This window comes from Artemia franciscana, chromosome 14 (genome assembly GCF_032884065.1).
Source record: "Artemia franciscana chromosome 14, ASM3288406v1, whole genome shotgun sequence".
NCBI classification, from domain to species: Eukaryota; Metazoa; Arthropoda; class Branchiopoda; order Anostraca; family Artemiidae; genus Artemia; species Artemia franciscana.
The window spans coordinates 21,087,399-21,148,346 of NC_088876.1; the positions used below are offsets into that span (position 1 = coordinate 21,087,399).

The 60,948-nt window shown below is 35.3% G+C and overlaps 1 protein-coding gene across 2 annotated transcripts; it reads left to right on the plus strand.

Annotated features, from left to right (window-relative positions):
• The first annotated feature begins 2,047 nt into the window (after positions 1-2,047).
• LOC136035443 (integrator complex subunit 9-like) lies at positions 2,048-60,348 on the plus strand. Of its 2 annotated transcripts, none has more exons than XM_065717252.1 (13): positions 2,048-2,098; positions 10,134-10,313; positions 15,894-16,096; positions 18,202-18,400; positions 23,091-23,224; positions 25,353-25,471; positions 28,751-28,931; positions 31,380-31,512; positions 38,355-38,457; positions 43,221-43,402; positions 44,407-44,589; positions 50,858-50,983; positions 60,075-60,348. In XM_065717252.1, exons 1-13 carry the CDS (start codon positions 2,090-2,092, stop codon positions 60,189-60,191), a joined length of 1,869 nt encoding a protein of 622 aa, XP_065573324.1. In that variant the 5' UTR covers positions 2,048-2,089; the 3' UTR covers positions 60,192-60,348. The 2 variants fall into 2 exon arrangements, with proteins under 2 accessions (XP_065573324.1, XP_065573323.1); XM_065717251.1 differs by lacking the exon at positions 2,048-2,098 and adding an exon at positions 2,101-2,177.
• Positions 60,349-60,948: the final 600 nt, after the last annotated feature.

The window sequence follows — 60,948 nt, forward strand, 5'->3', positions numbered from 1 at the left end:
TGAGTTATGGTTGTGGTATATATGTTTTATCGCTCGTATAGTTGTGTTATTTTCAAATTATACTCCATAATAGAGAGGCCGAACACCCAGCATTGTATATTAAGCTTTTAATTTGACGTTTTTTTCTAACGTGACCAGATTCGTCCTGCGCCCTTTTCATTGAATTTTTTCTCCCATGGCATATTTCTCCAAGGAAAGATCCTCCCACATAGCCCCCTCCCTCAACCCTACCCTCAAAACCAAAAAAATCCCCCTGAAAACGTCTGTACACTTCCCAATAACCATTATTATATGTAAACACTGGTTGAAGTTTGTAACTTGCAACCCCTCCCCCAGGGACTGTGGGGGAGTACGTCATCCCCAAAAACATAGATATTATGATTTTCGACTATGCTAAACAAAATGGCTATCTCAAAATTTTGATCCGTTGACTTTGGGAAAAAATGAGTGTGGGAGGGGGCCTAGATGCCCTCCAATTTTTTGGTCACTTAAAAAGGTCACTAGAACTTTTCATTTCCGTTAGAATGAGCCCTCTTGCGACATTCTAGGACCACTTGGTCGATACGATGACCCCTGGGAAAAAAAAACAAACAAATAAACACGCACCCGTGATTTGTCTTCTGGCAAAAAATGCAAAATTCCACATTTTTGTAGATAGGAGCTTGAAACTTCTACAGTAGGGTTCTCTGATACGCTGAATCTGATGATTACGTTAAGATCCTACGACTTTTAGGGGGTGTTTCCCCCTATTTTCCTAAATAAGGCAAATTTTCTCAGGCTCATAACTTTTGATGGCTAAGACTAAACTTGATGAAACTTATATATTTAAAATCAGCATTAAAATTCGATTCTTTTGATGTAGCTATTGATATCAAAATTCAATTTTTTTGAGTTTTGGTTACTATTGAGCCGGATCGCTCCTTATTACAGTTCGTTACCACGAACTGTTTGATAACGAATTGGATGCAATTGTTGATTTCCCATTTATATTCATTATCTACAACCCGTCTGAGAATCCTCTTATACCTTACGCCGCATTTACCCCACTAGCATACAAATTAAATGAATGTGGAGAAAAAGTGAATGCAGGGCTAGATTGATAGAACGGCGGTCTCGAATTTAGAACGTGGCCCACCATATCCCAGTAAATCTTTAAGTTCTCCGATTCATGTGAGAGAAGCACCACCTGAAATTTATAAATCTTGGCAAAAATGGAAGGAATTTCTTGATTCCAATTCTGCGTCCGGAAAAGTTTAGAAGGTAGTAACGAGAAACAATACGTCGGTATTTAATTGCAAGAAGCGAAAAAGAGGCGGAAGCAACAGCTAATAGCAAAAACCAAAATTCCCAGCTGTGGCCAAATTTATCCCTAGGATAATATAAACGAGGAAATTGAGTTTCGTATGGAACGGATCCAAGAAGCGAGACATTATGGTACTAGCAAGTCAACGAAGCTGACATTCCGAGACAAAGATAGTCTTACAAAAGCACTGAAATAAAGCATTTAAGTGGATCATAGCCATATCAAAGTTGAAAAATATGTTGCCAGACCTCTAAGGTGTTTTAAATGCCCAAAGTTTAACCATTTGCAACCAGACTGTTTTAATAATGCGAAGCGTTTTCGATGCGAGGGTGATACCAAAAATTAAAATTTAGAGAATAATAATTGTATTAATAAATGATTGTGATATTATGGACGTTGAATGACTATTAACAGCCTTGTAAATTAGTCTAATATTTTTCAGGCTATCTATGGAATTTTCTGTTCTTACGAAAATCCCTTGGTTTTTGGTTTTTTTTTTGGGGTGTCTTTGGTAAAGCGCTAGGTTTTAGAATTTCGTAGATATGTAAAAATGCCACCATTCAGTTTGCTTGATCTAATTTCGTATCGCTATCTTTTTTAATCTGGGAAGAATATATTTTTAGTTGTTCTAAGATTCAACTTTGCTCCTTACTTCTGTAAGAAAATAGTTGTTTTTTTTTTAATTTGAGCTAAAAAAAATCCTTCTTTTTTTTAGGCTATTGTATTTACATATGAAACTGACATCTTTCGGGAAGCTGCAAATTTGAAATTTAGAAACGTTTGGCTATGAAATTGGTAAAATGAACTTAACCAAGTTTTCTTTTAATAGGGGATGATTTTATCCGCACAAAACCTGCATAATTTCTTTCTAAGGGTAGTTAATAGCTAGTCTATAAACTTTACAACCAGATTTCCTGATTTTAATGATAGACAAAGGTTAGGCCTATTGGCTATCTGAAGTTATTTGGTTGAATCTGTCAGATTTTGAGGCAATTTCACATACCTTGCTGACCCATCAATGAACTTTTGGACTTTCAACTATCTTCAGACCACCTCCTCAGATATACAGGGCTGCCACAAAGTCCCTTAAATCAAATGAAGGTCCCTATTGAACTAAATCATAAGGTGCTATGTGCATGCAAATTATCAAAATAGTATATCTCAAGAATTGATTTATTATTAAGTTGGAACTTCTAGAGAATGTTTAAAGGGGGAGATCATCTCACCAAAAGGCAGTATGTGCACGCTACTGCTAATTCTACTCTTACTGATATATTTACTACTACTACTTCTATTGCAACTACTTATAAGGTAAGAGCATTGATATGAAAATTTCAAGAAGTATATGAAGATACATATTATCAAAGGGGCATACCAGCAATGTCATTGCATTGGCTAATTGTATTAAGTTGAAACTTTCAGGACTGAATAGGAGGGATGTTCTACTGAACAAAATGCAATATGTTAATGCTACTAATGCTGGTAGTACTACTGATATTCAATACTTTTGCTAGGAATATCAATACTACTTATGTGATTACTATTACAACTGTGCCCAAGGGTATGAAGGTGAAAATTTCAAGGAATTTTGAGACGTGAAGGAGAACTTATTCACAACATATCATCTGTATTCAGGTTGTCAAAAGAGTGTAACAGCATTATCTTAGGAACAGTTTGGTATGTGAAGTTGAAAATAACAGGGCTTGTTGTGAGAGAAGTTGAACTAACCAAAAGAAAACATTTACATCCTAATGCTACTGCTTCTACTCACACTACTACTACTATTGCTATCATTACTACTTCTATTGCTGCTACTGCCACTAAAGCTTAGGCTACTACAATTAATTTGGCTGCTATTAAAACTAAAAATACTAAGGCAAAAAATTTGGGATATAGAGAAGCTGTATAGAACTAATTCAAAACACACTATCCCACCACAGGTTATCAAGCAAACTTATCAGGAATGGTTGATGATATTAAACCAAAACTTTCAGCAGGTGTTTGAAGGGGATTTTGAAGAAACCAAAGGTACTATGCACATACTGCTACTAATGTTGCTATAACTGGTGCAACTGTGCAAGCTAAGGGAATTATGGTGAAGCTTTTAAGAAAAATTTAGGTGGATGTTGAAATAGAACAAAACAAACTATGACAATGTAGACTTTCAAAAAAGTGACAAAGCAATATCTGAAGAACAATTTATCTTATTGAATTAGACCTTTAAGGGTAAGTTGTGGGGGATTTTGAACTAGCCAGAAGGCACCAGGTGTATACATTTAATAATACAACTACAGCTATTGTACCTAATGATGCAAAGGGTATTAAGGTGAAACAATTTTGGAACGTCTAGGAGTTTCAATTAAACAAAAAAATAATATCATGCAGGTTTTCAAAAGAGTATATAAGCAATATCATAGGTAGCAACACTCTATAATTACTAGAAACATCATTGAAATTTGTAAAAGAGCTAATTCGATTCAAAATTAAAAGGTCCAGTGCCCTTTTTAAGAATAAAAAGAGAATGTCTGGGGGTATTAAGTTGAAACTTTTGGGGCTACTATTATTACTATTTCTGCTCTTGCAATATAAATAAATAATAAGAGCATAAGTATATCCCGATTATCACTGAACATAGATCAAATGTTTTGGGAATGATATTAAGTTTTATTTGGATTAATAATTTTAGAAAAAGTTTCTCCAACATAGAAATTTCAAGCCAAATTATGATTTCTTATAGAAAAAAATTGAAAAGATTTAAAATTGAAAGATTCTTGCTTATTATTTTTCCCCATGAAAAAGACTATGTCAATAAAAAAAGAACAAAATCAATTAAAACAAAAGTTTTTCTGCTAAACAAGTTTTCAAAGAAAAGTAAAGAGCTATATTTAGCCGAAAATGAGTAGAAATAAAGTCAAATAATCGTCCGAGTGTGAAACTACTACAAATCGAGATCAATAAATAAATTAAACAAACATAAAGTTAAATAAATAGCCGAGTCAAACTCAAAACGAGCAGAAATTAATTGAGTAGGGCTGATATCCCCCATGCCTTAAGCCCAAAACATAATTTGCGCTTTACTGAAAAAAAAACGTTTGAAATGCTTTCACTTTTTCTTACTTTCATAAGTCAAAACTTTAAGGAGTAAATATCAGTAAATATCAATTGAACTGACAATCCATGGACATTTCTTTTTTATTTTTGTTTTTTCAGTAAAGCGCAAATGATGTTTTGGTCTTAAGGCATGGGGATATCAGCCCTACTCATGTTAGTTTCTGCTTATTTTGAGTTTGATTTGGCTATTTATTGTAATTTCTGTTCGTTTTGAGTTTCATTTATTTATTGTTAGTTGTTTTTTGGTGGTTTTAGGCTTGGCCGATTTTTTACTTTATTTCTGCTAATTTTTGGCTAAATAGAGCTCTACTTTTTTTGAAAAACTTGTTTTGTGGAAGCAGTTTTTAAATTAATCTCGTAAAAAGAGGCTTTTAAGAATTAATCACATGATCAGCTCACTTACTATTCTCAGCTTGGCAAAGGCGAAATAATTTATTCACTATCTCCCAGATTGTCCAAAAGCTTGTTTCAGAGTAACTACAGTATGAATTAACTTTTTGGCTTGAACAATTGACTGATAACCTAAATCAGCACTGGGTTTAAACAAAAGGCTCTATAAAGTAAAATAAGGCAGAAGTCCTTTCAAAACTATTGAATCCTCATGAGTTTCAAATATATACTGTCAGCCTATCACCTGCATTGAAATCTTCCAAAAAAGTCAGATTTTTTTTTTATATTGGTAACCCTGATCAATGATACAACAGTTTGAATAATTATACCAAAATTAGTTTTTAATATTAAGGGAAAATTGGTAGTTATTTGATTGAATTTCCACTCTTAAGATAATTGTCAAATGAACTAAAATATTAGTTTGCATTTTTTAACTTAAACCTAAAATGTTGCTGGGAAAATTTTTTAAATCTCTCTGTTTAATTGGTCAGAATGGTGGTTATACAGTATAAGACAGAAATAAGATAACAAAAAAAGAATTAGCAAATTAGATAAATTCGAAAAACGTCAAAATTAGCAAACTTTATGCAACCTAGGGGTATATCCAGCCCCATTAGAATTTGCCAGGAATTGATCGTGTTGTAGAAATTTTTACATTGGAAAAGAGCGTTGAGTGGAAAATTTGATGATTTATATCTTTTTTTTCTATATAATTTATTTCAAACATCACTTGGAGGAACAAACTCGGTGGTATATTTCAAGTGAATTAGGATTGACATGACTGTAAAGTACTTTCAAAATATATGAAAGATAGGTAGTAAAGTAGCACATTTATTGAGCCTGAATAAAGCTTTTGATCTTTCAGATCGCGTTTAAAGATAAAGCACCCTTTGGAGGAGCCTAATCCCTGGCATGTTCCTGTAATTTGGGAATTGATAGCTACTAGAAGAAACTTTTAGATTGAATGAAAAATATGGGGTCATGGAGGTGGGGTACTTTTTAAGTCTAGATCCCTAACATCTCGTGCGAGAAAAGTGGATGGGAGACCTGCAAATTATAAATAGTTTAGCCCAAAAAGGAATGAAGCTTGGATTGAATTAAATATATCTATAAAAGAATATTCATTAAAGTTAAAATGATAAGAATGAAGTAAAAAATAGGTCTAATTATTTGTATAGGAATGAAACTAAAACAGTATAGGGGTGAAACCCAGGAATGTTCTACAGCTCAAGTTAAGACCTTAAAATGTATTCCATACTCCTATATCCTCTTTCCCAACTATAAGGGTTGAGAAATTCGGTAAAAATACTTCTCTATCCGTCTTTACTTGGGACCATTAGTTTTGTTCTCTTACGCAAAATTTTTAATACTTCATAAAGGCTCAGTGCTTTGGAAAGGAAAAGACGTATGGAATGTATAAAGACGTACTTATGAGCTTTTGATCTATCACTAAACATTTTGTTTGGATAACTCAATAGCTTTTTGAGCAAGTAAAAGACAGTAAACTATAAATTGCACCGGAATTTAGATAAAAGAAATGCATTTTCTTTTTTAATTGTCAAATAATCCATCGTATCAACGAAAAGTAATATGAATTAGAAATGATCCACATAAACTTTCTTTCGGGGTCTTGTTTTTTCAGTATTTGTGTAAATTCTATGTGTTTCTGGTAAAAAAAACTGTTTTTTTCTGGTGAGTTTTTTGGGTTCTTTTTAATTACTAGGCAAATTAATTGAGCTAAACAAATTAAGTTTTTATGTGTCTCCTTTATTTATGAATATAAATTTATAAGTATAATATAAATTATATATTTAATTAATATATTTAATTATTTATTGTTAATTAATTATTATTTTAATAATTATTTATTATTAATTAATTGATTATTTATTTAACTATTAATATATCTAATATATTTAATAATATATCTATAAATATAAATGTAAATTTATATATAAAGTTAGATGTGTCTCCTTTACTTGGCAGTAAACACATAAACATGGTCTTTTTTAATGAATTGGGCAACCAAATTTTTCATTGCATTCTTTTTTCTTAATTAAATAAAAAAAGTCTTTTTTTAACTGAAAGTAAGGAGCAATATTAAAACTTAAAATGAACATACATTATTCTGTATATGAAAGGGGCTGTCCCCTCCTCAACGCCCCGTTCTTTACGCTAAAGTTTGAATCTTTCTCACAACTCTACTTTTCAAAACAATAGAAACTAACAATAGCTTCTTTTAAAAGTTAAAAAGGAAGCTCTAGCGTAAGAGCGAGCTACTGAGGAGAGGCGACCCATCTCATATACGTAACATTTTCTGTTCGTTTTAAGTTGTAATATTGCTTCTTACCTTCATTTGAAAAAACTTGTTTTTTATTTAATTGCTGATCGTTTTTAAATAATGTTGGGAAATCCAGCTCCCCCTCCATGGAAAATTCCCTTCCCCCACGAGAAATTTTTCCATAGAAAGATTCTCCCACGAAACTTAAATTAGCGATATTTGCGGAACTAATTTTGTAAGGTATAGTAACAAAACGGCCAAAGAGGTCGAAACTATTTCTATGAAAATGAGAGTCACAAGTTGAGCAATTCTCAAATGACTGAGAAAAGATCTTTAAAAGATGTACGTAATAATTTATGTTCATTTTAAGTTTTAATATTATTCCTTACTTTCAGTTAGAAAAAACTTGTTTTTTCTATTTAATAGCAACCACAAGCCGAACACATACTTTGGTTTATTATCACGTAAAATCATAGATATAAAGCTGCTTAAGGTAAAATTAAATGCTAAGATTGGCCAGAAAATAACAGAAACAAATTATTGCTTATATCGGTCATTATTTTACAAAATTCAAACTTTAGTGTAAAGAGCAAATATAATTTCTGATCTTTGTTTTAATAATGCTGGGATATCCAGCGCCCTCTTCATATAAATTATCCTTCCCTATGAAAAATTCCTCCATGGAAATATCCTCCCACGCAACCCAATCCCTCTACCAGAAAAATTCCCCCTGAAAACGTCTTTATACATACCAATAACAACTACTCTAGGTAAACAATGGGCAAAGTTCATAACTCGCAGTCCTTCCCCCCGGGGACTTTGGGGAATTAAGTCGTGCTCAAAGACATAGTTATTAGATATTTCGACTATGATGAACAAAATGGCTATCTCAAAATTTGATCCGGTGACTTTTGAGAAGAACGAGCCTGGGAGGGGGCCTAGTTGCCCTCCAATTTTTTCTGTCTCTTAAAAAGGGCACTAAAACTTTCCATTTCCGTTCGAATGAGCTCTCTTGCGAAATTCTAGGATCACTGAGTCGATACGATCGCCCCTGGGAAAAAAAACAACAAATAAACACGAATCCATGATCTTTCTTCTGGCAAAAAAATACAAAATTCCACATTTGTGCAGATAGGAGCTTGAAACCTTTACAGAAGGGGTCTTTGATACGCTGAATCTGATGGTGTGATTTTTGATGAAACTTATATATTTAAAATGAGCATAAAAATCCGATACTTTTGATGTTTCTATTGGCATCAAAATTCCGTTTTTTAGAGCTTCGGTTACTATTGAATCGGGTCGCTCCTTACTTACAGTTCGTTACCACGAACTGTTTGACATTCTTTTGAAGTATCTATTGGTATGAAAATTCCTTTTTTTAGATTTTCGGTTACTATTGAGCCGGGTCGCTCCCTACTTGCAGTTGGTTGCCACGAACTGCTTGATATTAACCTATCTTTCAAGCACCACATTGGTTTGATTAAAATGTAATTATACAGGAGTCTTGTCTTCGTACCCGAAGGAAGCTCAAACATAATTATCTTGGTTCAATCCTGTGTCATTGCTTAAATGTTTTATTGCCCAACTATAGGGAATCAATTTTTCCCTTTTTTATTTCAAACATGTATGATAAAGCAAGAGCTCTTATTACAGAAGCAAATTCTTAAAAATTATCTTGAATTCTTCGGGGTTCTTTTATCTACCCTGTTGTACCATGGTGGATTGATGCTCAGCTTGGCAATATGGGGCCCAGGGCTCGATCCCCCTTTACAGCAAGTTCAAGTGACAAGTTAACTACTCGTCCCTGTAAGAAGACACAGCAACTGAAACGTCGATTCGATGCCTATGCGCCAGTAATGGCTCTGGAGTATCTTTATCTTTTTGTCTTATCTTATTCTTTCATCTGCGTCTTTCACCTTTCTTCAGCTAAATGAAGATCTTAGGTCCTTAGACGTACTCCTTTTTTGTCTCTGATCCTTTCTTCTTATCATGTTCAATAAGAAACTTTCAAATTTTCCTTACTTTATCTGTAAGATCAGGTTTTGATTCGTTATTTGCCTAGAACGTGTTACCTTAGTCGGGTGGAAGGTGTCATTTTCTTAATTACACTAAAATAAAAATAAATGCGATTTTCGCTCTCTATTTAATTTGTTGATTGGCTTGTTCTTTTTATACATATTTTTCTCCTCTGTAGCGTTGTCTTTCTATTAAGTGTTGTTAGATTTTTTCTGTTCTGTAGCCTAATGTTCTCCCCAGCATGGAGCTGTGTGGGAGATGATGCTGTACTCTATGTCTTTGTGTTTTTTAAGCCATTGAATTAATTGATTTATGAGTGACTATGGTATTCAGATAATATCTTTCGGTTTACTTTCTTTCATTTTTCAACATACATATTCAAAATATGTTATTGTATTATTCACTAAAGCCTACTAAAAGTAGCTACAGCTATTATGCATAGCTCTTTAGTAGTAGTGGCCATTGGGGAGAGGGTATTTGCTCCCTCTCCCTAGATTTTGAAAAATGACCTTTTTTCGTTATTTTTCCGTTTTTCTCTTTTTTTTATATTTTCATTGACTAAATTGAAAAAAAAAATCAAAATATCCTCTCGTCAATAAATTTTGAAAATAGATTTTGACCCTCCTCCCCCGGCCTAATTTTGTGAATTGAAGCCAGTCTTCTTTAGTCTTCCAAAATTAAATAATTCATTTTGATCTTATTTCGAATCTTTTTGAGAAATGGAAGAACACATGGAGATAAAAAACGAAAACAAAATTTTTAAGTTTCCTAGGAACCAAGCCAGATAAGAGGAGTTATTTCACCAGCTCCTAGAACTTGCTTTGTTTGATTGTGTGTGTTGTACATATAAGTTTTTCAGAAAGTTTGTAAAACACTTCTTGAGTTGCTGTAGCCAAACATACTCAAACAGAATAAACTTTCAGAAGTATTATACGTTGTTTATCTGTTGTTCGCTATTGTTTCAGAGCATGCGTTATGAATCTGGGAGACCAAAATGTACTATACTACTCTTGTTAATAATCTGATTTTTAGTTCAGTATAAGCCCGTCACCATATCGGCCATGTTTTCTGCTCAAGATTCAAGGGATTACAATAATGTTAGACTGTCCTTTAGATGTTTCAGCAGGACTGAACTTTATACCGTTGCATCTTATTCCGCCAGAATCTGATAGTTCAACACCCTGGTGTGGTCAAGATGGAACTGAACATCACGTAAGTTGTTTAATTTAGGGCTATATCTGAGGAAGTGAAGCTAGATTAGGGTCCTGAAAGCTGCTGACTGAAAAGATTTCAGCTGTTTTATAAAAAAAAATATACATGCTTGCATTTATCAGTATATTTTTAACATGTTTCCGTTATGAGTGAAAGAACTGACAAATGTTTGGTTTGGAAGATAAGTGATAACAGCTGTTGTTAAAAACTTCTGTGATTCATGCTGGCTCCTTAGTGCTGTCGTAAAAATTGACTGAATTGTCTTATGAAATGATTTAGTGGTTCAGTAGCACAAAATTAGAAATCTGAAAAAAAAAACAAAAAAGGTAAATGAAATATATCTTAATTTTGATACTATCGCCTAAATCTTTGTAGATATGAAAATTTGCATACTACTTTCTTAGAATAAAACTGTCCAATAAGATGACAGCTAACTGACAGAATTTTGAATAAACCAAGACAGGAATAAAATAAACAAGACTAAACAAAATCGTTCTCATAAACTTATTGCAGATGTGGTTTTGGACAATTTAAATACATAACAATTTAATTGTTAGTTAGTAATCGAAAAGTCCTTGATCAATGAAAATACCGAAAATTTTTTAATAGGGGTGAAGCAAATCAAGGGGCCAATGCTACTCCCCTTTAATTGAAGCCACTGTTCTGTTTCCGCCTAACAGTTTCAATTTTGTACCATTTTCTATCTTATTTGTATATATATATATATATATATATTGATTCGGTAATGATTCAGTATGTAAATACTGAAAAAATGTTACCATTAAGTCCTCAATTTGAAATCAAACAGTTTGTGATAACAAACTGTAGTAAGGAGCGACCCGGCTCAATAGTAACCGAAACTCTAGAAAATGGAATTTTGATACCAGTGCTTACTTCAAAAGAATTGCATTTTTATACTGATTCTAAATATATAAGTTTCATCAAGTTTGATTTTACCCATCAAAAGTTACGAGCCTGAGAAAATTTGCCTTATTTTAGAAAATAGGGGGAATACCCCTTAAATGTCATAAAATCTTAACGAAAATCACACCATTAGATTCACCCTATCAGAGAACCCCATTGTAAAAGTTTCAAGTTCCTATCCACAAAAATGTGGAATTTTGTATTTTTTCCCAGAAGATAGATCACGGATGCGTGTTTGTTTGTTGTTTTTTTCCCAGGGGGTAATCATATCGACCAGTGGTCCTAGAATGTCGCGAGGGGGCTCATTATAATGTCGCGAGGGGGCTCATTATAATGGAAATTAAAAGTTTTAGTGCTCTTTAAAGTGACCAAAGAAATTGGAGGGCACCTAGGCCCCCTCTCACGCTCATTTTTCCCCAAAGTCACCGGATCAAAATTTTGAGATTGCCGTTTTTTTCAGCATAGTCGAAAAACCTGATAATTATCTCTTTTCGGACGACTTAATCCCCCACAATCCCTGGAGGAGGGGCTGCAAGTTACAAACTTCGACCATTGATTACATATAATAATGGTTGTTTGGACGTGTACAGACGTTTTCAGGGGGACTTTTTCACGTTAAAGGGGAGGTTGGGTGAGGGAGTCACGTTGGAGGATCTTTCCATGAAGGAATATATCATGAGGGAAGAAACTATCCATGAAGGGGCCGCGGGATTTTCTAGCATTATTTAAAAAAAAAACAATGAGAAAACAAGTAAAAAAATATCAGGTGGAAGTAACGAGCAGCATTAGAACCTAAAACGTACAAAAATTATTACATATGTAAGAGGGTTCGTCTCCTCTACAATACTTGACTCTTTACGCTAAAGTATTTTTAATAATTTCAACTATTTATTCTACGGCCTTTGCGATTCCGGGGTTATTCTCAAGGAATTGGGACAAAATTCAAGCTTTAGTGTAAAGAGAAAGATATTCACGAGGGGGAGAACCCCCCTCATATACGCAATAAAAATATACAAATATAGAATTTCGTTACGTAAGTTAATTCGCAAGTTATGCATATTTATTGCTAATAAAAACGTTAAAAAAAAAATTAGTTGCCCTTTTAAGTAATCAAAAATTGGTGTGCAACTAGGCACTCCTCTCCCGCCCTTTTTTTTATGTAAATCGTACGATCAAAACTATGAGGAAGCCATTTAGCCAAAAGAAATAATATTCAAATTTCGTTTTAATTACTCATGTGCGGTGAGCCAAAATCAAAATGTGCATTAAATAAAAAAACAGTTCTTTTTACTGCAAGTAAAGAGCGACATTAAAACTTAAAACGAACAGAAATTATTCCATACACAAAAGGTTTTGTCCCCTCCTCAACACCTCGCTCTTCACACTAAAGTGTTTATTTTTTTTAAGTAGATTTGTGAGAAAGATTAAAACTTTAGCATAAAGAACGGGGCGTTTAGGAGGGGACAGACCCTTCCACATGCAGAACAATTTCTGTTCGTTTTAAGTTTTATTATCGCTCCTTACTTGCGGTTAAATTGCGGTTAAAAGCTTGTTTTTTTATTTAAAACTGGTCAATGGTCTGAGCGAACACAATGTTCCTTCAGTTAACTGAACTCTTGGAAACCTTAATTCTAAGTTTGCCACTACATACCACTTTCCTTGGTGATTGTGCCAACGAATACATCATGTAATATTATTGAACATCAAACTGATTGTCAGTTATGATCTTATCTTGTCTATCAAAGTCATAGGCAACCTCAAAATTAGACTTAATGCTGTTACTACTACTAACAACTCATCACATAACCAAGCTGCCTCAGAGTAAACCAGCTATATTCGCTCTTCTGCTACTGCATTCTTTACAGAGCTTCACTATTTACTCCTTCCATTGAAATACTTCAATATTTTAATTTCTATTCTACCCCACATGAACATGTCCTGCGTTTCGCTTGGTCTTTTTCGGCGTGATTTTAGCAACCAAGTTTTACTTTGACCCGTAAAGGTACACATAAGCGTCGTAACATTTTTTTTCCATAAAATGGAATCACATATAATTTTCTGTTTATCTTATCGTTTTATGTATTACGTATATTTTTACCTGGAAAACATCTTGCATATCCTCGATCTCTCTTCTGGCAAAAACTGTAAAATTCAACGTTTTGTATATAGTACCTTGATACCTTTACACTTGGTTTCTTTGATATGCTAAATCTGATGATGTGCTTTTTATTTAAATTGCTTGACTTTTGGGGATGATTCCCCCTTTTTTGAAAATTAGGCAAAATTTCCCCTGGCTTGTAATTTTTGATGGGTAACATTTAACTTAATGAACTTTATATATTTGTAACCAGAATAAAAATTCAGTTCTTTTGATGCATCTATTGTTATCAAATTTCTGTTTGTTTTTTTTTGTTCTTTTTTAGAGTTTGGGTTACTATTTAGCCGAATGACTCATTAATTACAGTTTATTACCACAAACTGTTTGATTAGACTATTGAATATTGATTGTTTGCTTAAAATACAATGATATTTTTTAAATAGGCATTCCTGGAAGTTTGAGTAGTGGCCTGGTTCATGTTCCAATGGTATAGGAAAAAAAAAAACCGTTTAAAATGCACTTTGTTTGTCCCACGGTTTAAGGTGCTGCCATCTACTTTCACAAGTCACTTCTGTACATGATTTTAATTCACTTCGATATTTTCTTTTCTGTGTTAAGGAGTGAGGTATAGGAAGTGGTATCACATGCCTTTTGAACTTTGATAATATCTCTCATTGCTAAAGGATTTGGAGCCTGCACCTTTTCCCTTTCCTTTTAATAATATTAAAAACTTTACCCAGTGCAAGAAAATCAGCCTTTGCACTAAGAGAGATACAATTTTGTTTTTAACTCCGTTAAAAACAAAGTATGCATTGCATTACCGGCCCGAAGTAGAGAACCAGGAGCGTGGTGCCTGTGATTAGTTTTAGCCCTTGATACCTACTCTTCGACACATCCAAATTAGCGGGAATGTCGTAGAATCTTTGAGACCGAGTCATGCAAAAAATTTTAGTGCAGTTAATCTGATTCTGCATAATGGCTTGCATCTGTTTTTCTTTGTTCTTATCAATTAGCTTAAAATCTATCTGGCAAGTACGTTGAACAAATGGGTCACCACCATGATGATTATCAGAGGCATAATCCGACTTTATCAAAAATGTGCTCTGATCCACTTCAATCTTGCTGGGGCATATAATTTAGGCTAAGGGGATCAAGGGAATAGGTTTTCACTACCTTCCGTGTTAAATTGTCCAAATTCATTTTATTTCTCCTCTATCACGGAGAGCGAATTGTAAACAAGAACTGTAAGCTATGCTCATCTTCAGGGGCTAGGGGTGGAATAAATGTACTAATTAGCACATACATTTCTACATTCAGTATAGTACAATCAGTTTTATTCATTTATGTTGGATTTTAGACTGGGGAATTTTTATATTTTCGTTCAAGGGCTTACTTGAATGAGTGGCAACTAGCAGTGGTTATGTGCAACGTAATGATACAGTTTAACATTGATAATTGAAGTGTTTATGTGGTAATCATTTGGTGGTTGACATAATAAAATTGTTTTTATTACCACATGAGTCGGAAACAATGCCAAAGCTTGCATTTATTACATATTTTGAAATAACAAGAAAAATTGGGCTGGGTTTTATGCTTTGGGGCCAAGTAAGCTTTTTTTAACACATAGTAAATTTCGAAGTAACAAAATAGATTAGGTTTCAGGGAATAGAGAATTAAGTTGGCTTAAGCAGAAACAGTGTATTTTGAGACTTGAGAATGTCAGAATGTCAATATTTTCGTTCGTTGAAGAAAAAAAATCTTAGGCCATGCCATTTTAAAATGTTGAGGGGTAAACAACTATATCATTTAATTGATGGCAAGTAAAAAAATCAAAGTGTTGCTCCAACAAAATTTTCTTGGCTATGTCGACCAATGGTTTCTCCAAAAGTTCCTGACGCCCAAGCAAATTAAATCTAGTTTATTTTTTATTTATATTCATTTATCCATTCATAGTATTTAAGCTTGACAGGTTTTATGACTTTATTTCTGCTCTCTTTAGATTTTAATATGACTCTTCTCTTCTTTGGGAAACTTATTTTTGAAAACTTTGTTTTTAGTTACTTGATTAGTTTTCTATTGGAATAATTTTATTTTGTGATAATTAGAGGAACATCTATAGAGTTTCTGATCAACCATAGTATTGTGCAATATTTTTTAAAACAATATATTATAAGGAATTCAAGGTGGGTGGGAAGGCTTTGTTTTAATCACACCGATTGAAAATTTGCATGATTGTCTGTCTTCTATGGGCTGAAGCCCTCCTTACCCCCCTCTAATAAAAACTGCTGAATATAGACGTACTTAAGGTGAATCCATGATGAACAGCCTGGCGAATTTATTTGTCTTTGATGATCAGTCACTATAACCGAAAGCATCTTTTCTGGTTTTTTACAGTAAAATGTATAAACGTGAGTCCAGGAACATGACGGAACACGATCAATAACCTCCCTTTGATGAATAATGAACCTAGTTTACAAAGGAAAATTTATTTGTCTAATATTATTTACTCACATTAAACCGAAAAAAATTGTTTGGTACATAGTTCATTTTTGTTCTAGGAACTACGGGAAATTCAGGGTCGTGTTTTTGTGGATGGGGTTATGGAATTTGGGTTACCTTTAGACACTTTGGTACCATATTCAGAGATCGACGTTATTTTGATTTCAAACTATCAAAATATATTGGCTCTCCCCTACATTACGGAAGAGACAGGTTTCAGTGGTTGTATTTTTGCAACAGAACCTACAATACAGATTGGAAGGTAATTTCTATGCTTGTCTGATTCTCTACCTCCCTCCCTCCCTCTCTCTCTCTCTCTCTCTCTCTCTCCGTCCCCCCTCTCTCTCTCTCTGTCCCCCCTCTCTCTCCGTCCCCCCTCTATCTCTTTCTCTTCTCTCCTCTTTCTTTCTCTCTCTCTCCCCCCTTCAAGAATTGCTTCAAGGTGCTTCAATGCTTCAAGAACCAATGTTGCGATTGGATAGAAAAATTTAATTGTTTCACCACTATGCATCAACAATGAAAGGGCTAACTTATTCACAATGGCTTTAAAGAATAAGTTTTTCGACTCAAATTTTTGAAAGGCAATCCGAACGATTTTGAAAGTCCAGAGTCTGAAACTCTCTCGGGTTTTGTCTCTGAGCAGTATGCCGATAGGCCCCTCAAAGACATTCTGTTCTGAAAGGCAGTGTTTACGTTAATAGTTGTTTTTCTCTGCTATTAATCCTGCTGAAGCCTAATTTAGTTTTATATTTATAGATACGAGGTTTGTTGTATAAAAAGGTGAATTTTGATTTCTGTAAAAATATTTATCTGTGAATCAGTATCTGTTTTATCCCCTGAAACTTAATACCTCTCGGATATAATGCAGTTATGCCAGTACCTTTTTAATGTTGAAACCTCTTGGGGTGTGTGCTTTTTGGTTTTAACGTGAGTTCTTTCGGTGATTCAGTCTTTATTCCCTCAGTTGTGGCAAAACACCATCCTTTCATGGGCCTTTTCAGTTTTGGAAACAAGAAAGAGTCACATGGGGCATAGTTTAGTGAATATGGAGGCTCAGGCAGGATAATAGCACTTTTTTTGCTAAAAAATCACAAACAAGTAACGATGTTTATGGGGCAGCACTTTCGGTCAAAATTTTTTACTTTTGGAACAGACTTGGCTGCCAAGTTTCTAATGCCTAAAACACCCAAAAAGTTGCATAGTATGATCCAGTCTACATACCGGTATCCTAATAAACTTCTCTAATGGTATTTTGACGATTCTTCGTATTAATTTTGGAAAGTGCCTCAATCCTTTTACTGACTATTGACTTGCTGAGCTCTCCAGGGTGGGGATTGTCATTAACATCTTCTCAACCAACTGCCTTACCGGCGTGCAATTTATTGAGCATGTAGTTTGGACGAAACAGACCTAAGAGGATGTAACACAAAAAAAAAATGATTGTGTTGATTTGTGACACCCCTAAGCATGCAAACACGGTTTTTTCCTGATTGGCTTGAAGCTCTCAGGATATGTAGATTGTATCATTTAAACCTCAATGACACAAAAAATCTGGAAAGGAAATTTAGTACTATCGATTGTGACGCAAAGACTTTAGAGGCTGTTTACTGGACCGAAAGAACCTGAATGGGGACACAAAATCTTGAAAACATATTTGGTTGTATTGATTTGTCACATCTCTTTTTTTTACGATGAAACAAAACTCTTTTTATAAATAACTGAAATAATTATATAAACATCCAAGCGGTTAAAGAATAAGTTATGTCTATGTTCAAGAGTGTCTATATGATAAAGGATTTAAATAGCTTCAGTCCTTAAGGAGACAAAAATTGGGCAGATTTTCAAGCCCTTTGTATTAGTTAAGTTAACTAATTAGTAAAGATAGGTTGAATAAATTCCCATTCACTCCGAATTTTAGAATAAAAATGATGTTGAAAAATTGTTTCACAAAACTATATTTGATCAACATTTTGACTAAATATTAAAACGTTATATACAATTCGACTAAACTTCTCCTGATTGAAATGAGTACCTCAAAATCGTGATTCAATGCTTTTTTGGATTTGTGGGGTGACTAGGATTTTGCAGTAGTTATAGTAGTTGTAGTTAGGTGGGGGGGGGGTATAAGGCTGTGATTTTTATATTTTTTAGATAGAAAATGCATGTTTTTGGAGCAAAACGTCGTAAGAGCACAGAAAAGGCATTACAGAGTATTTAGTCTTTCAGAGCCTTCAACTGGCGCCTTTGTGTCTCCCACCTTCTAAAGTAACCCATAAAGGAACAAAGGTGTGTATATGTGGCGTTCGACAGGGCTTTATCCATTGATTACTGACAGAAAAACACGGTTTTATAGTTCTTGAATTTCAGGCTCTATATGGAGGAACTTTTGTCTCATGTCCAACGATCTCCTAAGCTGAGTAATCCGCAAGAATGGAAGAAGCTTATATCTCTTCCTTCTCCTTTATCCTCTACAGTTCGTCCTCAACTATGGGTAAAACTTTTTACAAGGAAAAAGATGAATTTGTCTCTCGGGAGAATACAAAGTGTAGGATACAACCAAAAATTGGTAAGTATTTTGAGCTAGATAGAGATTATCAAAGTGGCGAAAACATAGGTTCGAAGGAAATTTTACTCCTGAAACGCCACACAGAGGAACAAACTAAAATTGTTTCAATTTCAGCTCAAAATCATGTAACTTTTTTTTAAGCAATAATCTTGCTTAACCTCGTAACGCACTTTGGTCTGGGTGGCAAACCTATGATGGGTATTATAATGATTTAAAGTATCTTGAAACCCAAAAACTATGAGACCCACGAAAACATAGGGAAACCCGCGGTAACTCCTTTTGTTTTGGATTAATCGGAAATCTTACAAGTCCCGCAAATCCTTTGATCTTCTATTTCAAGCCTCTCGGATAGCAAAAATGTGCTTATGAGCTTAGGTTTTATTTTTGGTTAAATTATTGCCTGAGACCAAGGTCAATAGCCAAGCTAATCCCTCTGATGAGTGAAAACCTATTAGTTTTTAGGCCCACCTTCTGTTGGTCGCTACCTATGATGGGAAGTCTAATAAACACTGAGTCGAAACTTGTTTTTTGGTGATTCAGGAACGAACGCTTTTTGGAACTAATTGGGATAGATCAGTTTTACCACGAATCAAGGCTAGATTGTTTTTTGCATTGAGTAAGGATTTATGTAGGTCTGATGTCGCCGTACCTCATATGTTAGATATATCCATTAACCAAAGTTTCTCGAATTTATTGACAACATGCCTGGGTGAAAACATCATTTTTTTATTTTTTCTTGATAATATTTCTTTTTTTTCATTTTTTTTTTTAATATCATTTTTTTTCGTGACAACGGAGTGAGGACGAATAAACACTATCTAAGGCAGATTTTACTTCTGTGCAACAAAATTAGTTTATTCTTTAATTCTTTGCCTGGTAATTGTATGCCTGAATGTTATTTATGTTTTATTGATTGAAAGGTAAAAAGAAATAGTCCTTTTTCAGCTTATTTGCAAGGTGCAGAACCAGAGGTTTCGGTAGGTCATAAATACTTATACGTAGTTCATAACGCCCAGGGCATACGCCCTTGCATACCCCGTGTAGGTTGTACAGGCCTCTTTTGCCAAATGAAGCTGTTCTGAGGATCATAGCTCGAACTTACACCAGCCTTTGAATTCGTCTTGATTGTAACGCCCAGTTTACTTAAAACTTTGTTGCTAAGGACAAAAGAACATAACATTCTGAGCTTGCAGACCCTCACTGCTAAAAACGTAAGATTAAATGTCTAAACTTTAAACTCTGTGGTGCACATACCTTTCTTGACGAAAAGTAAACCATTCTTGTAGTTATAACCAGACTCTGGTCTCGATCTTGGATTTCCCTGATTATAGGGTCTAGGGTGTAAAGACTGTTATTGCAAGATGTAAACTATTCTAGTTTTGCGTCGGGTTCTGTTTAAAGGTAAACAAAAAGCGAGCAATGCTTTACATCACCGTGACAAGACCTCTCTGGCAGAGTCACTTGTATATGTTGTAGATTAATCTTGTATATGAGGTAGTGTGTCACAAAATCCCAACTGCGGCTATTGTGCTTGTTCACCAGCCCTTTTCTGCTGCGGATCTAATTTCAACAATTCAGTCATTTGAGATAGCAGCTTTTAACATTATCCATCTCATAGATCCTGAAAAGTTTAGCCAAACAATGCTTGGAGGAATTACTGTCTACAGCAGAGTACAAGGATGTAAGTTCTTTGACTTTCTTGGCATCCTTGGTCAACCGAAAGCCTGTAAATACCATGACGAATTTTGGCTCCTTGGGTGTCAATAAACCCCCAGATTTTAGGGCGTTGTTACCAGCTTGACATTTCAATGATAGACATCTAATATCTACAAAAAGGTCATTTTGTCAGAAAAAAAATTTAAAGGATGAAAACGTCTCTCCTGATAAAGTTCAAAACTGATAAAGCTCTTGAAATCAATTAGTAGATGCCAGTCAAATTTGATACTCATGAAAAAAAGATTCGCGTCTCGTATGAAAGTGTCTGTCCTAACTTTTAGGGAACTAGAAGAAACAATAGACAACGAGGTCGTTCTGAATGTCATCAGAGAGGGATGCCGTCTGCACTTCAAAAAATACCCACTCTATTACGCAACCCAATCCACAAAACCAATATGTCAGACATCCAGTTGTGTTTTTTAAATTTGCAGATCACCGTAATGCTAGAAATTGATTAGATAAAGTCCAAACTCAATAATCTTCAGAATTTTACAGTTCGATTGCTCTTATTCTGAAAGAAAAGAAAAAGAAACATGAGCTGACGCCTAGCTATAGAGTTTTCTTGCAGTCCTTCGACATTATAGCCTTAGTAAGTAAGGGTCGACCAACAAGAAATATGATGGTCTTAAGACCTACAGCGGAAAGAAAATGCTTAAATTTTTTAAGATCACTATTTTTTTTGCCACCTTTGATCAAATATATTCAGCATGGAAGTGAAACATAAAATTTCATCTCAGCAAAACCCTGAATATTTTCTAGAAATCCTATGGATAATTATTTCTACATTTAGCTCCATTAACCAAGGGTAACAATGATAATACTAACATTTAATCACCCACCATCTACAAAAATAGATTGATGGTGAAGCACTAAAAAAAGAAAAAGAGACCAGCTTCCAAAAAGATAAATACACGACACTCAAATAAATGCAGGTGTGAAACGCCGTCTATCTAACTTAACTTTAGCACTGTATTATTTTGAATGCTAGACCATTGTTGATATGGCTCTAAGACCATATTTTTCAAGGTTGGAATTCCTATAACCATTGCGTATGGTACAGTAAAAAATTTGCATATTTATAGTAGCACTTTTTGACAATTTCAGTGTCTCACTGACAGCATGTGGGATGCACGGTGAGGTATTTAAGTGTGGTAGGCACACTGAACTATAAATCGAGTTTAGTAGTTTTGTAGTTTAGTTTAGTCGTTTGTGTTTGTAGTTTAGTCAGGGAATTCATCGACGGAGTGTTTTCTGTGATTACAGTACAAGTTGGACAGTGTTCATTGGGGCTGTGGCTCCAGCATCTGGGCAAGTTGTTAATTGAACACCCGTTTACACTGCTTTACCACGGACACTGAGCTTTTCAGATCACGAATTTCACCCAGCAGGATAGGGGAGCTGGTATCGGGTACCTGAGGAACTTGAGATAGGTGAGCGATAACGAAATTTGGAAGTGGGATATTATTCCTACGACATTCAGCTAGCAAATTTAATATTGTTTATGTTGCCGAGTCTTTTGTTCGCCTTCTTGTGGCTTGAGCTACTCTCTCAGGAACTGCTAGTTGAAGGAGTTTGACTTTAGCGTCGCATAATGCTGGTAAGTCAAAGAAGTCGCATGTCAGTTTCGACAGCAACGCTAAATCCAACTTTCTGTTTGATTGGAGAAAGTTCAGGATTGGTTTGAGATATAGAGAGGTCTGTGCCACGCTGAGCACCGATAAGTAGGGAAGCGCATATTTTTTCTACCTATTCCTCCCCCCAATTTAAGGGAGACTCTACTCCGTGCTGGTACGATGGCACTTGAAACAAGTAACCTCCAGTCTTCTGCTTGCTTCTTGGGGCAGATGGGAAAATTGGCAAAAACAGTCGTCAAATTATTTTTGGGGACTTTTCTTCTTTCAATGCAACACGTAACAACACTGCACCGTAAGAATTCGGTACACCTCTTTAAGAGCATCTCCCATCGCCTTGTAGTGATCATTGTATATTATGGCTGAATTATCTGGTTTTAAAGTTAGTTTAAAGCCACCTTTAGCCTCTTAAGACACTTTTTAGACAGTGTTATACACGTATAGATAAAATCAAGAGTATAATCCTGAAGAGACATTAATGATCTAAAATGCATTCCCTTTTATATGATCTCATATTATGAACATATAGGTATCACTGAGCATTTCATGTTTCCTCTTTAACTATATAATGCCACGGAAACCCTGGGTTTACCGTAGTGTATACGAGTAAGATTTGAGGTTTATGTTGCCTATGAAATATGACATTTTACGACAATTCTAGAGCTGAAACTTTCCCCGGAAGGCTAAGGTACATTTATACATATAATTGGTTCTGAATCTATCTATTCACCGAGCCAAAATTATAATATTCCTTAGAATTTCTTTTTTTATTAAAAAATAAAAAAAGGAAAACTTGTTAGTTTTGCATGTTCTTCGTGTCTTTTTAGGGTATTTTTGTATAAAAAAAATACAATATGCTAATCAATCAATGGAGTTTCAAACTATATTGGAATATTTTTAATACAGTATTTTGAACCTACTTACTAACTTACTTAATATGCTCCTTAATGACTAGAAAAAACAAATTGTCTTTGTTGAGTGCCTGTGTTCTAGAACTTCAAAATAGTTTACCAAAGATACGCTTACGCTACCTTTTCTCTGAAAAAAAAAATCATTCATGCAAGAACGTATCCAAAAATTTTTTCGACAGTGGGGGGTGGATACAAAAAATAATATAAAGCGTATTAAAAATTTATTTATATTTTTTAAATTTATTTTTTCAAATTTATTTAATTTTTATATATTTATCTTTGTTATGTTTTTACGAGTCGGAAAAATATTTGGGAGGTTGGGGTGCCTTTTGCGGTTAAGCATTGTAAACAAACTGTTGACTTGGCTAGACCAAGAAAATACTGATGAAACTATACTACATGTGTTTTGAATAACCAAGTTCAATTATGTAGGAGATTTATGGATCAATCCGAATATCGCCAGTATCATCAGGTTACGCCATTGGAAGTGCCAATTGGATCGTATCTACCGAATCATCTAAAGTGGTGTATGTCAGTACTACTTCGACACTTACGACACATCCCAGGTATTTAAATAATATTATTAATATGGTAATGTCCTATTATGATAGGATCGGCTCAACTCAGTGGTTTCCAAACTTTATTTTAACAGGGCTCATTTAAAAATGTTTGATCGTATGGTGCCTCCCTTCCAATTAAGAAAATAATATAGACCCGAAATTTTTGGTGTTACAAAGTTTATTGAGGCAAACTCTTACAAACAAGAAACCAATAACAATTTTGAATTATTGTCTTTTAATGAGTTTATTGTGTTTGCCAATAATTAGTGCAAAGTTTGTCTAGTCTTGGTATCAGTGATGAGATGACTGCTTGAAACTACTTTTCTACAACCAAATGAACACGATATTTCGGTTTCGTTTCAGCTAATGCACAAAATCCTGTCTCGTGTAAATAAGAATTTGCGAACGGAGTCAATGCCTTTTAAGCTTTGATAAAACATTAATGTTCACGCTTAAAATTCTAGCCAAAACTGAATTGGAGATATTCTCTGAAAGGTTTACTTTAAATGATTGTCACAAGCTGATTCAATCAAATTTTCTTTCTCATTACTTGCAAATCCAAATTTGTCATCTTTTTCGTCAATAAATGGATCCTGTACGCACGTATATTTCGTAAAATTGATATCATCAATATAATCATTGGCAGCGTAACAGCACTGCCTAAGTAAAGAGCGATGTGGGCACAATGTATTATTTGTTTTTTATATTTTTGGTTTTTTGGCCCTTGGCCAGGGCACTTCGTATCGAAGGACTTGTCGTAGAAACATTGAAAAGGGCTCATTCGATTGGAAATTGAAATTAGAAAATGGCTAGTGGTCTTTTTCATAGTCGAATGCCATTGGAGGGCAAATAACCCCCTCCTATGCCCATCGTTTCCCCAAACACTTTCAATCAAAATTTTTAGATAGCCATTTTGTTCAACTTAGTTGAAAGGTCCGGAAATTATTTGTTTGAATATAACACACACACACCCCCACAGCCCTCAGGCCAAGGGTTGTAAGTTATGCTCTGGGTGCATTAAAGGTTTATATAGAATTCACGTATGAATTTTAAACCACCCTGGAAGGGACTGAAGTTATTTTGGCGTCTGCGAAGGGTAAACAGTAAAGAGGAATGTAATTCATGCCAGAAAATATTATGTCAGTTATATCACACTTATATACATTCAAAAAGCAAAAGTTACATCATTTCCCCCCAGGGGTGGTTGGATCGTTTTTAGTATTTATGACGCATGTGAAATTAACAAAAAAAATTATTCCTCTTGTATCCCTGGCCATGGAGTCTTTCGAGGGGGAATAAGTGTATTGTAATTCTATTTTTGAATTGTATTCTATTGAGTAATAAACTGCTTCTTCTTCTTCTAAACAAAAGATGGCAAATGACTGAGAAGTGCAACATCTGCTTTTCATATCAATTAATTTGGCGACGTTAGCAGCTTTTTAGTTGCTTTGTCTTTTCTATTAGCAACGGAATTGAAGAATTTAAGTATTTCTCGGCCATCTAGGACGTTTTGGAGCATTTTTCCTAAGCGCACACACAGCTGTGAAAGGGGAAGACGATTCAGCATGTGAATCCAAGCGACTGAATTCAAAATCTATTCATAGATAGAAGCAGATGGGGGTGTAAAAATTCAATAAGACATAACGCAACGAATATTGTTCATCGTTATGTTTCGGATAGGGTCGTAGCACAAGATCATAAAGGACAGAGAAACCGTTGATATTTAGTACCTTAATAGTGATGATACTTCAAAGAAACTGGGAAACTTTTGAATATTCTGCAATTTCGAACAGTGTTAAATGTAGAAGTAGTTATTTGCCAGCGTTTTGGTATCAGTTGGTTTAGTCTCGTGACGACTTTATAGCATGAGCAGTTATTTTCATTCTTCGTAGGACAACCGTCAAGGGCCAAACGAAAAGTGGGTCGTTCCCGAATGGGGCGGGAGGACGTTATAAGGAAAGATTAAAGGGAAATGGGAACTTCTTGGGAGGCTGTAAAGAGGAAGGCTTTGAGTTGATTCGGATGGAGGAGGAGCGTGCGTAGCTGTGTTGGCCTCAGTTGGTTTGGTGCTGCAGTGAGTTTTAGGAGTAGTATTATGCGCTTATCATAAATTTAAAAGAAAAATTTCTTGCAGAGCAATTGACCAGAGCTCATTGAAAAATGCTGACTGTCTTATACTGGGAGGTAATAATCAAACATCAACTACTATACCGGATTCTAATATTATGCTGGGAGAAGTTTTTATGAATGCAGGTAAGAATAATATGTGTATATAACTTTTTAAATCAAATGTACAAATAGTAAAAAAAAGAAAAACTGGTTTCTGATCATTTTATCGCATCCCGCAGCCAAAATGAGTGCTATAGGGAAAGAGGCACGGATAAAATGACACCCAAGCTATTAAAAAGCCAAACTGCCTAATTTTATTTTTATCTCTTTATTTAAGTTTTAAACACTTGACTAACTCACGTAATAATAATGTTCAGTGCTCTAAAACGGTACCGGCAAATGGCCCATTTAGGTTGTTTCATGGTAATTAATTTTCTTAGAGGCCAATTATATTAAATTTTTAATCAAGAATACTTAAACACATTCTGATAGTTAAGTACTATTGTGAACAAAAAAATAATTCTAACATAATTTCTGCTTAGTGATAGATATAATATTTTAAAAAGTAGCATTATATCTATTTTCTAACTATTCTCGCTATTTCTTTTGCTGAGCCGATCAATTTAGCAAGTGCCGATTCGTCCCTGTGCCTTACCACTGCCTGTATGTACTTTTCTTTCTGGCTTTAAACTTATCAAACAAATTTTGTTTTTATCTTTGCAAAGTAAAATATTGTAGAGAAGTATTCATTTAAATTGTCAATGTAAGCTCCAATGTCTCTTGAAGCGGTAAGTGTCCCCTAAAAGGTCTTATGATTTCGCTCCCTTAGACAAATAAACTTTTAACCTAATCTTTTCGGTTGGAACATATTTTTCTACATATTGACTTGACAGACTTTGTCTGAACCAATCTTGAGGGGTTTCTTATCGTCTATATTGCCATTTTATTAATTTATTTCCCTTATAATCGAGGAATATAAAGAATACATAAACGAAATTGCTAAAACACTTCAACAACCTAACCATAACTGGATAAAGTGCGTCAAATAAAAACAAAAATAATGAATATCTCTAACATTTTTTTGATTATGGGAAAAAGGGATAAGGATAAAGAGAATATTTTGGATATAGACCTAAGGACACAGAGAGAATATTTTGGATATTGACCTAAGGACACAGAGAGAATATTTTGGATATAGACCTAAGGACACAGAGAGAATATTTTGGATATAGACCTAAGGACACAGAGAGAATATTTTGGATATAGACCTAAGGACACAGAGAGAATATTTTGGATATAGACCTAAGGACACAGAGAGAATATTTTGGATATAGACCTAAGGACACAGAGAGAATATTTTGGATATAGACCTAAGGACACAGAGAGAATATTTTGGATATAGACCTAAGGACACAGAGAGAATATTTTGGATATAGACCTAAGGACACAGAGAGAATATTTTGGATATAGACCTAAGGACACAGAGATAATATTTTGGATATAGACCTAAGGACACAGAGAGAATATTTTGGATATAGACCTAAGGACACAGAGAGAATATTTTGGATATAGACCTAAGGACACAGAGAGAATATTTTGGATATAGACCTAAGGACACAGAGAGAATATTTTGGATATAGACCTAAGGACGCAGAGAGAATATTTTGCATATAGACCTAAGGACACAGAGAGAATAGTTTGAGGCTTGCAGTAAAAGTTATCTATTTTAATCTTAGTTAATTCCAACGGCTCTTTGATTTTAAATTTCGACACTAACTCAGTGCTCATTCAATTAAATTGATAAACCAAGTGAAAACTCACAATATTTAAAATAGCAAATGTCAATTGATGAGAAATTGCACATTTTAAAATCTCGAAAAAGAAGGGAAGGATAAGATTATTATTTAACCAAATGCCTTTCTAGTTTTTATTGCTTTATACTGCCATATCAGCGCTTTTATTACTATTATTTTTATAATAGGTGCATTGCAAAATAGAGTTTGTAGAAAGCCAACATGTCAGGGCCGTATCCTGCTTTTGAAGAAATTTCTAAGAACCTCCACGATAGACTCGGGGTATTGAGAGTAACTCATTTTAGCCCTGCTTAAGCTGATTAATTTCACCTGGTAATCCTTTGGTGGAAATAATTCACCAAATAGCTTTTTGAAGCGATTAGGTTATGTATGGAACAATCTTCGAGAATATGTAGCCCCCAAAATATCATCTTTAAACTCCATCTAAAGGAGCTACGGTCCTTTTAAATGATGCCAGCCATCATTTATAAAATTGTATATCTGCGGTTTAATATATCCATTCAAAAGATATGGGAATGTAATTAAAAACGAACAAATAATTATCTTAGATTTGTTGCTATGTGTGAAAAGATTTTAAAGCAAATATTACGTTTCATACAAATCATTTTCGGAAATTTCTGTTTCTTGTAAATTCTCTTTGAGAATTTATTTAAAAGATAAAAATCTTTCATTTAACTTTCATATTGGCCTGATCAAGAAGAAAGTCTCCAGGAATCCCAGATTCTTTAGAAAGCTATAAGTCACATTTCCAAGGTCGGTTTTAGAATCCTTTTCTGCAGCCTAATTCAACCTTATGTATCATATTGTCCTGTTACCTGGATGGCAACTTTCCCATTGAAGCCACTTCTGGAACCTTATGATAAAGCAACGACTATTATTCAGAATACTAACCGTTCTTCATTTAAACCCTGGCTTGATTTGAAATCTCTTTATTTTCATTCATGTGCTTCTTTCGCTTTTATACAATCCTCCTGGCCTGTGCAATGATATATCTTTTATTTTTGATAAGTCGTCTTATCATCTCTACATTTCAACAGCTTATAGATTCCTCATGCTTCAGTATTTCGATCTGACATCAACCCCCTAATAGCTTGTGATATGGTCTGGAACATGCTCCCGGAGTGCAGGAAGATGCCCCTTGTTTGTTATCTTCGAAAAGAGTTTTTAGTTGTTTTTTTTTGTAGTTTTCCTTGGAGTTGATGTCTCTGGATTCGGCTTTGAAGGTTTGAGCAAGAATTACTTTAGCTTTATTGTTTGGTGTGAAATCATTCGCTACACCTCTGTCTAGGTTATGATTATGGTGATTTTTGAGGTGGGAGAATGGATTTTGTTTTTCTTTTTTTTTTTTTTTTTCCTCCGCCCTCCCCTGTTTCTTCCTGGCCATGGAGCCTTAGAAGGGAGACTATAATGGAGTAGTTTTTTTTGTAAATTTATTGTTGGATAAGCGTACATTGTACCCTATTCCTGAAACTTCTAAGCAAAAATACGAAGTGTTATATTTACGTTAACTATGCCTCTCATGTCTGAGCTGTCAGTTTAAAATTTGTACAAACCCATTATGGTTATTGAACGCTTTTAGTGTATTAAAATTTTCTAAAATTTCTTCTAGTGGTCACCTTGAAAAGTGGTGGAAATGTTCTATTCCCTGTTTACTCTGCTGGACTAGTTTACGATCTTTTTGAGTTTATGTCCACCCATTTGGATAATCAAGGCTTATCTCAAATTCCGTTGTACTTTATATCAGGCGTTGCGGAGTCATCCCTGGCATATTCAAACATCTTTGCTGAATGGTAAGTAACAAGGCCTCCCCCTAAAATAGGTGTCAGGAGTAACTATTCCTCCATCCTCAAACTCCGCTCTTTGAAGTGTAAATTAATACAGTATTTAAAATACATACAATTTTTTTAACCTCCCCGCCCCCAACTGATATCTGAGTGCACTTGGTAGGTTTTAATAGTTAAATTAACTGGAAAATTCACTGTCTATTCATTACTAAAGCATAAGACGCGAAAAAAAGTATATGTATATTTTTTTCCCTCTTAATTTCTTTTTTTCCTGGGAAATGTTATGCGCAGAAAATGAAACGGAAAGTTGTGTGTATGGGTATTGGCTTTTTTTCATTTTCGTTTTTTTTTTTTTAGCTTGGATATTCTACTCTCTATAAGGGAGCAATAATTATGAATGTATCTGTGTAGATTTTCTCAGAAACGGCTCAAAAAAAAATCTTAAAACTGGCATACTAATATTTTCTGGCCTGTAAAAGCGATCTAGATGGGTCACGACTTGGGGAAAAATTCCTTTTTTTCAGAGGTGATCATATCCAAAAAACATTTTTGTATCTATGTTGTCATTCGAAATTATACAAGATGACGAATGACGTCATAACTATAGCTTACTGCCAAAAATTGTTCTATTCCACCATCTTCGAGTTGAAAATGATAGCATCCAATGAATCAAATTTAGTCGAAACTATTTTAGCCAATCAGTACGCAGGTGCTACCTTACCTCTCAACGACATAAATAGAGGATGTATACCAAGGTCGTATACAGTGAAGATGTTAGGGAGTTTGAACCCCTCGAGATTTTTTCCTACTCGTAAAAGCAAAGCAAAAACGTATGTGTTTTTAATGTTTATTTAAAAACACATAAATGTGTTTTTCTTTTGGCATTTCATCCCCAGAGGCATAGTTATTGGACCTTTAAGCTATGCTAGACAAAATAGCTTGTCTCAAAATTTTCATTGCATGAACTTGGATGAAAAAAGGGAATGGAAGGGGGGCTAGTTACCCCCATTTTCTTTATTACTTAAAAAGGACGCTAAAACTTTTGATCCCCTTCTTTTGAGCCCTCTTCGGATCTTTTAGGACGATTAGTTCGTTACTCTCAACCTTTGAAATAAAAATAAAATAAATAAACACGAATCCGTGATCTTTCTTCTGGCAAAAAAAAAATGCAAAATTCCTCATTTTTGCACATGGGAGCTTGAAATCTGTAAAGTGGAGTTCCCTGATACGCTGAATCTGATGGTGCGATTTCCATTAAAATCCCTTGACTCTTTGTTGATATTTCTCTCTTTTCTGAAATTCGCGGCAAATTTTGATGGGTAAAGTTAAACGTAATGAATTTTATGTATTTGGAATCAGGACAAAAAGCCACTTCTTTTGATGTGTGTATTGGAAAGTTCAGTTTTTTAAAGTTTCTAATACTATTGGCCTGAGTTGCTCCATACAGTTAGTAACCAGGAACTGATTGATTCATCGTTTTCTTCATAATCTATGGAGATAGATTGTATGTCACAACAAATCATCCAGTTTGTGCAGCGTTAGACTGTTTTGAAAACTTATTTTGCCTCTGACTCATTATATATTCGATCTATTTTAGATCGATTATAGAAATGAAATGTGGCTTTTTTTCTTCTTTTTTTCTCTCTTTATCATGATCTTCGATTGCTGATGTTGTGGCAAAAACAGAAAAAGGCTTGGCAAAAGTTCTCAAAAATAGTAAAGTTCTCAAAGTCGATGGCGTATGGTCACATTATGGCTCCTTGTTTCTGAGTTTATTTTGTCTTTGTTTATTCTCAATTTGATTTTTCGTCGTCTTAACGAAATGTTAAATCAAAATTGGGAATTGGGTTTCAATCAGCGTATCAAGAAAAGAAAAGATCTATAAAGAGTTAATATTAGCATCTTAAATGGCAGCTGACCAGTCAAACCGTCAAATGTTGCAAATGAGTGCAACCTTTACTTTTTTTTTATGATAGGCTTTACCCATATCACTTTGTTGGGCCAAATCGTCTGAGAGTTCTTTGTAAGTTTGGAGTTCAACATTAAAGGAAATGGGGGAAAAATTAATGAAAATCCTACCCTTGTTGGCAATATTAATTTCAGTAGTTCAGTCTACATTCTGCTTTGTCAAAATCAACACGTCTAGGTTCTGGTATTCACTTGATTGGGATAAACATCATGTAGTATCGATGCCTTAGACTGGTGTTTCCACTATTCTTTTTTGCTTCTCGTTTAGTATATTTAGTAATTTCCTGGCTGATTTGTTTGCACTTGTTTTGTTTTTCTTCTGTTTTACGCTGAATTAATTCCACTTGATTTGAACTTTAGATAGAACATTATGACACAATATAAAGCGAGTATAAAGCTTGAGTTTTTAACTGTCTTGACAGTTTTTTTCTTTTTGTGCTGTTAGTCTCGTTGGTGTAATTTTTTAGTTTGGTGTATTATTTTTAGGTTGAGTGCATCAAAACAGAAAAGAGTTTATTTGCCAGAAGAGCCGTTTCCACATGCATTCCTTGTGAAGAACAATCGTTTGAAACACTTCAAGAGTATTTGTGACGAAAATTTTACTTCAGAATATAGACAGGTAAATTCAATGATTTTATTTAAGCTTCTTTTAGGCTACGTGGGTAAACAGTCGAGTGAAACGACCTTTAAAATGCTTGCGGGTCTGTCTTGCTAAGCCAGAAGGCCAGAGCCAGCCAGAAGACAAGGGGCTGTCCACTTTCCTTCACTTCCTGTATATTTCGGAACATCCTATAAAGCGCACAGTTTTCCAACGCTCGGAGCGCGATTTCTGGTATTCGATGACCTGGAATGATAGACGAGGGTCGAATAAAATTGGATAACCTAAAAGTTGAACGAACTAAAACCTAGTGTTTAGCTGTTCAAAGTGTACTGAGAGTTGAATACTGTCCTATTGTAGAAGAATAAAACGTTAAGTTCATGATCCTAGGAGTTTTCCTATTACCCGTCTTGATCAGCTGAGCCAATTTGTGGAAGCTGTACTTTCTTCATTGGAGAGAGGGAGCGTCATCTATAATTAGAACGTATCACAATGTTTCGGTACTTTTGCCCCATATTTCCTAACAGAATCTCATTTACTATGTTCATACCAGAGAAAGGTATGTTTTTCATCTAGGCAGTGTAGATCTCATAGATTTTATTTTAATTTCAATAAGTAAAAAGGGATTTCTGCAGTGAAACATTTAATTCCTAAGGTAGGTAAGATAAGTATTGAGTGGGAGGAATAATCTTCAGAACCTCTGACCCAAAGAATATCCGACATAAGTATATGTAAAAGCAAAATTAAATGATACTCTTAACAAAAACACCGTGATTTTCCTCATCAGAAATCTTTTTTGCTGTGAAAATCATCAAAACTCTAGTTTTGTTATTCTGTAGGATTATGGAATTAACAGATATATCCTTCGGTTTTGGGGGTTCATGATAATTTAGCAGTTGGTCAACTAACCATAAAGTAACTCGAATAAACAAATAACAAAAGGTTGTTAATACAGCAAGGATACAACACATTGAGCCTATCACAATTTAATTTAACATGGAGACGTTGATGGAGAGAGAGAGAGAGGTATCTCGTTTGTGGCATCTACTATTGACTCCATAGCTTCTGAGCCACATCTTTTCATGAGACCTACAGATGGTGAGAAAGACCAATAAGCTATACGCTTAAAAAGTTAATCCTCTTTTTTTATAAGTCTTACAATGACCCGACTACCTCTAATTAAGGATCGAATAAAGGAAATGAATCTAAGTGAGAGATAATGTATAGCAAATTCTTGATAAATCCTAGCATCGTAATAAAATAAACAAGACAACACAGGTATAGAAAAACTATGAGTTTATTAAAAAATAATATAATTTTTTTTTAATTACTTTAAGTCACTTCATTATAATTGAAAATTCAACATTTATTATTCGCGGTTTTAGAAATGTTGATCAAGTCTTGTTTTTGTATTGGCTAGAAGTGAAATTTCATTATTATTAAAAAAAAGCAAGCGGTCTAACGAATATCGTTTGGCCAGCATGTTCCTGCTTGAACGGCTCTAATAATTTTATTAAAGAATTGGGGCATACACCCCTTTGCTAGAATTTAACATGGTACAAAGTAAGAATTAGCCAGGGACATGTTAGACTTACACTCTATAAGCGTGCAACAAGCTTCAGCAAAGTTAAAAACCCTACTGCCTTCCATTGTCATTGTGTCTCTATATAAAACATGTCTCCCCCCTTATTTGTCAAACAAACCAAGCTAACTTCAATAGTTCTAAGAAAGATTGTACAGATGTTTAGAGGTAAGTTGATCGGGTTTAATTACCCTTTGAAGGCCATTGGCTTGGCTTGAACCGGATTTTATTAAAATTTATAGCAAGTTCATAATAATTTTAAATTGAAAGGACATTTCTTACAGTAAATATCTTGACAAAAATGAATCTGTTAAAGAGCATGCGTAACATGAGGCTGTATTTAAATTTATCTGAAACCAGCGTTTCCACTTTGACGGATTTTTCCGTCAAAAACGGATTTTTTGGGTCTTCAACGGATGAGAATTTGATCTGTAGGATTTCCGGATTTTTGACGGATTTTCTAAGATATCACGCAAGAATTGAACTTAGTTGTTTTTATTCTCAAATCACACTGATCTTTTTAAATATTAATCTTTACTGTTGTTTCTTTGTTGTTTTCCGTTCCGACTATTTTTCAACCATAGTTGATTCCCGGACTAATTAGCTCGCCTACTCCAGTCCAGAAACCGGTTTGGGGTTAACACGATCAAGTCGTATGTACTCTTCAAGCAACCGTGAGCTATGCAGTGAGTCATCAGGTCAAGTTGATTCCTGCGATTTATTTATACAGGGAGTTAGTACTGTGTTTTATTAAAGCGAAGAAGCTATTGGAAACTGAGGAGGCGTTTTGTTGTATACGTTGATACGATACGCACTTAGTAAATAGAATACTTCAAGAATGGAATTTGTAATTTCGTAGCTTTTCCTTCTTGTTTTACTGGCAGAATGTTACACGTGGTTACACGGTTTCTTTAATACCTGATTTATCCATGCCACTTGATTTTAACCATACCGGCAGAAATCACCTTTTAGCCGGTATTAACCGGCTGATACTTTTGCCACCCAGGAACCCTGAACTATAAAGGCTGAATATATTGTTACGGTGGTTGACCAGCTAGTACTACTTGTGAAAAGCCTGCCAAATAAGTCTGTAACTGAAAAGATTGCTCTTGGAAAACAGAAAGCAACTCACATTGTTCGTCAAGGGCTACGGACTTATTTTGATGAGATTCTTTGCGAAAAACTCGAGTCAACTCAGTTCAAGGTCATTATCGATGAGACAACCGATGTCAGTGTGGTGAAACAACTTGCTGTTGCCGTCATATTTTGCAGCTCAGAACTTGAAATAGAAGTTGACCTGCAGGACATGGTCGGAAGCCCTGAGTCAAGAGCAGAAACAGTCTTTGAGCTTGTCGAGAAAGCTATCAAAGATAGAAAGATACCACTCGAGAACTGGATCGGCTACTGTTTGGAGACCTGCAGTATCATTTTTGGCTCTGACGATTCCGTTGTCAGCAGGATCAAGGCACAGTATCCTTGGATCACCTGTGTAAAGTGTAGCAGCCATATGATACAGCTAGTAGCATCTTATGCCTGTAAGAAGCTAATAAAGAGGCTAGAAGATTATGTCGTACCGTTTATGCCTATTTCAACATGAGTGCTACGAGCGACTTTGTGTTCTTCCAAAGATTTACTGACACAGATATCCATCGAATGCTCTCGCCTGGGCAGACGCGTTGGCTTTCAGTTAAATTGTGCATTGATAAGATTCTCGAACAGTGGAGTCCTTTGCAACTCTATTTCCAAGGGTCAGCTCTCGAAGACCCTACTCACGCTAACGATTGAGCTGCACAAGCGTTGGCTAATCCACTTCTGAGAATCCAGTTGGAATTTGAAAGCTATGTTCTGGAGCTATTCAATGATTTTAACAAAATCTTCTAGAGCGAAAAGCCGCTCTTCCATCATTCAGCCAGAAGTGAAGTTGCTGATCCGTAAGTTGTCAACAAACCTTATGAAAGCGGCCTACGTCAGAGGGACGTCTGCGCTAGAGTTGAACCCTGAAAATTTCAGGGAATACTTTGCTTTGGAAGAGTTATATCTCGGGATAATCGCCAGTGAATCTCTGGAGACGTTGCAGTCAAACCAAAGAACTCGCACTGAAGACCTTTCTGTTAATTTGGAGTATTTGTTAGCCCGTTGTCTTTACGTCGAGGCGATTTAGCAGATAAAGCAAAGATTCGTATTTGACGACGAAATGTTCGTATACGCTGATCTGTTAGACCCTGTGATGGCCACCGACTCGACAGCTCCAATAAAACTATCAAAATTTCTTCGCAAATACGAACTTCTGAACTGGAACGCTAAAACCATTCATGACGAGTGGCGGGAAATGCTGGTCTCAGACCTCCCCAAAAGTACTGAAACTTTGGGCTTCTGGAAAAAGATTTCCAAGATCAATACTCTCACTGGAAGTCCAAGGTTTGCAAACGGCATGGTCGTGATTAGGTATTTGCTTTCGCTACCATTCTTGTACGCCGTCGTTGAATATTTTTTATTGTCCTAAAAAACATCAAAACTGATTCTTGGAATCGTCTCTCATCCATCTCGCTAAGGACTGCGATCCAAACGAAGGCAGGGATGAGAAGGATAAACGTTCACTCCGAATCGATCACCCTGAACCAAAAGCTGACCAAAAGAATCATGTCGGTCAAGGCAAACATGACGGTTGAAGAGTGTCAAACACTAGCTAGTATACAACGTGAAGCTCTTGTTTCTGGAGCTGATGCCGTCGCCGACATGCAGTGGTAGCTGATTTCCATTGTATCCCAGTACCCCAGAAAATGGTTGTTTGTTTTTTATACAGCATTATATATTATATTTAATCGATATCCGTATCCGTTCTAGTCACTAAGCGTGTATTTTCTAAAAATTTAGAGGCTTCCAAAGGAGTTAGCTTCCGAGTTATTGGCCTTCATGAGTTTTAATTGGTCTACCGTACATAAACATCAAATCCGTCGAGTTCTTTTAGCCCAAAGTAACTGTAGATCGTAGTCTATCATGATAAAAGGACAATTTTTACTGAGTTAGCTTAGCTGTCTAATAATTTAGACAACAGGCTGATTTGTATACGACTCAACAGAATATTGTATGTTTGAGCTGTATGATCAGATAGGAAGTGTAGTCTATAGACTGATATAGACGCTATAGACGAGCGATCTGAGATATACTCTAGTCCAACTCAAGCAGAAGTATCAGTGACACACTTGGTTTCATGAAGTTGTGTTCTTTTTCACAATGAGATAGTTGCGGGATTCATTTAGCAATTTACAGGCAACGAGATACTCGGCGACATTCTGGACTATATGAAAAATATCCATGAACTGTTAAACATCGGTCTTAAAACTCTTTTGGTATCTTTGTGGGAGGGGGGGGGGCTCATTAGTTACATTGAAAACACAAAAAGGGAGAAACGAGATGTGAACTCGAAAAAAAAACTGTGGGTAAGAACGCACTTACTGATCCGCAGTTAGGCTTGACGATATTTTAGGTCAAATTCAAGTAGCCAGTGCATCATTTTTCCAACCCTCTTATCTATCCCGTTCAAACCACCTTTTTCAAGAGGTGAATAAATGGAATTTTTAGCTTTTTTTTCTCGTTTGACTGCTCACGGATCTGGTGGAATCTTTCTTGAGGGCAGCATTGAACTCCAGGAAGTGTTTCAACAGAGCACACTGTTCTGCTTGTAACAACTGCTTACCACAAGAGTTCTATTTGAACATATTTTTTTGTGGATTTTTAGGATTTTTTAACGGAAAATTTGACGGATTTTTCATTCTCAGTCGTCGGAATTTTACGGATTTTTGGTCAACCAGAACGGAAAACTTGCCATCATGAAGTGGAAACACTGTCTGAAACCATTATTCGTCAGTGCCTTCTCAAGATTCTCGGGAATCGGATTGACAGATTTTCTCTCTTGTCGGATGGCAAGAGTAGCTTCTTGTAATCATCCTTCGAGTTCTTCTACAGTCTTGTATCTCGGAGGGGAAATTCGCTCCCTTAACCAACCCAAAAGGAGAAAATTTGCAAGGTGATGGATCAGGGCTTATAGCTAGACACTTAGCTGGTCCTAAACCTTCTCCCAGAAAAATGTTCATTTAGCCATTCACAAATGACAGATGCCCCATCTTGAGGATCTCCATTTTGCGTGAAATCAAGTCTTCAATATCCTGCAAGGCCTTGATAACTGCCCACATTTCATCTTTCTCTATGGTGAGGGACATTTTGGCATTCATGTTGTTGTGAAAAAGGGAAGGCACTGCAATCTTATCTGAAATCACTCCACGCGATATATCATCTTAAGTTTATTCTTGAATTTTCTTGAGATATCATAAAGAACGTCATCATTCCAGTAATGACAGTTCATAAACCAACAGGAATGAAATACTGCCTTATCACCACAAAGGATGTTTTTTTTTATATTTTCCCATCTCCATCCTGCATAATCAAAGCAAACTATACGAATGTCAGAGTGTTCGCTAGACAGTGGTTGACAGTCATGTGGTTTCCAATCCTACCATTTAAGTTCAGTCGTGGGTGCAGCTCTTACAGTGTGAAAAAGAGTTAAATGTTAAATTGCCCTCGCCACTTGCCGAGATTATTTCGAGCTTCGACTAAGCATTCCTTAAGCTGTTCTCATTCCTTCTGGATTACCAGCACTGGAAGACCGAATCCTTTCGTTAGCACGAATTACAGAACCTTTCACCATGAGTTTTGAATGGTCGTTATTGATAGTCTTTGCAGAGATATGTAAGTCTGCTCCTTTGATGGCCCTTTACTATCTTTGGATTTGAATCACTAAGTTCAAACTTATTGGCGAGACGCCAATACGATTGAAGAAAAGTGTCAAATTTTTACGAGTGTCTTTTATAGCATAATTTCTTGTCTTTTTTTGTGGTGTTTTACTTTATTAATCAATCGGAAATAATTTCAGCAATAAAGAACTGTTCTCATATATTAAGGAGTATACTTCTAATATTTGAGGAGAATGCAACTACGTATAGAGAAATCATAAAAATCTTAAAGCGAATAAGGAATTTACTATCAACTTGCAGTTTTTGTGAGGTATTTCTGTTTACTACTGGAATAATAGCCACCATGTGTGAGTTTCTTGTATCATAATCCTTTATCGGTGGAACGCTCTAATTTCTACGAGAACAACCACAACCAAAGCCTGTGTGACATAAAGTACGATAGAGACCTTGGCCCCCCTAGATAGTTTCATATTCTTTAAACCAATGTCCTTTTCTTCAAGTCAGAAATAATGAGCTCTTTTTTCGTTTAGCCATGCGTCGTCTTTACTGGGCATCCATCTTTGAGATTTGGTGATGTAGTTCAATTTATTACAACGTGGAAGTCGAACCCCTTGAATGCTATTATATTTACAGGTATATTTATTCTTTCTTTTCCTAATGTAGATTTTTCTTGGAAATTTTTCGTATTCTTCTTCTTTTTAGCTGCTTTACAGACGCTTTAGCTTTCTGGAAAGGGAGAATAGAATTCTTTGAAAGATTTCCCCTCTCACTCCACTTCATATCTCCTAAAATTTGAGCTCTGCAGCGCAGTTGAATCTTTCTCTTGGCAGTCAGACGAAAAGCTGGGTCTTCATTGGATTAATTCAAAGAATATTTTCTCTGGGCTCACCCAAGTACAGATCTTCATCTTTTGCCCCCTGAAAAAATTCAAAATTTAATGACCAGAGTACTATTTTCACTTTACTAAAAACAATCTTTATTTCAAAATGTGTGTTTGCATTTCTCATACCATCGAAATAAGATTTTTTAAAAATCACCATTATAACCAAAATTACTCAAAAGAACAAATAATTATGAAATGATAATTCACTATACGCTGATTTTCATTCCTGAAAGTCATAATAATTTTGGATTTATTATATTTAAAGATAAAACATTTAAAATTATTTTGCTTTCAGTAAAGTGCCAACTATGTTCTGGTCTTTAAAAGGCACACTGGAAGTTATCTCTACTGCTCTTTGTGGCACTTTCTGCTCGTTATGAGTTTGACTCAGTTGTTTATCAAGGGTATTGAGGTAAAAACTTCAGAGAATGTTGTAAAGATGCTGAAGTAAATCAAAGCATAGTAGAGGTTGCAGTCGAAATGGTAGTTATAGTCATATTGGTAGTAGTAGTAGTAGCAGCAGCGTGTATACATTGCCTCTTAGTCAATTTAACATCCTTCGCATCATTCCCTGAAAGCTCCAACTCAATATCCTAAGCCATTCCTCAGATATGCCACTGTGACTAATTGCATGCAAATTGTGTGTTTTGATTTAGTTCAACATTCCCTGAAAGCTTCACGTTAATATCTATAGCCTTTTTGGACATCAAGGGTCAAACACGCGCCCTTTCCCAATAACAAATACAATATGTTAACAAGAGACGAATTGAATAACTCATAACCCTTGCCCCAAGAACTGTAGGGGGGGTGTCATCCCTAAAGACACAGATATTGGACCTATCAACTATGTTGAACGAAATGGCTATCTCAAATTTTTAATTCTTCAAATTTTTGTGCAGCCACTTTTCTTGATTTTCAAACTAATATATTTTCCTTGCTGTTCAAGCCAAGGGACAGTTAGTCTGCTATATTGTGGGTATTGGACATGGTGGTTCTAATAGTGTTCTTCTTTTTTTATCTGACTCTATTTTTAGGAGTTATGGGTTTTTTTTTACTATGGGACGTGATCGTCTCTCACTAGGTTGCAAGCTACCGCTGCATCCCGGATTAAAATAGATGATTGTATTATCTTAACTTTTAGTTATTATGTTCCGTCGTTTGTTTCTTACTAGGTTTCAGCTATAATCGAAGAAAATAAAGGATCTATATGAAGTATATAGATCCTTTATGTATTTTTTTTTTCAAAACGCGTTTAACTTTTGGTTACTATTGGCTGTGGTTCACTCTATGCTAAGATGTACCCGTTGAACCAAATTCACAAAAAATAAATATGTTGCATCACCATTCATACGATGATTTATTGTTTATTCTAGTTGCTATGTCCTAAAGTTCGTTCTTTATTATAAATTATTATTATTATCACAAAAGCACAAGAGGTGACAAATTCCTGATGTTGTATTAACAAAAGCTACTACAGTGCTTAAGAAATGCAGTTTTTCGTAATATTTTTAAAATAATTTGGTAAAATTAAAACAGGTAATTATAATCCCATTAATTTCCTTTAAAATCAGCTATTAAACAGCTCTCTATGATGTTCCAGTGCCAAGCTATCTAGTAAAGAAGAAAAAAAAGAAAAGAAAGAGATGCCGTCTATTAAGAATATCGTTATTTGAGCTTTTCTTTATTTTCAAGCAAGTATATTTCCCTTGTTGTTCAAGCCAAGGGACGGTAAGTCTCCTATATAGGGGTATCGGATAAGGCGGTTCTAATGGTTTAGTTCGTTTTTTTATGATTCTAGTTTTAGGAGCTATGGACTATTTCATATTTATGGCACTTGGTATTAATTCGGAAAAAATAGAAAATGAAGTATTTTTAACTTATGAGCGGGTGATGGGATCTTAATGAAATTTGATGTTTGGAATGATATTTTGTCTCAGAGCTCGTATTTTAAATCCCGACCGGATCTGATGACATTGGGGGAGTTGGAGGGGGGAAACCTAAAATCTTGTAAAACACTTAGAGTGGAGGGATCGGGATGAAATTTGATGGGAAAAATAAGCACAAGTCCCAGATGCATGATTGACATAATCGGAACAGATCCGCTATCTTTAGGGTAGTTGGGGGGGGGGGGTAATTCTGAAAAATTTAAAAAATGAGGTATTTTTAACTTACGAACGGGTGATCGGATCTCAATGAAATTTGATGTTTAGAAGGATACCGTGTCTTGGAGCTCTTATTTTAAAATCCCGACCGAATCTGGTGACATTGGGGGGGGGGAGTTGGGAGGGGGAACCTAAAACTTGGAAAACACTTAGAGTGGAGGGATCGGGATGAAACTTGGTGGGAAAAATAGACACAAGTCCTAATGATTGATATAAACGGAACGGATCCGCTCTCTTTGGGGTAGTTGGGGGGGGGGGGGTTATTTCTGAAAAATTAGAACAAATGAGGTATTTTTAACTTACGAACGGATGATCGGATCTCAATGAAATTTGATATTTGGAAGGATATTGTGTCTCAGAGCTCTTATTTTAAACCCGACCGGATCTGGTGACATTGGAGGGGGGGGGGGGGGGTGGGAGGGGGAAACCTAAAACTTGGAAAACACTTAGAGTGGAGGGATCGGGATGAAACTTGGTGGGAAAAATAAGCACAAGTCCTAGATACATGATTGATATAACCGGAACGGATCCGCTCTCTTTGGGGTAGTTGGGGGAGGGGTTAATTCTGAAAAATTAGAAAAATGAGGTATTTTTAACTTACGAACGGGTGATCGGATCTCAATGAAATTTGATATCTAGAAGGATATCGTGTCTCAAAGCTCTTATTTTAAATCCTGACTGGATCTGGTGACATTGGGGGAAGTCTGGGGTGGGGGAACCTAAAATCATGGAAAATGCTTAGATTGGAGGGATCGGGATGAAACTTGGTGGGAAAAATAAGCAGAAGTCTTACATACGTGATTTACATAATTGGAACGGATCCGCTCTATTGGGGGGGGGGGGGGTTAATTCTGAAAAACAAGAAAAAATGACGTATTTTTAACTTACGAAGGAGAGATCGGATTTTCATGAAACTTCATATTTAGAAGGACCTCGTAACTTAGATCTCTTATTTTAAACCTCAACCGGATCAAGCGTAATTGGGGGGGGCACTTGGGGAGACCGGAAATCTTAGAAAATACCTGAAGCGGTGAGATCAGGAGGAAACTGGATGGGAAGAATAGAAACCTGTCTAAGATACGTGACTGACATAACCGGACCGGATCTGCTCTCTTTGGTGGAATTGGGGGGGGGGTAATTTTGAAAATTGAGGTATTTGTAACTTACGAAAGGGTGACCAGATCTTAATGAAATTTGATATTTAGAAGGATCTTGTGCTTTAAAGTTCTAATTTTAAATTCCGGCCAGATCCTGTGACATTGGGGGGAGTTGGAGGGGGAAACCGGAATTCTTGGAAAACATGAAAATTAGGGTATTTTTATCTTACGAATAGATGATCGGATCTTAATGAAATTTGATTTTTAGAAGGAATTCATGTCTCAGAGCTCTTATTTCAAATCCCGACCAGATATTTTGACATTGGGGGGAGTTGGAGGGGGAAATCTTGGAAAAACACTTGGAGTGGAGGAACCGGGATGAAGCTTGGTGGATAGAATAAACAAATGTCCTTGATACGTGATTGACAGAATCGTACTGGATTCGCTGTCTTTGGGGGAGTTGGGGGGAGGGGTTCAGTGATTGGCGAGTTTAGTGCTTCTGGACGTGCTAGGACGATTAAAATCGGTAGGCGTGTCAGGGAGCTGCACAATTTGACTTGATAAAGTCGTTTTCTCCGATTCGACCATCTGGGGGGCTAAAGGGAGAGGAAAAATTAGAAAAAATTAGGTATTTATAACTTACGAGTGGGTGATCGGATCTTAATGAATTTTGATATTTAGAAGGACATCGTGACTCAGAGCTCTTATTTTAAATCCTGACCGGCATTAAGCCTCTTATTTTCCTTTTTAAATCAATCTATTGATTCATAGAATTTTGTTAGAGCTCATACCATATGATCTCTTGGCTCTTAGCTCTTGTTTCTATGGGACGTGACCGTTTAATTACTAGGCTGCTAGCTACTGCTGCAACCCGGATGGTTTAGACGAGTATATTTGTAGTTGCTTCCTTACCATATTCCTAAGTCTAACCTTTTCTTGAAGTATTTGTGAATATCCTTAGCAGTGGAGTTTATTATTTAGCTGGCTAGTAGTGAGTTGAACCACTCAGAGGGCAGTTGGACCAAGGGTGTTAAACAAACAAAGAATAAAATTAAAAAAAAAATCCTTGTTCATTCTTATTTTAATATATTAGATATCTGTCGGGGTAAATCTATTAGTTTTTTATTGTGTTTTGCTAGGGCTGAAAGGTTCAATTAGTATCTAAATTTTAGCTAGTTGTTTCATAGCTAAGAAGTCTTGGTTTGTGACGTTAAATAGCAATGAATAGTTGCAACTGACCCTTCTTCTTTTTAGAGCCAGAATTTAACCATTTGGATGCACTGGCACCTTACTTCCCACTGGCAATGAAAGTGCTCCGATTTCCAATTGACACTAGTTTGAGTCCCCTTCAATCTGTCAAACTAGTAAGAGATTCAAAACCAGGAACGGTTGTGGCTTTTGACGAACTTGTTAAAAGTGGTATCAACTTTGATCCAGTAAGCTATCTTTTCTGATTCTTATTAACAAGGTAGTAAATGACCTAACCTTAAAAGAAATAGTCAATAAATGTCTTCAATGTTATGAAGCATAAAGTTGTTATAATTGATGGTTAGTGACAGAATTCACTTGTGCTCGGAGTCTCTACTTATTTTAGTCATTTTTGTTCAGTAAAGAGGTTTACTTGAATGTAACAATGAAGCAGATAATTTGGTTTTTAGAATTTAGATGTTTAGTTTAACATTTTCAGTAAAGAAAGGTCCAAAAACCTTTGTGAATGTCTGATTCCAAATTTTAGTTTCTATTTTCAGTAGGGTCATTTTAACACGTGTTTGAATTTTTAGCCATTTATTTAAGTTATAGGCTGTTACATATCTTATATGGGAGAGAAATCTATTAGGCCTACCAACGAATAAGAACGTTTCCCTCTGTATATATGGGGCAGGTAATAAGTATTGTTTCGGGTTCTATTGTGGACTAAATATTTCTATTTTGAGGGTAGAAGATTTGAAACTGTATATCATTATAGATGCTTGTTAGTGGCGAAAAGTTACCCCCCCCCCCTCAAATTGATTCATTTTATCGATTGGTCAGTGTACTCTTGTCCCATAATATTTTCTAATAGTCAATGATTAATAACTGTTTAGCAGGAAAAAATACTTTTCTTTTCGCTTTGAAATAAAGAAAGAAAATTAGCACACACTTGCCAAAATAGTTTCATTTTTCTGTTATAAATGCAAGACACGTTACATTATCAACGTTACAAGTGTATTTGCGACAATTAGTCTTTCCTCACAATTTTGTCTACGATTTCGTTTTGTCTTTGTGTTTTCCCAGATGCTGGCAAAATACTCTAAACTTCAATCGAAAGAAAAGCGAAAAAATGATAATAATTTGCCAGGATCTTTTTGACTGGTTTCTCGAATCAGTTAAAAGTTGCAAGGGATAACACATTTATTTTCATTGGTTCTGTTAGCCATGATAGTTCTATGTATATTTTCAGGATATCCGATTGAAGTCCATGAAACGACTTGATGTGCTAGAGGTACCATTAGATACATCTGCCGAACATTTATTAATCGACTCAACGATGGCTAAGAAAATTCAATTGAAAAAGCTCCGTGAACAGTTCATGTGTTCCATTACAGGACAGTTGGATTTAAAAGATAATAATTTTATTTTGAAAGTAAGTTTTATTTTATGCCTCTTAAAATTTCCTAGACCCAATGACTGGACTGTCTGTTTGACTAGATGATGTACTTCTAGGAATTTTATCTTCTACATAGGATGCTCGAACATTTTTTTTTATTCTTTCTTTCGGGAAAAGTTCTAATTATGTATCGAGTAATGAGCACGCTAGACTCTGTCCGTGAGGACACGGATACGAATCCTGGTGTCGCTGGTTATTTGGTTTGGAATGGGGTCTGTAGCGTGAGTCTGTTAGCTCAGCCAGAGTCGACCCATCTCTAAATGGGCAACTGGAGAAATCTGGGAAAGTAAATAGGAAGGGTGTACGAAAGAAAAGGATGGCCCTGTTGATTTTTATGGCACTTGGTATCTACCAAGTGACATATAGCGATCCCAAATTCTGTCGGTCCCGGTTTTGCTAGTTTAGGCACCTCCAGATAAGCTAGGATGATGAAATTTGGCAGGCGTATCAGGGACTAGACCAGATTAAATTAGAAATTGTCGTTTCCCCGATTTGATCATCTGGGGGGGGAATGGGGGGGACGGTTAAATCGGAAAAATTAGAAAAAATGAGGTATTTTTAAGTTACGAAGGAGTGATTGGATCTTTCTGAAATTTCATATTTAGAAGAAACTCGTAACTCAGATCTCTTATTTTAAATCTCGACCGGATCCAGTGTCTTTGGGGGGGGGGGGGGGTCGGAAATCTTGGAAATGGCTTAGAGTGGAGAGATCAAGATGAAACTTGGTGGGAAGAATAAGCACAAGTCTAAGATACATGATTGACATAACCGGACTGTATCTGCTCTCTTTGTGTGAGTTGGGGGGGGGGAGTAACTCGGAAAAATTAGAAAAAATGAGGTATTTTTAACTTACGAAAGGGTTATCAGATCTTAATGAAACTTGATATATAGAAAGATCTTATGTCTCAGATGCTCCATTTTCAATTCAAATCGGATCCGGGGACATAGGGGGTTGGAGGGTGGAAACAGATATCTTGGAAATGCTTAGAGTGGAGAGATCGGGATGAATTATAGATACTCGTTATAGATATCAAGTTATAGATACTCGATTGACATAATTGAAACGGATCCGTCTTGGGAGGGGGGGCTGGGGGGTGTTAATTTTGAAAAATTAGAAAAATTGAGCTATTTGAACTCAAGAACGGGTGACCGGATTTTAATGAAATTTGATATTTAGAAGGAACTCACGTCTCAAAGCTGTTATTTCAAATCCCGACCAGATCTGTAGAAATTGGGGGGATTTGGAGGGGGAAACCGAAAATCTTGGAAAACGCTTAGATTGGAGAGATCGGGATGAAACTAGAATAAGCAAATGTCGTAGATACGTGATTGACGTAACCAGACCGGATCCGCTCTATTTGAGAGAGTTAGGGGGTGGGGTTTGGTGTTTGTGGACGTGCTAGGACGATGAAAATTGGTAGGCGTGTCAGGGAGCTGCACAAATTGACTTGATAAAGTCGTTTTCCCCGATTTGACCATCTGGGGGGCTGAAGGGAGATTAAAAATTGGAAAAAATGGGGTATTTTTAACTTACGAGTAGGTGATCGGATCTTAATGAATTCTGATATTTAGAAGGACCTCATGACTCAGAGCTCTTATTTTAAATCCCGACCGGCATTAAGCCTCTGATTTTCCTTTTATATCAATCTATTGATTTTTAGAATTTCGCTAGAGCTCTTGCCATATGAGCTCTTGCCTCTTCCGGCCTCGTTACAAGTGCCATACGAGCTCTTAGCTCTTGTTGAATTATCATTCTAGCTGAAGGGCCATGAAACGGATATCAGCACCGCCAGTCAGGACTGGTAAAGTCCAAGCTGGTCTCACAATTTTTCAAAATTATCACTGAAACTAATAGATTCTGTTTCATTTAATTAACTTTGGAAGTCTGTGTCTTCAGAGTTACTTTTTTTTTGTATTTGGTCCAATTCTCCTCTGTTTCTTCTAATTCAAACGTCAATGCGGTCAATCAGGCTGAATTCCGCAGAGACTTATGAAAATAGGAAATTCTCTGCCCCGAATCTGACTGGCGAGGCCGTATCCGGGGTGGGCAGTTTTTAGGGGACTTGAACCTTCTTCCGCCTCCCCCTAATTTTTTTTTTTTTTTTTTGATTCGTTAAAACGTAACAAAAATGCATATAAACAAATTTTTGATGTATTTTTTACCCCCCCCCCCCCCTCCAAAAAAACATCCTGGATACGGCCTTGCTGACAGGGTATATACGATGGTGAACATAAGACGTTCTATGAGAATAATTAGAGTATTTATTTCTGTTATAGGTATAAAAAATTCCTAGATGATTTGGTGACTAAAGGACTATCTTGCTTGTAGTATTTCAAAATTTAGCATAAAAAAAGAAAAGAAAAAGAGTTCAAAATGAATTAGTTGTTGCTAAGGCTTATAAAAATTGCATAGTTTATTAGTCAGTACATTCGTTTTTTTTTCTTTTCTTTTCTGCTAAAACTCGAAATACTATAGCGAGAAATACAGAAATCCGCGGTTAGAAATTTCTTAATTCAATTTGCGGTTAAAAGACAATCCGAACAGCTAAAACAAAAGGCAAGGAAAAATATCTGCGGTAATGGTGAACGAAAATGAAGCACAGCAAAACCTGTGGTAAGGAGAATTTTACAAGTATCACAATGAATCACAGCTAAAAATGATGAACAACGAAATCCATGGTTCGGAATTTCTTATTTCATTTAAAATTGCTGATGTGTCAACCTGTGACTTAAAATTAAAAATACCATGATAAATACATAACTCAGTTCATGCCAGAATTTGTTAATTCACTTTAAATTGCTGATTTGCCACCTTATGACGTAAAACTAAAGGGTAACACGATAATTATTGTAACGCGTATTTTAGATACTTCAGAGGGTATATGCAATGAAACATACCTGATTGTTACTGAATTAAGTAGCAACCTAATTAAAGCAAAAATATTACTACTGGGAAAAAAGCTGAAGAAGAAGTTTTTTGTATCTACGACGTCACGCAAAGTTACACAAGAGTATGAGTGAATCCGAACAGCTTAAGCAAAAGACATCGAAAAAATGTCTTGGGTAATGATGAACCAAAATGAAGTACAGCAAGATCGGTGGTTAGGAGACTTAAGACCACAAGCACAACGATTCACAAACAAAAATGATGGACAACGAAATCAGCGTTTTGGAAGTTTTTTTGGTATCTATGGTTAAGGTTTCTGTTGTTTTTTTTTTCTTTACAAAAAAAAGTGTCAAACAATGGCAATTTCGGAGGAGCAACAATTAAAAAAGAAATCCATTTGGAAATTTGCATGTGAATTTGAGAAATAAAAAATTGTTTGAAAAATTGGGTGATTTTTGTTCATCCCACCTTATTGTGCGTGTACTAACAGATTGCTATTTTTAGCAGGAGTTTAAATAATAGTGTCCCATCTGTTGACTGCGTCAACATTTTAGACCGTTAGGTTGACTTACGACAGTACAACGACTTATGTTCCATGAATTGATATGTCACTTTCTATCTTAGAATACAACGTATTTTTTTAGCAGTCCCTCCCTCTGTTTGGCTTAAAAGTTGGGATGGGACCTATATTCCAATATCAAAGTCTAGTAGCGCATAGAATTTATAGTTTTGGATCCCCAACGCGAAAGAATGGGTGTAAAAAATAAATAGCTAGTAGACAGTTGTCTTCAATTCGTGTTAAAGGTGTAAGAAAACCGATTGAAATAACCAAAAACACAATGACAACTTTTTAGCCCTAAGGGTCCAAATATGTGTAACGTGATAGCGAGAAAACGCAATTTTGCTTTTCCAATTTCGAATTTTGAAATTGGAAACAAGGAAAGGATGTTCTTTTTATATATTACCGTGAAATTGCTGTTTTGTTTTTAATATTTTTATAGCTGTTTTGCATTTATCATGAAATAGGAATAGGCATTGGATTTAAAATTATTGGTCTGTAATACTTTTGTTGGAGTGTTTCAACAAAAAAACTAAAGAGCGAAGTTAAAACTTGGAATAACCACAACCTAAAGCAGGAAACTAAAATGAAAATAGATAAAAATCGATGTGGACGAAAAAATATAACTTATTTAACCCAAATTAACCCAAATAATTATATTTTGCCAGTCTCCTCAAATGTAGACTTGAAGTAGATGAATATTAAAGTAAAAAAGTCTAAATAAATCTGGTGCCATATTAAACAAGCAAAGCTAAATGGATTGTCACAAGCAGTCCATTGAATATTACTAATATAATGAATGCCACTGATATAAAAAATAAATGAATGTCACTAACATAAAAAAAAGCTTTTAACTCTGAGTTGTTGTTTTTCATGTACAAAACGTAAAGTACCGTTCAGTAAAATCTCAATGCTCAAGATAGGGCCCAAAATCCCACTTATTTGAGCTAAATTTGTTCCTTTTGAGTTCGCAAATTTCAAGTCGTTTTTTAATTGACGTACGTTTAACATATTAACTATATCAATATTGACTGACGATTGCATAAACTAAAGTTGTCAATATTACTTAATTGTAGCATTGTGGCACTCGAAATCATGAAGTGGTCATGGTAGTAGCCGCCGTGCTATGAGTAACTGTCTAGGTTTGAATCGCGCCTATTGACTTTTCCTTACTTATTATACCAAACTTATTGCATGGAAATTTATTTTTAAATGTCTCATTTTCTGTTAGTTTCTTTTTTAAAAATTATCTAATATTTAAAATGCACGAAGCTAAATCCTTAATTATTACTTAGAATTGCTGTATCGCCCACCCACAAACTCAGCGTCACATATTTTTTTTATCTACACACCCGACTGTTCAATTCAGTGAAGTGGCTTTGGTGATTTTATTAAGACTTCCCCTGAGGGCGTTCCAAAATAAAAAATTATAGAACAGTAAATATTTCGAAATTTGGTCGGATTGCCTACTGTGTCCTTATATAGTGTACTTTCTTTGCAATTATTTACTCTGAAACACCTTCTTTGAAATGCGTACTCATTTGTATTTTGAGTTAGGGCACTCATATTCTAATTTGAATTTTTGCGTGAATAATCAATGATTTGGTCATTTATAACAATTGCGTAAATAACTGCTGAGTGATCAAGAGAGACTCAAAATGTCTCTGCGTACGAAGTTGGGTTGGGAGAGAGGCCATGTCCAAAGTTTGAAATCGGCTGTTGGTAATTGGCCTTAATCCTGGGGCTAGTTGGATCCGGTTCCTCCTTGGGCTGTGTTTTCTTTTTTGTTTTTTGACTGTTCTGGTGGAACTTGTTGCATGTGATGATGCCAGGGAAAAAAAAAATAAATACGTGGGAGATAAACTGTTTTACTAGGTCAATGCTAATGTGTTGACTTTGTTTAAAAGTTAAAAAAAGTTCTTATTCGATTATTATTTCTATAACACTATATTCGTTAAGTCTTTTTCTTATTAATATAAGTCTAAGAGACGAAGTCTCTTTCGCTTTAATCAGACTCTTGCTTTTCTCTAGTTATTTTTTTATATGTTTTGAATAAATTGTGCTTTAATTTAGTAGGTGTGTGTTTTTTTTAATGGCAACAGATATACGTAATTTGCCTTTGTGCTCGTTACAATCTATGTTTGCTACACTCGCGATGAAAATATCTTTTTTGTTTCTCTCTCCCTTTCTTGTAAATTGTTTTTTTTCTTTATTTTTCTTCTTCTTTTTTGTTTTTTCTATATTTCTTTTTATTCTATTATCTCATGGATGAGAACCGACAATTTATTTCCTGAACGTTCGTAGGAATATCCAGAATTAAATCCTGAAAAATGGTTTCATTCTTGACGACGTCCCAGTTGACTTTCAAAATAGATTGAATTGCCGAATAAACAGTTCATCTAACAATGATAAAGATTTTCTTCCGCAAACTGGTAATATTGACCGTTGTTCACTGTAAGAAGTATTCACTTGCACAACTCATTTGGAAAGGATGCCCTTTGAGGAGACATTTATTTTATTTGAGACTTTTTCTGGCTAAAAACTATTTTATTTTAAGTTGTTTTTAATATATTATATTATTTATTTAAGTAAAAGTTACTTAAATTATCTATTAAAATAAACTATTTGAATTATTTTTAATTATTTATATCTGGCTAGAATTTCCTCTAAATTATTTTACGAATTTGATGAATTTAGATCAAATTTATAAATCTGTTTTCTTTGGATCGTCTTGCTTTTTATGACAATTATCTTCTAATATTTTATGTGCTTCTTCAAGATTGTAAATTGTTTTATAGGAAGGTCATGTTCCTGTTCTAGACTCGTTCGTTCCAATTGAAGCAGAAGATTTAGTGAATCGTCTGAAAACCTCATTCTCTGATGTTGTTGTGTCCAAAGAAGGAAACGTTACGAAAATTACTCTGGTAAGTCTATTTCATGGTGTATTTCATTCGAACTTCTAAATAAAATACGTGCGTATGTGCCAATCAAAGACTATGAGCCTTTTCCTAGAGCATATGGATTCTCGTCATCTGGATAGCTGTTTTCAATCCAACTTACGCGAGTCGTCAGAAACTAATGGACCATCTCAACACATACTGTAAAACTAACAGCATACCAACGAACCAAACAGTAATAAAAAAAAAAAAATTTCAATCTGACTTTGCAAAACCAACAGTTTTGATGAGAAGGGAGCAGAAGCGTCATGCAGGAGGGGGGGAGGGGGATGGGAGATGCTCCCTTCGATATTTTTGGCCACAAAATATTAAAACAAAATATCCGACGCCACTAAAACTTTTTCTTCGGGTAAATAAAGACCACAAAAATACTGACATGACATCTACCGAAATCTTAATCCTAGTCTATAAGCGTAGCGTTTTTACCGACTTGTGTCGGTACTTGACTTACAGTACCAAATTTCTCATTCGGTTAAATAAAGAACATGAAAATACTGGCATGACGCATACCGAAATATCGATCGGTCGGTAAATGTAGCGGTTCCACCGACTCGTGTAGCTATTTGACGGATGGCACCACAATTTTTCATTAGGTTAAATAAAGAATATGAAAATACTAACATGACATCTACTGAAATTTCAATCTAGGTCTGTAAATGCGGCAGTTTTACCGACTCGTCTCGGGACGTGGCTTGCAGTGCCAAAATGTTTCATTCGGCTAAATAAAGAAAATGAAAATACTGACATGAAGTGTACCGAAATCTTGATCTGTCGGTAAATGTAGCGGTTGTACCGACTCGTGCAGCGATTTTTCGGACGGCACCACAGTTTTCCATTCGATTAAATAAAGAACATGAAAATACTAACATGATATCTACTGAAATCTCCTTCTAGGTCCATAAACGCGGTGTTTTTAACGCCTCGTGTCGGGATGTGACTTATAGTGCCAAAATGTTTCCTTCGATTAAATAAAGAACACGAAAATACTGACGTGGCGCGTACCGAAATCTCGATTGGTCGTTAAATGTTGCGGTTGTACCGACCCGTGCAGTGATTTTACGGACGGCGCCACAATTTTCTATTCGGAGTAAAGAACATGAAAATACTTACATAATATCTACTGAAATCTCATTCTAGGTCCGTAAACGCGGCGGTTTAACGACTCGTGTCGGGACGTGACTTATAGTGCCAAAATGTTTCATTTGATTAAAAAAATAACATGAAAATACTGACATGACGCGTACCGAAATCTCGATTGATCGTTAAATATTACGGTTGTACCGACTCGTACAGTGATTTTTCGGACTGCACCACAATTTTACATTCGGTTAAATAAAGAACATGAAAATACTAACATGATATCTGCTGAAATCTCATTCTAGGTCCGCAAACGCGGCGGTTTTAGCGACTCGTGTCAGGACGTGACTTGTAGTGCCAAAATGTTTCATTCGATTAAATAAAGAACATGAAAATACTTACATGACGCGTACCGAAATCTCGATTGGTCGTTAAATGTTGCGGTTGTACCGACTCGTGCAGTGATTTTTCGGACGGCACAACAGTTTTTCATTCGATTAAATAAAGAACATGAAAATACTAACATGATAGCCAAAATGTTTCATTCAGTTAACTACAGAACATGAAAATACTGACATGAAGCTGACTGAAATCTTTATTGGTCGGTAAATATAGCGGTTGTACCGACTAATGCAGTGATTTTACGGACGGCACCATAATTTTCCATTCGGTTAAATAAAGAACATGAAAATACTAGAATGACATCTACTGTAATCTCAATCTAGGTCCGTAAACGCAGTGGTTTTACTGACTCATGTCGGGACAAGACAGTACCAAAATTCCATTCGGTTAAATAAGAAGCATGAAAATACTGACATGATGCGTGCCGAAATCTCGATTTTGGTCGGTAAATGTAGCGATTTTACGAACAGCACCACAATTTTCCATTTGGTTAAATAAAGAACATGAAAATGATGACATGACATCTACCAAAATCTCAATCTTGGTCTGTAAATGCAGCGGTTTTACTAACTAGTGCCCTGATTGTGGTGCCTGATGGCACCACAATTTTTCTTTCTGTTAAATAAAGAACATGAAAATGTTGACTTGACATCTTCCCAAATTCCGATCTCAGTCAGTAAATGATGCGGTATTACTGACTGGAAAGAATGGGCGAAAACTTAGTTGGGTTGCAACTAGTACCAGTTACTTGTAAGGCGGCAAGGTCGTAGTCACGTTACACAACAGGTTAGGTGGTTAGTAGATTATGAGCTCTAAGGGTAAAGAGAGCGACTTTCATCCGAGGGACCCACATTTCAGTTTCAAACCTCGGAAATTACGTGAGTTGAATGACTTATCCCAAGTCCAAAGGAACAGATGAATGAAAAGCGGTCAAGCCTATTAGGGTCAGGTTTTACTTGTTCGCCTGTGAGTCCAAGTAAATTCAGTCCCAGATCTTGCATACAAGTCCAATGGACATTGTTCGTCACTCATCAACCCAAAATCAATCCAAATCCTTCATCCCTTATTTTTATGACTATCTACCTTAGTTCCGCCCTAGGAATGACGCATGGATGGATGATAGATAGACTTATCTATCAACAAATGAACTGGCATCATTCTTATACAATCCTAATAAGGGCGTATGCCAGATTTGCCTCTCACTCACTCGGACTATCTGTCATGGCTTTTTCTACAGTTAGCCATGGCTTGATGCCCACAACTACTTGATTTTAATTCAAAATCAACGAAAAATGAGTACGAGTTTGACAACAGTTTTGACTAGCTTAGACACTATTGTTGAAGTTCTCAAAGAGCTAATAGCAACAGAACATGGACAAGATAATAAAAGAAAACACCCAAGTTCTGCATTTAGACATTAACTGTTTGATTTTACTCCGATACTTATGTTCATGCGCCAGGTCATGTTCCAGACAAAGAATCTTGCAGAAAAGCTTCAGATTAAACAGCTCGATCTGCTAATTTTAAACACAAGATTGAGGGCGATACATGAAATCTTCCATGCTCTCCTCCGCGACGGATCAGATAGAGGGAAATCGAGGCATCAAAAGCAGCAGTGGAAAAGAGTTGGTTCAATAGGCAAAGACAATTCAAACTTAAACAACATCCTAAGAGTCCACCTGCTCGTTATTCAGGGTCAATTTCGAATTCTGGAGCTGATCTACTGAATGACTGGAAATTGATCTGTGCTAAGGATATTTGCGGCATCGTCAGAACCCTAGTGAACAGCTTGGACGATTCAATCCATTATAACTCTTCTTTCCTGGAGCCAGCGTACCAAAGCCTATTGGGTAAAACAGACGACAGTTATGAAAGGTTTTTCGAAGTCATGAAGATATTTCCGAGTAAAGACATAGGCGGAACTCATGCAGTCAAATCAATACTCCCGACTCTCTGGTCAGTTTGCTATTAGATTGTGACAGTATGACCAACTTTAGCCATGACAAAAAGAATTTTCTGCAAACTAAAACTGGTCATTATGCATTTACGTACAACGATGGAGGATGACCGTTTCGATCACCTCGTAATGATGTGCTTTGTGACTGCCGAATTAAGTAACTGAGGTTTTGTAGTTTCATTTTCGTCATTCAGCATTTAATCCGTATATTTTACTATACGGAAGTGATATTATATATCACTTCTGAGTTCTGTTTGTATATAAATCATGTTATCGTTTTTTTCCCCCTGTATTACTCCTTTCTCCACTAGATCAACAGGTAGTTGTACACATGCTTCGAGAAAAAGAACTAATGGGCTATTCTTCTTTAACTTGCGATTCTTTGGGCTTAACTTCGCTCTCAAGTTTTGTATTTGAAATGGATATTATGCTAATTATTAATAAAAAAAACAGGTGGTAAAAATGACCAGCAAATCGGTAAATCCCCCCCCTCCAAACGTTTTGTACAGTAACGCCCCTGAAAGGGACATTGCTGATAACTTAACTTTAAGGAAAATTACTTAAAGGACTTAAATTAAGGACTGTAAGGTTATCAAGTGACTTCAAATTTCTTAATCAGACTAGTAAGTGAAATCAAGTTTTGACAAACCAATTGTTAGTTGACAATAGGGTGTTCAAGTGAAAACATAGTAATGAAGACTTGTGCGACTGCAAGTCTGTTCGTTGTCCGAAACAAATCATCATATATGTCTAGCATCTCTGATAAAAGACCTTAGAACACAATTTCCGACCAACATCTCTTTAAATTCTTAGCTGTATTTATGCAAAAAACTTAAAAACATTACAGGGCAACAAACGAACTATACAGCTTACAAAACTCAACAAAATATTTCGTCCTGTTTTTTTCACTCAATCAATTGCAATTCCAAGGCTTGATATCTCTCTGTTTTTAGGTTATATCCTCTGAAAAATCTTTAAAAAGAACGATCGGTTTTCACAGCAAAACTGATATTAAGTCTCTTTTGATAAAATGTTTTTCGACGCAAAATAATGTAAAACACGCATTTAAAAAAAAAAAAGAATCTTCAAACCGTTCATGGTAACGAACTGTAAATAAGGAGCAACTCGGCCGAATGGTAACCGAAACTAAAAAAAAAACAGAATTTGAATAACAATAGATGCATCAATAGAATTAGCTTTTATGCTGATTCTGAATTTATAAAATTTATTAATTTCAATATTACCCTTAAAAGCTACGAGCCTGGGAAGATTTACCTGATTTTTGAAAAAAAAAATGAGGGAAACTTCTTCTAAAAGTCAAGGAATCTTATTGGAAATCGTAGTACCAGATTCAGCGCATCAGAGAACTAAACTGCAAAGGTTTTCATGCTCCCGGCTGCAAAAATGTGGAGTTTTTTTGCCATAAGAAAGATCACGGATGCGTGTTTGTTTTTTATGTTTTCGTTCTCTCCAGGGGTGGTCGAATCAAACCAATAGTCTTAGAAGATCAAAGGAGGGTTTATTTGAAAGGAAATCAAAAGCTCTAGTTCTCTTTTTAATTGACCCAAAAAATCGGAGGGCAACTTGTTTTATATTTGTGGAGTTCTATCTGACTTATGGGTTTATGCTAAAATAGGCCTTAGAAAATATTGCATATTCGCATGCATAGATTAAAGCAATAAACATAGATGAATTTTTTCTATTAGGTGATTACTACCAAAGAGCATGGATAACTTATAGTAGTGAAAAAATCGTCAACGCCATCTAGCGTCTGGTGTATCTTGGATTTTGTTTCAAGCTTCCCGATCGTGTTTCTTTCAGAGACTGAAATCAGACATTTATTACCACACTAATTTTGCCAATTATACAATTTTGCGCCTTGATATTACAGTAAAAAAAAAAAAAATCCCAAGAAACAGTAAACGCTTGATAGTGTAGATGATTTTTTTTTTTTTTTTTTTTTTTTTTTTTTTTTTTTTTTTTTTTTTTTTTTTTTTTTTTTTGCACCTTGATGCCAAAAAGGTAACACATGAGTTAAGTTTTTCTGTTGTTTTTCTTTCACAGACCTATTGAAGCTGACTATGGAACAGGTCAAATATTAAGGGCTTGGCTTCTTGTAAATAAATTTCTAAAGCTCCAATTAAGTTTGTTGGTATAAATTGTTTTGTTTCTACATTGTCGAATTTACATTTATGAAAAAAGAATTAGTCTAGGGTTTATGTAGCGGTAGTTCTCAATTCCAGTAAAAAAAAAGAAACCTACTAAAGTTACAAAGATCCAATCCTCTGTAGTTTTTTATGTTCTTTGCTACAAACCTTTGGTGGCCTCTCCAAAACAAACTTCTTTATTTTTTTACCAAATATTTTGTGGAAGATTTCTTTGGAACAATTATTTGTCAGTGTACTTAATAATGATAATGACAAAAGCATAAAAGAGGGAAGAAATCCATTTCAATCAAAAGAAACACTTCAGTAACCCGTTTTCACGTAGAGAAGATGATTTTCCAAATAATGTTTTATTTCTTTAAAGTAATAAATAGCAATAAATGAATAGAATTAAGCATAGTAAACCTGTCTCAGATAATCCGCTTTGTCTTTGAAAAAAAAGAAAAAAACATGTATAATCCTAAATTCGATAGTTATTGTTGTACAAAAGTTAAACTTCAGCAATAATAACAGCCCCCCCCCCCCCACCCACTAATATTTATATTACCTAGATTAGTATCTTACAAACAAACAGAAATTAAACGTTTTTATTTTGATAATAGAGTGTGCATTTGGCTCGGACCTTGAGAAGTTTTATGTTTCCAGGCAACCTGGATTCTGTACTGAAGCACCTCTGCTAGGGTAGTGCCAAAGCATGGATGAAAGAAGACTGTTGTGAAGCAATATAAATTTCTTTTTCTAACACGTGATTCACTATGATTCTGTCTGGAATATAATTGCCTAAGATCCAAAACCTGGAAACCTAGAAAAACTAACCAAAGAAGAGCTTTTACCTATGTTATTTTGAAAAGTATGCTTTTGCATATGGTACTGCCTTAAAACAATAAAATCAAGATTTCTAGGGGAGGGGCAATAAACTGAGAAAAATTCGAAAGTGTTGAATTGATGAGCATTCTCACTTCGACATGCATATTAACAGAATTGTTATTGTTTTACCCTTTTTTGTCACGGAATAAAAATAAACTGCAAAATAACTCGATTTTTTTTTTTTTCGATCGATTCAAAAAATTATAGCAACTTGGTCCTCTTTGGACCAAAATCGTAGTTCAGTTACCACAAATAGAAGAAAACGATACCGTGGTACAATCTTTTTGGCATTTTAAAAATGCCACTAAAACTTTTAATTCCGTTCGAATAACCTCAATCCCAACCTTCTAGGACTGTGATGCCTCCTGGAAAAAAAACATGTCTACAAAAAACATACATCTGTAATCTTTTTTCTGGAAAATAAAAAGCAAACTTTCTTATTGTATATAGAAGCTTGCAACGTCAATGAATAAACTGATAAAAATTGGAAAGCTTTCAAATGATGGGAATTCCATTTCTACAGCCATGCATATTAATTCCAGTTGGTCCACTGTTGTTGCACCCTTTTCTGTCTAAGGATAAAAAAAACTGCATAATAGGTGAATTGAGGCACGTTTTTGAAATACAACCCCTAAAAATATTTACTTCCTTTGGCCGGTTTGGAACTTATTATCTTCTGCAGAAAACAAGCATTATAGAAGAATTATAGCAAGAAAAACACAAGTTACTAGGGGTTAGTCAACATGGCGGTGCTCCATTGAAACTTGGTTAGCAAAGTTTTTCCCCTAAATGAATTTGTTGCAATATACCCAGTTTTTTTGGAGAGTTGTCTTCCGGACCGGTTTTAGTGGGAAACCTGAATCGATCCTATTGTGCCAAAATATGTTCTATACCAATTTCTTAAAATCAATTAATATCATCAATGTTCGTATTTGTCTTCTCCTTCATAAGATCTACTTTCATTTAGCTTTAAATAGAAAGGGTTAAATTGTATAGTTTAATTTGATTGATAATTTGCTTACATATAAGTAATTGAAGCATTCTGTTTTAAGTATTTTAAATATAGATGATTTCTTAAACCACATTGGCTTGTCATAACATAAAGAAAGAAAACGATCAAAAATGGAGTTTTTGAAAGGTAAAATGAACATACTGAAGAAAACACAGAAAGCGAACATTTGAGAGAACAACCGCCTCCATTCTTCAGAACGAACAAAATAATATGGGAAAAAAATAATCAAGGAAAAAGCAAAAAAAAAAAAAAACAAACGCGGAAAGTCCAACAAAACCAATGAAAGAAGAGCCCTGGGCTCATATGGCACTTGTGATGAGGTCAGAACATAAAGTTAGATGTGGTACTAGAGTTATCGATTTTGCTGTTCTTTGTTTATTGGTAATTATTACAAAGATAAACAAGTAAATACAGTTTTTCTGTAGTTTCTTCTTGTTCGGTATTGTAAAGTTTGTCCCACCAAGTTTCATCCAGATCTCTCCACTCTAAGCGTTTTCCAAGATTTCCGGTTCCCCCTCCAACTGCTCCCAATGTCACCGGATCCAGTTTTGGATTTAAAATAAGAGCTTCCGAGACACGAGATCCTTCTAAATATCAAATTTCATTAAGATCCGATAGCCCGTTCGTAAGTTAAAAATACCTAATTTTTTCTAATTTTTCCGAATTAACCATCCTTCCACTCCCCCCCCCCACAACTATCTCGTTCGCTCGCTCCCCTCAGATGGTCGAATTGGGAGAGACTATTTCCAATTTAATCTGGTCTGGTCCCTGATACGCCTGCTAACTTTCATCGTCCTAGCTTATCTGGAAGTTCCCGAACTAGCAAAACAGGGACCGACGACAGACGGACAGAATTGTGATCGCTGGTAAATACCAAGCGCCATAAAAACCACCAAAAAATTAAACAAAAGACCAAAAATTTGAAGAATTAAAATCAAATACCTAGCAACAATAAAGTAAGTTATTCGCCAATATCCGTGATTTGCACTTTCTGTGTTTTCTTGAGTATTTTCATTTGGCCTTTAAAAACCCCATTTTTGGTCGTTTTCTTTCTTTATGGCATTTTAAATATAGTTCAATGAAATATAGTTTATAATGACGGCATGAAAGATAATCTGTTGATAGAAGAGAAGGGAACAAATCAATGCTCACACTGATAGAAAAAAGGCATTAAATCCGACGTATAGAGAGTGGGAGGAAAATTTGTTTCATTTTCTAAAGAAATGTGGCGGGTTAAGCGATTTAAGAACGAAGGTTTGTGAATGAATTAGGAAGAAGAGCTGTTTGTGCAAAAATTGTTGGTAAATGGTTGGCTTATTAGTATCAGGAATTTGTAGCGGTTTAATTGTATGAGGATGATCCACCGTGATGGGTTTCATATGATGATTTTGTTTATATTAATTTTTGAAATCGTGTTCATCCTGTTTAATTGTTCTGTTCCATTTTTTTCTGTTCCATCTTTGCTGGGTGTTTTCTTTCTTTTTTTGGAACCATGCTGTTGTTGGGTCTTTTGTATAAATATATTTTACAATGCTATACTAAACTATGTAGTCCATTGATCTTTTTTTTTTGTTCCAGTCAAGAGATGATGCGGCAGTAGTTGTTAACGGAAGCCGAACTGCCATTGAATGTGAAAATGCTACTGTGAGAAGAAAAGTTACGGAAAGTCTTCTTTTGCCATTCAACCAAAATTAAGGTTCTAGAATCTATTTTTATATCTTCAATACTTAGAAATCAACTTGACCACTGTACAAATATCGATTTTATTTTATTATGTTGCTATTTAATATGTGTTTCTATTTTGTAAAAACATTGGATTACTTTTAAAATGCACGCAAAATTTCTAGAAAAATCAATCTGAATTTTTCATTTAAGAAGAAAACGAAGAATAATTGGACGTAATCATGCTCATAGCACACAAACCACGAAATATACTGAAAAATTGAGTTAGACGCATTTCGTACTACCAGGTAGACTTTCTTCTTTCTCAATATATCTCAGAATAGCAAACGTATCTTGAGCAGCGGCTCGAAAAATATGCATATTTTATAGCCTATATATATTCTCATGATTCAAAATTATTCTGCATTGATTTCACGGTTTTAGCTTTGTTAGTACAGCTTGAATGGATAAAAAAAACGCAATTAAACAAGGGGCCCAGGCTGATTTTTTTGGATTGGCAGATTCATAATGTTTTTCGCGTGATGTATTAGTGAAAATATAAACGAAAATTGTACTCAAATCAAGATTGGGAATTCCCCAGTGTAGGAAAATTGTAGAGATTGTGCTATTGTTTTTGTTCATAAAAAAATACAATAAAAATAGAAATAAAATTTGAAGAAATGACACCTAAAAATTTCAGGCCAAACAAGTAAGCTAAGTAAGGCTGTTGCATATTCTCTCCCCCTGCTTTACACCAAATCTCTTTATTTTATGTCTTTTCCTATTGCAT

Coding starts and splice junctions, on each gene's coding strand:
- LOC136035443 (XM_065717251.1), top strand. CDS start 2,136: ATGATTTTATCCGCACAAAACCTGCATAATTTCTTTCTAAGG. Junction 28,932..31,379: donor TCAAACATCTTTGCTGAATG/GTAAGTAACAAG, acceptor TATTATTTTTAG/GTTGAGTGCATCAAAACAGA. Junction 43,403..44,406: donor GTGGTATCAACTTTGATCCA/GTAAGCTATCTT, acceptor GTATATTTTCAG/GATATCCGATTGAAGTCCAT.